Here is a 72089-nt window from a genome sequence, read left to right on the forward strand (position 1 = left end):
ATCCCACCCCCCTAACCAATCAGAAGCCGGGGACAGCACCTGTCAAAATTTGACAGATGCCCCCGCACCCCATCCAATCAGAAGTCGTTATTTTGAATTAAACCCCGCCCCCATCCCGCCCCCTAACCAATCAGAAGCCGGGGACAGCACCTGTCAAAATTTGACAGATGTCCCCAGCACCCCTCCCCTTACCCCCCTCCCCGCACCCCTAACCAATCAGAAGCCGGGGACAGCACCTGTCAAAATTTGACAGATGACCCAGCACCCCTCCCCTCACCCCCCTCCTGCACCCCAGCCCACCGCCTCCCTCCCCTTGGACATGTGTTTCCGGTAGATGTCGTGACCCCATCACCCCTCCCCTCACCCCTCTGAAGTTGTGGCTCTCAACCGAGTCGAGCAGGAAGCGCGCCCCCCCCCTTCCTGATACTTATCACTCGAGTCGTGATACAGGCCCCCCGCATCCCTCTGAAGTCGTGGTTCTCAACCGAGTCGAGCAGGAAGCGACCCCCGTCTTGCTGACACCTCTCACACGAGTCGTGTCACAGGTCCCCCCGCACCCCTCCCCATGTAAAATAGTGTGAGGCTCTCTTATTCGAGTGAAAGTGTTGTGAATAATAAAAACAAATGTAAACCATTTGCTTCATGTTTTTTAAAATAAATAAAAGAAACTTACCGGTGTTTCGGGGTGTGAAGTTGCGTAACCTTTGACGGGTTTTTCTTTTTAAAAAAAAATAAAGGACATTGTAGCGGGGTTGGTTTCTAACTGAAGGAGGTGAGGGGAATACAAACGAAAAAATAAAACGATATAGGTTCGTTATTTTTAAAAAGACAATTTCTGAACCGCCTGCACGTTCGTCGCTTGAAGACGTCTGACATTGTAAAAAAAGCTAAACGGGGGGTGGCGGAGAGGAGTGACTCCCTCTCCCATGGTGAACGGCGTCATCTTTTGGACTGACAGACGTGGAAGGTAGGTATTAGAATGTGATAAGTTTGTCTGTATTTTTAATTTTAAATAGAGTGAGGCGGGGGCGGCACGGTAGTCGAGTGGTTAGCACGTCCGCTTCCCAGTTCTGAGGTCTCCGGTTCGAGTCCAGGCTCGGACCTTCCTGGGTGGAGTTTGCATGTTCTCCCCGTGCCCGCGTGGGTCTTCTCCGGGTACTCCGGTCTCCTCCCACATTCCAAAGACATGCATGGCAGGTTAATTGGGCGCTCCGAATTGTCCCCTAGGTGTGAGTGTGCGTGTGAGTGTGGATGGTTGTTTGTCTCTGTGTGCCCTGCGATTGGTTGGCAACCAGTCCAGGGTGTCCCCCGCCTACTGCCCAGAGCCAGCTGAGATAGGCGCCAGCAGCCCCCGCGACCCTTGTGAGGAATAAGCGGTCAAGAAAATGGATGGATGGATGGATGGAATAGAGTGAGGCGTGAAATTAATCGGTTGATGTTTTGTGCGTTGTATTTGATAGCAATGCAATAAAGAAATTTTGGCAGGATGAACACAATAAAGTTAGTCTAATTTTGTCTACAAAAGTAAATTAGGGTATTAAAATGTTGATAATGATTGTAAAACCTAAAAATTTTATTCAAAGGTATTCAATTTGTAAATTATACATTTTGGATGATGGAACAATGCATGGCATTAGAGTAGCCTTTAAATATTAAGTGGGGTTAATTTTAAATTTTTGGGGACTGCAGATCGAAACTAGCATCGTACTAAATCTGCCGCGGCCATCTTTTTAATGTTACTGAACACTGTCCTTATAATAAACTAAACTCAACTCATTTACGTTTCGGTCACAAATGACACGTTTTATTTTTACATGGTATCAATTACAAGACGACGGATGCTAGAATTTGTACATTTTGTATATACGTGATGTTTACAGGTATGCTTAGACGTTGTTGAATTGAGTAGATTGAGTAGGGTCAGATGAAACGCCATATCATGTAAAATGAGATAACAAATTAATGGGCTAGACTCAATTCTTAGTTAGAGACCAATTGGTGTCTGTAGGACTGAGAATCATTCTTTGGCCTCTGGGTGCAGTTCCTCAAAGTAACCACCAGATGCCGCCAAACCTGTACAACTAAGCCACCCACTCAACAAAGACCGGACATACATTCCTTATAAGGCCATAAAGGGCCAGATACAAATTGAGTGTAAATAAATGATATCCTAAATTAAGTAATAATACACACAACACAATCTATATTCGACAATTGTTAACCTGATTTATGGAGCAATGTTTACAGCACATTGAGCCCAACTATGAAGTTTTGCTGTCTTTTCTTTTCTTTTCTTTTATTTACAATCGATACTGTCTTTTATCGCTGATAATATTGCTGTAACTGCATTGAAAAGATTACCTGTATGTATTGTTTGATTCAACAATGATATACAAGATGTGAAACAAGAACTAGAATTAACCTGTTAAGTTCCCTGAGAGAATTTGGGATCAACATGTCATGTATATACATGTTATTCATGCTTGCTTAATTAATATATCTATGATGTTATTTATTTTAACGTTTATCATTGTCGAATAGAGCCATGACCTTTGACATATTTTCATTCAACGTTGTGTGTTTATGACTCATGTGTAAAGTATGTATGACTCATATTTTCATTCAACGTTGTGTATCTATGACTCAATTGTAAAGTATTCATGACGTATCCTCATGACTCATCTGTGGAAAATTACTGAGAATGAGTCTCAACAAGTGCGCATTGATATGAGGAGATGCGGAAGGACACTTACCGGAAGAAATCAGTGATATGACCCAAGGTGATAAAAAGTTGTCACCAGCTGGGATCGACGGCCTTTTTCCCTGCGATGTGGTCTGGATGGAGTGTATTCCTGAAGATGGATTTATGGCTGTTTGGGATTAAGATTTTTTTTACGAAGGAACTTGGACTTAAAGCCGTGAATGGAATATTCTTCACTGATTGGGTAAAGTACAAAACTTTTATCAATAATGATGTATAATAGGAAGATATGAATGACTAATCGCGAGTTAGGGTGGGGGCCATTTAATACACTCTCATATCTTTAAATTATTTTTAGCCAAAAACATCTTATTGTGAATCAGGTCTTAAGCTTTTCCGAGAAATGATCAATCTTAGAAAGCTTTTGTAAAAGGTTATATTATTCTTGATCTCCTGTTTTCTATTTTATTTTATTTTTATTGATTTAAGGTTTTATCATTAAATGTGATTTTTATGATTTATATTGGTTATTTTATTATTGACAATAAAAATGTTAAAAGACAATTTTCGAGTCAATCATTTTATTGTTTTGTCAGTCTTTATTTTATTTAGTTTTGGTTTTATTCTTTTTGGACGTTTTATAAGTCCAAGGTCGTTTTATAAGACCTTATTGTTTGTCTTTGATTTTATTTGATTCCTTTTGGACATTTTATAAGTCCAAGGTCATTTTATAAGACCAAATAAAATAATTGAAAACTAATTGTGATTTAATTAGTTCATTTGTTTGTTTTAACTTTTATTTTATTTTTTTTTGGGACGTTTTATAAGTCCAAGGTCATTTTATAAGACCAAATAAAATAATTGAAAAACCAGTTGTGAATTAATTATTTTATTTGTTTCTTTTTAATTTTTATTTTATTTTTTTGTTGGACATTTTATAAGTCCAAGGTCGTTTTATAAGACCTTATTATTTGTCTTTGATTTTATTTTTATTTTTTGGACATTTTATAAGTCCAAGGTCGTTTTATAAGACCTTATTATTATTATTATGTTTTTTTTTTCCTTTTCCTTTTCTTTTTCTTTTTTTTCTTTTCCCCTTTCTTTTTTCCCTCTTCGAGGAGGACAACAGCAACGGACATTTGGAAAAAGGTAAGTGCACTCGAATAACATCTAATGAGTGTCTCCATCTGTATTAATAAAGTCAAATACTCCAGCTTGATATGTAACAAATCCGTATGATCTTAACAAGGATTATTAAATGACTAGGTCAATAACAAATGCAAACAACTTAGAAAAGTGGAGCTGCCAATTTAAGTGAGGTGTTCAGATTATCATTCCTGGGCTCTGTGTGTGTGGTTACTCACTCAGGATTGATAGGTGGATGAAAATGGATTGGCCTCATGATAAGAAGACAGTGAACAAACCTAGGTGAATCCACTTTGATATATCGGCTTATCTAATTCCCGTCTCCTCACGCTGACGCCTTAGAGCTGGTGAGGAAAAAGGGGAACTTCTAACCCTTTAATTGGAGAGTCGATCAGGACATATTTCCCGATTTAAGTCCTGCGGGTAAGCGGAAGTTGACAACGTGTATGTTTTTATTATTTTATGTTTATGATGTGTATAAGAGTACGCTGTTTGGGGAGGGACGGGAAAATTTGTTTACCTTTTTTTTGTGTTTAAAAAAGATAATAATTGTACTAGTTTAAAAAATACTGATTTCTGGAGAGATTCTGTAATCACAAACTCAGGCAGGAACTGCATGTGGACATTATTGGTCAGACGTCTGACAGCGTGTGTGTGTGTTTTGTTTTTTGTTTTTTTGTTTTTTTTGTGTTTTTTCCCCTTAGTAAAACAGACTGTTATATCTGATGCTTTAGTCTGAAGTATACTTTGTATTATCACACAAGCGATTCAATACCTTCTTTTTAAAACTAAGAGAATTTAAAGTATGAAACTTTGAGTTTCTTGATACGTTAAAAGATTTATACTCTACTTAACCATTAATCTTTAATCTTAAAGCTGTTCTTTGCAACAATTTAACCAAAGACATCTTCTTATTAGTAGATTAACACCTTAGTCTTTTACAAAGGGTATTCCTGTAAGCCCTTGGCTAATAGTTTTTTTTTAGAAAGGATCCACGGTTTGAATTTATGACGCCATCAAGGCATTATGTATATGAGGAAGGGTGTGTACAGTTTTATTTTAGGGCTGTAGCAATTCAAAATGGAATTTTCCACATTTACCAGATTTAAAGACACACTTATATGTTATCCTAAATGTTACAAGCGATTCTATGCCTTCTTTTTTAAAACTAAGAGAATTGAAAGTATGAAAGTTTGAGTTTCTTGATACGTTAAAAGATTTATACTCTACTTAACCCTTAATCTTAAAGCTGTTCTTTGCAACAATTTAACCAAAAACATCTTCTTATTAGTAGATTAACACCTTAGTCTCTTACAAAGGGTATTCCTGTAAGCCCTTGGCTAATAGTTTTTTAGAAAGGATCCACGGTTTGAATTTATGATGCCATAGATGCATTTGTACATGAAGAAGGGTGTGTACACTTTTATTTGAGGGCTGTAGCAATTCAAAATGGAATTTTCCACATTTACCAGATTTAAAGACACACTTATATGTTATCCTAAATGTGATTCACTGTGCAAAATAATAATACTAATGACACTAAATCACGAAAATACAAATAATTCTACAAAACAAAAAGGAACCTCACGGAGAGGCGTTGCTCATGTTCTAGTTGTAAACCTGCTTTGGGCATATATATTTTCTACAAATGTACCACTGAGAATATTTACGAGCTTGTAAATAAATTTTTGGAGCATTTAGCTGTGTTAAAATGCTCTTACCTCACCAAATACATGACCGAATTGGAGTTTTCCTCCATTCCCCCCTCTCTGAGAAATTCTGCTCTACAAAACACCAGCCCCACCCGACCTGAGAAAACAAGCTGTTGGCGGTCTTTGACATCATAAGGTTACCCTCTCTCACGTTTTTGTTGTACGTGTAGCTATATATTTTATGTTTTTGAGCTGTTGTATATAAGATTGCGTTGTACATAAGAATTTTACCCTCTCTTACGTTTTTGATGCGTTACAAAACTAATAAATGTACTGATTTTTTTTTAAAAAAAGGATTAGGCTTAGAGAAGGTGTTGGTGGCAGTCTCATGAACAGAGTGCGCAAGTTGTTTTAGCTCCTCTGCAGATGCGTACTTGTATAAACGGTTATTTTTCTGTTTCTAGTTTTGTTTCCGCTAGTGCTATAATTTGTGTCTATACGATTTTTATCGGATGTCTCTATGTATTTTTGTTGTTGTTTAAGTTTATGAGGTTTGTATATACGAATGCGCTGTGTGAAAATGGGTTTTACCCTTTATCGTTTTTGTAATATTTAAAAAAAAACAAATAATAAATATACTGTTTTTTTTTGTTTTTCTTAAACTGATTTATGAAAAGGACTTGTAATCGCAAACTTTTTTTTTTAAAGCAGTAACTGATTTAGGAGGAGGAGGGGCAATGTATTGTGGGGATCATACTTTTTGAAATCTTTAAGATGTTGTTTGTAAGAGTCTTCTGTCTTGATGTTAGCCTTTTTATTTGATTATGTATGAATGAAATATCTTCTAATTATTACCATGGCATCTTTCAACGGATACCCCTGTAAGGCTTAGGATAGTAGTTTTTTAGAAAGTTTTCGGGTATGAAATATGTTTTTATTAGGTTAGGGACATGGTGCGTACGTGAAGAAGGGTGATGTAGTTTTATTTTTGTTTTGTTTCCGTTTTAGTTTTTTAGGGGGATGCAGGCATCGTTTTATGGTGCCAGGTGTATTTTGTGCAAATAATATATGGATACTTACTTTTTATTTTTGGTTCTGTTTTGTTACCGATAGTGCCTTGTTTCGTGAAACCTTTATGGTTTTTTTTTTGTTTTTTGTTTTTTTGTTTTGTTTTTTTAACTTCCCCTTCGAGGACAAATAAAACGTCTTTAGACTTATCGCTAGCGAAGATGTAGCACGTTTAACACTCTAAATAGTTTTATCGCTGTACGACGTATTCGAACTAAGAGATCCCAAGTCTTTGTGAGTTTGTTTTTTTTTCTTTTAAATACTTAGTCGTCGTCGTCCGCGGAGGTCTCAAGAAAGGAAACGTTACTTTCCGTACCGTCCTCAGTCGGGCGATCGTCGGTTTGAGGAGACCCGGGCGGCGGGTTGTTCCCCTCTTCCTCAGCAATAGGGTCTAACGTCTGTAAATATAAACGTAGGTAACCTTCCTTTATTATTATTATTATTATTATTGATGTTATTAGGCTACATCGATTCGTCAAAAGTAGTTTACCGGGATGGATGCCGTAGACCCGAAGTCAGCAGACGATGTTGAGGGTAAGTTGCAAGCGGTCATGGGGCTAGAACTCCGGTAGGGTCCGTCGATAAAGGTTACGTTTGCCTCATCCTCTTCGACGTCCGAACGCTCAGGACTAGATGTTATAAGATTTGGCGGCTCGCTGAAAGTCTGCATACTTCTGGAGAGTTGTGGGGATGTCCAGAACGTTCTAACTCGATCCCCCGGATATGGTGGCACTGGTGAATCTCCTCAAAGATTATCAAACGTTCGCAATGTTAGTTTTTTTTTTTTCTCAAAGGGGGAGTGTTAGATAACGGCCGAGCGGTTAAATACTTTTATTAGCACGAGACCCCACAGGGGGCGTGGATTTTTACCAAAAAAAAAAAAAAAAAAAAGGTTGGTGGCGCTAAAACAACAGATTTTTTTTAAAATGAAGGTCAGAGAGTCTCCTTGATTCCTTCGCACATTAAAAACAATATGCGACTATTATAAAACATTTACCGTAAAATAAAACATCTTTGAATAAGTCCCCCTGTTTTAATCCGGGATAAAACATTTAACGATAATATTCGTCAGTAAAAACACAAGGGGTCTATAGTCTAAGGCTCTAAGCCGACGTTTAAAGCATGTAAAGACGTCGCTAAAGAGTAAACTCTCGGAATAACTTTACATTGTAAAACGTTAGCCTCACGAATAATTAGTCAATACAGGAATCGAGTAGGTAAATGTTGATTACAAATTTTAACGGCAGACGTACGCATTCAATAAAATTACAAGCGGGCATTTAATACTCGGCAAAGTCACGCCTAGTTTTAAAATCCGTAAAAACCATAAAAATGTGTAAACACGTTTTGTTTTGCTTTGTTTTGGAGGGACCGAGTATTTTGAAACATTTCATAGTAAACCGTAAGGAGAACTAAAAAGTTTCATAAAGGTAATAATTTGACTTTATAAAAAAAAAAAAACAGTACCTAACTAACTCAACTCGAGTTTATTTTATACAGCGCCTTCAAACAGTCTAAGCCATCGTAAACTTAATATCAAAAGTAGGTAAATATACGAATAAAAACGGATCTGAAATGAATAAGAAGTAGATGTGTAAATAAGTATCCATATATTATTAACATAAAATACATCAGACAGCTTAAAATGATACCAAGTAAACCAGATAACTTAAAAATGAATAAAATACCACAAGTAATTAAATATTCAATTCAATTCAAAAACGTTTTATTTGTCCTCGAGGGGCAAGTTAAAAAAAAAAAACATGAAACCAATGAACATTAAAAAAAAAAAAAAAAAAAAAAAAATACGAAAAATAATAAATAACAATAAAAAAACAAAAGAAAGTGCTCCGTGCTTCACACTAAAGTGCTACGTCAGTCAGTCTGTCGCAATTTGGGCCGGGAGGGGGTCACTGTTCAAGAGATTTAGTGTTCTGGGAACAAATGTAGTCCTCCTCCTCCGCCGCTATATTCGTCAGAGTGGGCGTCTCAGCCTGCTGAGATGATGGAAGCCACTCAAACATTCGATGATATTATTAACATAAAATACATCAGACAGCTTAAAATGATACCAAGTAAACCAGATAACTTAAAAATGAATAAAATACCACAAGTAATTAAATATTCAATTCAATTCAAAAACGTTTTATTTGTCCTCGAGGTGCAAGTTAAAAAAAAAAAAAAAAACATGAAACCAATGAACAAAAAAAAACAAAAAATACGAAAAATAATAAATAACAATAAAAAAAACTAGAGCTGCGAGCAGCTATAAAGGGCCCTCGCAGCCCGGGCCACGTTGGGGTCCTTGCGCGTTGGGGTACTTGCACGTTAGGGTACTGGCACGTTGGGGTACTGGCATATTGGAAGCAAAATTTCTTTGAAAATGTCACAATAAACGTTTACATGTAGAATATTTTTTTTGCCAGTGTGTGTCAAGCTCAACAGGTTTTGGTGATTGTTAAGACCTGGAAAAATCAGCGTCCTTTTTTATTTTTAGGCAATGAGTTGCCCTGATTGGTATTTTTTGTAAAAGTATATATACACATCATCGCTTGTTGTACTCATTGCACAATGTTACTTTTATTGTCCAAAGGGGCAATCAAAAATGAATAAAACAAAATGGAAACGTACATACGTTTGGATCGGTGTGAAGCCAGTGAACAATTTGAGTGGTGGAAACTAAAAGAATATTCATAAATGACTTAGTTATCACACTTAGAATGAGTTTACATTTTTTGTACAAAATACCGTATGTGTGTTTTTTTTTTATGCCTCAAGGGCTAGGTGGCGCTGTATTTATAACTGAATGTTGTCATAGAGATACCTTCAGGCCTTGATTATAAGCATACATGTCAAGTGTGGGATTTTTTTTGGAGCATGTACCGTGGAGTTATTAAGCATATCCTTCATTCACGATATTGCTTTTAATGTCCACAGAGGCTATCAAAAATAAATAAAAATATATATATGTTTGGATAAGTCTGATGCCAGTGAACATTTTGAGTGGTGGAAACTAAACAAATATTCATAAATGACTTAGTTATCACACTTAGAATGAGTTTACATTTTTTGTACAAAATACCGTATGTGGGGTATTTTTTTTTTTTATGCCTCAAGGGCTAGGTGGCGCTGCATATATAACTGAATGTTGTCATAGAGATAACTTCAGGCCTTGACGATAAACATACATGTCAAGTTTGGGATTTTTTGGAGCATGTACCGGGGAGTTATCAAGCATATCCTTTTTCATTGCGAAACACAAATTTTGATGCCCCGCCCTCATCATATAGTATTTCGAAAAGTCAAAAATTTTCCCCCTGTCGTTGGCTCAGGTCTTGACATGGTCCAGGTCAAGTCTTAACTCAGTCGGATGAAACGTGGAGAAGAAGTGGGCAAAAGTATGCCCCCTGTAAATGTGCAAAAATCATCAAAAATGGGACATTCAAAAATTCGTAGCTCACTTCCTGTTCATTTTAGCATATGGGTCCAAGAGACTTTTATGTAGGTCTTGGGCTCCCTCATACACCTAAAAATATTCGTCATTCTTGCTTAAACGTACAACCGGGGCTGCTTCGTTAAAAATTTCTAGGGGGCGCTATTGATTCTTTTTTTTAAAAATAGCACAATCAACAATAAAATATTGCTCATTGTACCAGGCCAGATGTGTGTGCCAAGTTTCATGAGTTTCTGTGCATGTTTAGACCCTCAAAACTGGCGTTGTTTTCTTGGCGAACAGCGCTTAGCCACGCCCACAGCAATTCGCGAAAACTCACAAACTTCGTGTTGTGACACCGTGAAGGCCGAAACCCTCATCTGAGAAAATATGAGGTAGGTCCAGTTAACGTGTTTGGAGAAAAACGTAGAAGAAAATTCGTAAGAAAAAAAAATGCCACTAGGTGGCGCTATCAGTAAGATGAAATATAAGTTCATAGATGTCTTTAGGGCTGGACTCTCATCAAATGTGTGAAATTTTGAGAAGATAGGATCACCTCGGTCAAGTTAATGCAGCTTTTATTGTCACGAAAAATCTTTAGAATTTGCGGCACCGTAGCGGCCACGCCCTTTGGTGAAAAGTTACAATATTCGGTGTGGGGCATGATCAACATCTTAAGGCTTTTCTGACCAATTTTCAACTGGATCCCTTCAACGAGCTCAGTGCAGTAGCTAAAAACGTAAAGTATGACATTTATTGTTACCACTAGGTGGCGCTATATGTATAACTAAATTTTATCATATAGATGTTTTCAGGCCGTGACTATTACATTGCCTGAGAAGTTTGAGATTTTTTGGAGCTTGAACATGGGAGTTATTAAGCATTTGCTCTTTCTGGACAAATGAAATTTTAAAGGCAATATTTGATGCCCCGCCCCCATCATATAGTATTTCGAAAAGGCAAGACTTTTTGCCCAGTTGTTCTCTCAGGTCTTGAGATGATAAATGCCAAGTTTGAAGTCAATTGGATGAAAAATGTTTGCAAAGGGGGAAAAATCATGACCACAGTGAATGTGCCAAAATAGGCCAAAATTGGACATAAAAAAAATTCATAGCTCATTTCCTGTACATTTTAGCTACATGGTCCCAATAGACTTTTTTGTGCGTCTCGGGGTGCTACACGTGCCTGCCAATTTTTGTTGCTCTAGCTCAAACGTGCCGGGCTTGGTTTTTATTTTTCTACGCTAGGGGGCGCTATAGAGTCGCGTTGTTATGACGACTTCATAATATAAAATTTTTCGCCGGGCCTGAGGAGTGTGCAAAGTTTGGTGAGTTTTCGTGAATGTTTAGGTACCCAAAATCGTGATCGTTTGCGGAGAATAAAGAAGAAGAAGAAGAAGAAGAAGAAGAAGAAGAAGAAGAAGAAGAAGAAGAAGAATAACTAGAGCTGCGAGCAGCTATAAAGGGCCCTCGCAGCCCGTGCCACATTGGGGTATTTGCACGTTGGGATACTTGCACGTTGGGGTACTCGCACATTGGGGTACTGGCACATTAGGAGCAAAATTTCTTTTAACATGGCATGATAAACCTTTACATGTGGATTTTTTTCCCCAGGTGTGATGTGTGTGTCAAGCTCAATGGGTTTTGGTGATTGTTAAGAGCTGCAAAAATCAGCGTCCTTTTTTATTTTTAGGGAATGAGTTGACCTGATTGGTATTTTTTGCAAAAGTATATATACCCATCATTGCTCGTACTCATTGCACGATGTTGCTTTTATTGTGAAGAGAGGCTATCAAAAATAAATAAAACAAAATAAAAAAGTACATATGTTTGGATCGGTCTGATACCAGTGAACATCTTGAGTAGTGGAAAAAGTAAAAGAATATTCATAAATGACTTAGTTATTACACTTACAATGAGTTCACAAATTTTGTACAAAATACCGTAAATGGGGTTGTTGTTTTTTTTTGGTTTTTTTTATGCCTCAAGGACTAGGTGGCGCTGTATTTATAACTGAATTTTGTCATAGAGATACCTTCACGCCTTGACTATAAATATACATGGCAAGTTTGGGATTTTTTGAAGCATGTACCGGGGAGTTATTAAGCATATCCTTCATTCACGATACTGCTTTTAACGCCCATAGAGGCTATCAAAAATAAATAAAAATAAATAAAAAATACGTATGTTTGGATAGGTCTGATGCCAGTAAACATTTTGAGTGGTGGAAAGTAAAAGAATATTCATAAATGACTTAGTTATCACAATGAGAATGAGTTTACAATTTTTGTAAAAATACCGTAAGTGGGGTATTTTTTTTTCATGCCTCAAGGGCTAGGTGGCGCTGCATATATAACTGAATGTTGTCATATAGATAGCTTCAGGCCTTGACTATAAACATACATGTCAAGTTTGTGATTTTTTGGAGCATGTCCCGGGGAGTTATTAAGCATATCCTTTTTCAGTGCGAAACACAAAATTTGATGCTCCGCCCTCATCATATAGTATTCCGAAAAGTCAAGAGTTTTCCCACTGTCGCTGGCTCAGGTCTTGACATGGCCCAGGTCAAGTCTGAAGTCAGTCGGATGAAACGTGTAGGAGAAGTGGGCAAAATTATGCCCCCTGTAAATGTGCTAAAATCGTAAAAAATGGGACATTCAAAAATTCGTAGCTCGCTTCCTGTTCATTTTAGCACATGGCTCCAAGAGACTTTTTTGTATGTCTTGGGCTCCCTCATACACCTAAAAATTTCCAAAGATCTTGCTTCAACGTACAAGCGGGGCTGCTTCGTTAAAAATTTCTAGGGGGCGCTATTGAGTCATTTTTGTAAAAATAGCACAATCCACGATAAAATATTGCTCATTTTGCCAGGCCAGATGTGTGTGCCAAGTTTCATGTGTTTCTGTGCCAGTTTAGGCTCTCAAAATTGGCGTTGTTTTCTTGGCAAACAGCGCTTAGCCACGCCCACAGCGATTCGTGAAAACTCACAAACTTTGTGTTGTGACATCATGAAGACCGAAACCCTCATCTGAGCAAATATGAGGTAGGTCCAGTTAACATGTTTGGAGAAGAACGTTGAAGAAAATTCGTAAGAAAAAAAATTGCCACTAGGTGGCACTATCAGTAAGATGAAATATAACTTCATAGATGTCTTTAGGGCTGGACTCTCATCAAATGTGTGAAATTTTGAGAAGATAGGATCATCTCGTTCAAGTTAATGCAGCTTTTATTGTCACGAAAAATCTTCAGACTTTGCGTCACCGTAGCGGCCACGCCCTTTGACGAAAAGTTACAATATTCGGTGTGGGGCATGATCAACATCTTAAGGCTTTTCTGACCAATTTTCAACTGGATCCCTTCAACGAGCTCAGCACAGTAGCTAAAAACGTAAAGTATGACATTTATTGTTACCACTAGGTGGCGCTATATGTAGAACCGAATTTTATCATATAGATGTTTTCAGGCTGTGACTATCAAGTTGTATGAGAAGTTTGAGATTTTTTGGAGCTTGAACATGGGAGTTATTAAGCATTTGCTCTTTTTGGACAAATGAAATTTTAAAGGCAATATTTGATGCCCCGCCCCCGTCATATAGTATTTCAAAAAGGCAAGACTTTTTGCCCAGTTGTTCTCTCAGGTCTTGAGATGATAAATGCCAAGTTTGAAGTCAATTGGATGAAGAATGTTTGCAAAGGGGGAAAAAGCATGACCACAGTGAATGTGCCAAAATCGGCCAAAATTGGACATAAAAAAATTCATAGCTCACTTTCTGTACATTTTAGCTACATGGTCCAAATAGACTTTTTTGTGCGTCTCGGGGTGCTTCAGGTGCCTGCCAATTTTCGTAGCTCTAGGTCAAACGTGCCAGGCTTGGTTTTTATTTTTTTACGCTAGGGGGCGCTATAGAGTCGCATAGTTATTACAACGGCAGAATATCAAATTTTTCGCCGGGCCTGAAGAGTGTGCAAAGTTTGGTGAGTTTTCGTAAATATTTAGGTCCTCAAAAATGAGATTGTTTGCGGAGAATAAAGAAGAAGAAGAAGAAGAAGAAGAAGAAGAAGAAGAAGAAGAAGAAGAAGAAGAAGAAGAATTTTTACAAAAACAATAGGGACCTCGCAGCGGTCGCTGCTCGGGCCCTAACTAGAGCTGCGAGCAGCTATAAAGGGCCCTCGCAGCCCGGGCCACATTGGGGTCCTTGCACGTTGGGGTACTTGCACGTTGGGGTACTGGCACGTTGGGGTACTGGCATATTGGAAGCAAAATTTCTTTGAAAATGGCATAATAAACGTTTACATGTAGAATATTTTTTTTGCCAGTGTGTGTGTCAAGCTCAACGGGTTTTGGTGATTGTTAAGACCTGCAAAAATCAGCGTCCTTTTTTATTTTTAGGCAATGAGTTGCCCTGATTGGTATTTTTTTGTCAAAGTGTATATACACATCATCGCTCGTTGTACTCATTGCACAATGTGACTTTTATTGTCCAAAGGGGCAATCAAAAATGAATAAAACAAAATGGAAACGTACATACGTTTGGATCGGTGTGAAGCCAGTGAACAATTTGAGTGGTGGAAACTAAAAGAATATTCATAAATGACTTAGTCATCACACTTAGAATGAGTTTACATTTTTTTGTACAAAATACCGTATGTGGGTTTTTTTTTTTATATAAGCCTCAAGGGCTAGGTGGCGCTGTATTTATAACTGAATGTTGTCATCGAGATACCTTCAGGCCTTGATTATAAGCATACATGTCAAGTGTGGGATTTTTTTTGGAGCATGTACCGTGGAGTTATTAATCATATCCTTCATTCACGATATTGCTTTTAATGTCCACAGAGGCTATCAAAAATAAATAAAAATATATATATGTTTGGATAAGTCTGATGCCAGTGAACATTTTGAGTGGTGGAAACTAAAAGAATATTCATAAATGACTTAGTTATCACACTTAGAATGAGTTTACATTTTTTGTACAAAATACCGTATGTGGGGTATTTTTTTTTTTATGCCTCAAGGGCTAGGTGGCGCTGCATATATAACTGAATGTTGTCATAGAGATAGCTTCAGGCCTTGACGATAAACATACATGTCAAGTTTGGGATTTTTTGGAGCATGTACCGGGGAGTTATTAAGCATATCCTTTTTCAGTGCGAAACACAAATTTTGATGCCCCGCCTTCAACATATAGTATTTCGAAAGGTCAAGATTTTTCCCCCTGTCGTTGGCTCAGGTCTTGACATGGTCCAGGTCAAGTCTTAACTCAGTCAGATGAAACGTGTAGGAGAAGTGGGCAAAAGTCTGCGCCCTGTGAATGTGCAAAAATTGTCAAAAATGGGACATTCAAAAATTCGTAGCTCACTTCCTGTTCATTTTAGCATATGGGTCCAAGAGACTTTTTTGTAGGTCTTGGGCTCCCTCATACACCTAAAAATATTCGTCGATCTTGCTTAAACGTACAACCGGGGCTGCTTCGTTAAAAATTTCGAGGGGGCGCTATTGAGTCATTTTTTTAAAAATAGCACAATCAACAATAAAATATTGCTCATTTTACCAGGCCAGATGTGTGTGCCAAGTTTCATGAGTTTCTGTGCATGTTTAGACCCTCAAAACTGGCGTTGTTTTCTTGGCGAACAGCGCTTAGCCACACCCACAGCAATTCGCGAAAACTCACAAACTTCGTGTTGTGACATCATGAAGGCCGAAACCCTCATCTGAGCAAATATGAGGTAGGTCCAGTTAACGTGTTTGGAGAAAAACATAGAAGAAAATTCGTAATAAAAAAAATTGCCACTAGGTGGCGCTATCAGTTAGATGAAATATAAGTCAGTAGATGTCTTTAGGGCTGGACTCTCATCAAATGTGTGAAATTTTGAGAAGATAGGATCATCTCGGTCAAGTTAATGCAGCTTTTATTTTCACGTAAAATCTTTAGATTTTGCATCACCGTAGCGGCCACGCCCTTTGGCGAAAAGTTACAATATTCGGTGTGGGGCATGATGAACATCTTAAGCCTTTTCTGACCAATTTTCAAATGGATCCCTTCAACAAGCTCAGCACAGTAGCTAAAAACGTAAAGTATGACATTTATTGTAACCACTAGGTGGCGCTATATGTATAACTGAATTTTATCATATAGATGTTTTCAGGCCGTGACTATTACGTTGCCTGAGAAGTTTGAGATTTTTTGGAGCTTGAACATGGGAGTTATTAAGCATTTGCTCTTTCTGGACAAATGAAATTTTAAAGGCAATATTTGATGCCCCGCCCCCGTCATATAGTATTTCAAAAAGGCAAGATGTTTAGCCCAGTTTTTCTCTCAGGTCTTGAGATGATAAATGCCAAGTTTGAAGTCAATTGGATGAAAAATGTTTGCAAAGGGGGAAAAAGCATGACCACAGTGAATGTGCCAAAATAGGCCAAAATTGGACATAAAAAAATTCATAGCTCATTTCCTGTACATTCTAGCTACATGGTCCCAATAGACTTTTTTGTGAGTCTCGGGGTGCTACACGTGCCTGCCAATTTTTGTTGCTCTAGCTCAAACGTGCCGGGCTTGGTTTTTATTTTTCTATGCTAGGGGGCGCTATAGAGTCGCGTTGTTATGACGACTTCATAATATCAAATTTTTCGCCGGGCCTGAGGAGTGTGCAAAGTTTGGTGAGTTTTCGTGAATGTTTAGGTACCCAAAATCGTGATCGTTTGCGGAGAATAAAGAAGAAGAAGAAGAAGAAGAAGAACTAGAGCTGCGAGCAGCTATAAAGGGCCCTCGCAGCCCGGGCCACGTTGGAGTCCTTGCACGTTGGGGTACTTGCACGTTAGGGTACTGGCACGTTGGGGTACTGGCATATTGGAAGCAAAATTTCTTTGAAAATGGCATAATAAACATTTACATGTAGAATATTTTTTTTGCCAGTGTGTGTCAAGCTCAACGGGTTTTGGTGATTGTTAAGACCTGCAAAAATCAGCGTCCTTTTTTATTTTTAGGCAATGAGTTGCCCTGATTGGTATTCTTTGTAAAAGTGTATATATACATCATCGCTCGTTGTACTCATTGCACAATGTTACTTTTATTGTCCAAAGGGGCAATCAAAAATGAATAAAACAAAATGGAAACGTACATACGTTTGGAACGGTGTGAAGCCAGTGAACAATTTGAGTGGTGGAAACTAAAAGAATATTCAGAAATGACTTAGTCATCACACTTAGAATGAGTTTACATTTTTGTGTACAAAATACCGTATGTGTTTTTTTAATTTTTATATAAGCCTCAAGGGCTAGGTGGCGCTGTATTTATAACTGAATGTTGTCATCGAGATACCTTCAGGCCTTGATTATAAGCATACATGTCAAGTGTGGGATTTTTTTTGGAGCATGTACCGTGGCGTTATTAAGCATATCCTTCATTCACGATATTGCTTTTAATGTCCACAGAGGCTATCAAAAATAAATAAAAATATATATATGTTTGGATAAGTCTGATGCCAGTGAACATTTTGAGTGGTGGAAACTAAAAGAATATTCATAAATGACTTAGTTATCATACTTAGAATGAGTTTACATTTTTTGTACAAAATACCGTATGTGGGGTATTTTTTTTTATGCCTCAAGGGCTAGGTGGCGCTGCATATATAACTGAATGTTGTCATAGAGATAGCTTCAGGCCTTGACGATAAACATACATGTCAAGTTTGGGATTTTTTGGAGCATGTACCGGGGAGTTATTAAGCATATCCTTTTTCAGTGCGAAACACAAATTTTGATGCCCCGCCTTCATCATATAGTATTTCGAAAGGTCAAGATTTTTCCCCCTGTCGTTGGCTCAGGTCTTGACATGGTCCAGGTCAAGTCTTAACTCAGTCAGATGAAACGTGTAGGAGAAGTGGGCAAAAGTCTGCGCCCTGTGAATGTGCAAAAATTGTCAAAAATGGGACATTCAAAAATTCGTAGCTCACTTCCTGTTCATTTTAGCATATGGGTCCAAGAGACTTTTTTGTAGGTCTTGGGCTCCCTCATACACCTAAAAATATTCGTCGTTCTTGCTTAAACGTACAACCGGGGCTGCTTCGTTAAAAACTTCTAGGGGGCGCTATTGAGTCATTTTTGTAAAAATAGCACAATCAACAATAAAATATTGCTAATTTTACCAGGCCAGATGTGTGTGCCAAGTTTCATGAGTTTCTGTGCATGTTTAGACCCTCAAAACTGGCGTTATTTTCTTGGCGAACAGCGCTTAGCCACACCCACAGCAATTCGCGAAAACTCACAAACTTCGTGTTGTGACATCATGAAGGCCGAAACCCTCATCTGAGCAAATATGAGGTAGGTCCAGTTAACGTGTTTGGAGAAAAACGTAGAAGAAAATTCATAAGAAAAAAAATTGCCACTAGGTGGCGCTATCAGTTAGATGAAATGTAAGTTAGTAGATGTCTTTAGAGCTGGACTCTCATCAAATGTGTGAAATTTTGAGAAGATAGGATCATCTCGGTCAAGTTAATGCAGCTTTTATTGTCACGAAAAATCTTTAGACTTTGCGGCACCGTAGCGGCCACGCCCTTTGGCGAAAAGTTACAATATTCGGTGTGGGGCATGATCAACATCTTAAGGCTTTTCTGACCAATTTTCAACTGGATCCCTTCAACGAGCTCAGCACAGTAGCTAAAAACGTAAAGTATGACATTTATTGTAACCACTAGGTGGCGCTATATGTATAACTGAATTTTGTCATATAGATGTTTTCAGGCCGTGACTATTACGTTGCCTGAGAAGTTTGAGATTTTTTGGAGCTTGTACATGGGAGTTATTCAGCATTTGCTCTTTCTGGACAAATGAAATTTTAAAGGCAATATTTGATGCCCCGCCCCCGTCATATAGTATTTCGAAAAGGCAAGACTTTTTGCCCAGCTGTTCTCTTAGGTCTTGAGATGATAAATGCCAAGTTTAAAGTCAATGGGATGAAAAATGTTTGCATAGGGGGAAAAAGCATGACCACAGTGAATGTGCCAAAATAGGCCAAAATTGGACATTAAAAAATTCATAGCTCACTTCCTGTACATTTTAGCTACATGGTCCCAATAGACTTTTTTGTGCGTCTCGGGGTGCTACACGTGCCTGCCAATTTTCGTTGATCTAGCTCAAACGTGCCAGGCTTGGTTTTTATTTTTCTATGCTAGGGGGCGCTATAGAGTCGCGTTGTTATAACGACTTCATAATATCAAATTTGTCGCCAGGCCTGAGGAGCGTGCAAAGTTCGGTGAGTTTTCGTGAATGTTTAGGTACCCAAAATCGCGATTGTTTGCGGAGATTAAAGAATAATAATAACTAGAGCTGCGAGCAGCTATAAAGGGCCCTCGCAACCCGGGCCACGTTGGGGTACTTGCACGTCGGGGTACTGGCACGTTGGGGTACTGTCAAATAGGACAAGACCATCTAAAATGTTTTTGACAAGCCTTGTGTGTGCAAAGTTTAATCAAAACGCAAAATATGGTGTGCAATTCCCAAAATAAATTCAAAATGGTGGACTTCCTTTTAGGTTTAGCATACGGCTACAGAATACCTTTTGTAGGTCTTAAGCTAATAGGTATGCCTCCCAGTTTTCATAAATCTTGGTCAAGTCATCTTTAGTTGTGTATCGCTTGAATCATACAATTGGAAATGCTCCATAAAAATGCATAGAGGGCGCTATTGAGCACAACGTTGGGTTACTTGCACGTCAGGGTACTGGCACGTTGGGGTACTGTTACATGGAACAAGGACCATTTAAAATGTTAGTTTTTTCCATGGCTTGTCTGTGCAAAGTTTAATGAGAAAGGCCAAAAATGATGTATAATTCCCAAAATAAAATCAAAATAGCGGACTTCCTCTTTGGTTTGGCAAATGGCTACATAATACTTTTTTGTAGGTCTAGCATAATCATACAATCGGAAATGCTTCATAAAAATGTCTAGAGGGCGCTATTTATTGCAAATTGCACAATAAATCTCTAAAAATTCATGTTCATGACAAGTCTGATGTGTTTGCAAAGTTTCATGAGTTTTCATGTGTATAAAAAAAAAAAAAAAGCAGCACTTGACAACTGTTACATGGAACAAGGACCATTTAAAATGTTACTTTTTTCCATGCCTTGTCTGTGCAAAGTTTAATGAAAAAGGCCAAAAATTATGTATAATTCCCAAAATAAAATCAAAATAGCGGACTTCCTCTTTGGTTTGGCAAATGGCTACATAATACTTTTTTGTAGGTCTAGCATAATCATACAATCGGAAAGGCTTCATAAAAATGTCTAGAGGGCGCTATTTATTGCAAATTGCACAATAAATCTCTGAAAATTCATGTTCATGACGAGTCTGATGTGTTTGCAAAGTTTCATGAGTTTTCATGTGTATAAAAAAAAAAAGCAGCACTTGACAAACAATGCATTGCTATGGCAACAGCGTGTTACAAAATAAAAAACTTTAGATTACTTTGCATCTTAAACATCTTAAGATGAAACACACCAAGTTTGAAGACAGTCGGATAAATTTTGTAGGAGGGGTTCGTTAAAATATGACCCCTGAAAAAGGCCACAAAAAATGGCAACAAATCCCATCATAAATCAAAATGGCAGACTTCCTGTTTGGTTTAGCACATGGTTCCAAGAGACTTTTTTGTACATCGTGGGCTCTTATGTATGCCTGCAAAAGAGGAGTTTTTTAGCTCAAAATGTGATGCCCGGCCCCTGGGGGACTTCCTGTTAGGTTAAGCACATGGCACCAAGAGACTTTTTTGTACATCCTGGACTGTTACATATGTCTACAATTTTTCGTCGCTCTAGCTGCTTCGTACAACTGGGAATGCTTCATTAATAAGATTTTTTTTCCTTTGCAAAAAGTGCATGCCACGACAACAGCGTGTGACGAAATAAAAAACTTTCAATCACTTTTCATTTTCAACATCTTAAGATGAATCACACCAAGTTTGAAGATGATCGGATAAACTCTGTAGGAGGAGTTTGTTAAAATATGACCCCTATGAAATGGCCCAAAAAAATGGCAACACATTCCAAAGTAAATCAAAATGGCGGACGTCCTGTTAGGTTTAGCATATGGTTCAAAAAGAGTTTTTTGTACCTCGAGGGCTGTTATATACCTCTACAAATTTTGGTAACTCTATGTGAAACGTACAGCCGGGTATGCTTTGTTAAAGAGGAGTTTTTTAGCTCAAAATGTGATGCCCGGCCCCTGGGGGACTTCCTGTTGGGTTTAGCACAGGGCACCAAGAGACTTTTTTGTACATCTTGGGCTGTTACATATGTCTACAAATTTTCGTAGCTCTAGCTGCTTCGTACAAATGGGAATGCTTCTTTAAGGATATTTTTTTTCCTTTAAAAACAGTGCATGCCATGACAACAGTGTGCGACGAAATACAAAGCTTTCAATAACTTTTCATCTTCAACATCTTAAGATGAATCACACCAAGTTTGAAGATGATCGGATAAACACTGTAGGAGGAGTTCGTTAAAATAAGACCCCAATGAAATGGCCAAAAAAATGGCAACACGTTCCAAAATAAATCAAAATGGTGGATTTCCTGTTAGGTTTAGCATATGGTTCAAAAAGAGTTTTTTGTAGGTCATAGCCTGTGACATATGTGTACCAATTTTCGTAGCTCTAGATTAAACGTACAACCGGCAATGCTTCGTGAAGTAAGAATTTTTAAACTCTAAATTTGATGCGCCGCCACCGTCATATAGTATATCAAAAACTTTTCATTTTTCACAATGATGTTGTCCCAGGTGTTGAGATGGTACATCCCAAGTTTGAAGTCAATCGGGTTAACCGTGTAGGAGAAGCGGGCAAAAGTATGACCCCTGTAAATGTGCAAAAATTGGCAAAAATTGGACATTTAAATACTCATACCTCACTTTCTGTCTATTTTAGGGTACACACTTCAAAGAGGTTTTTGTTCATTGGGATGTGCTACAGGTGCCACACAATTTTCATAGCCGTCGGACAATCGTAGCGGGACAGGGATCCGTTTAACCTATGTAGGGGGCGCTAAGGAGCCATTTTTCTGTTATCATGTATGGCGACTTTAAAATATCAAATTTTTCGCCAGGCCTGATGTGCGTGTAAAGTTTGGTGAGTTTTCGTTCACGTTTAGTGTCTCAAAAATGCGATTGTTTGCGGAGAAGAAAAAGAAGAATAATAAGAAGAATTCCTACAAAAACAATAGGGCCTCGCAGCGGCACCGCCGCCGCCGCTGCTCGGGCCCTAACTAGAGCTGCGAGCAGCTATAAAGGGCCCTCGCAGCCCGGGCCACGTTGGGGTACTTGCACGTTGGGGAACTTGCACATTGGGGTACTGGCACATTGGAAGCAGAATTTCTTTGAAAATGGCATGATAAACATGTGGACTTTTTTTTTTTTTTTTTGCCAGGTGTGATGAGTGTGTCAAGCTCAATGGGTTTTGGTGATTGTTAAGATCTGCAAAAATCAGCGTCTTTTTTTTATTTTTAGGCAATGAGTTGCTCTGATTGGTATTTTTCGTAAAAGTATATATACACACATCATCGCTCGTACTCATTGCACAATGTTGCTTTTATTGTCCATAGAGGCGATCAAAAAAAAAAATAAAACTAAATAAAAAATACGTATGTTTGGATCGGTCTGATACCAGTGAACATATTGAGTGGTGGAAAGTAAAAGAATATTCATAAATGACTTAGTTATCACACTTAGAATGAGTGTACATTTTTTGTACAAAATACCGTATGTGGGGTATTTTTTTTATTTTTTTTATATAAGCCTCAAGGGCTAGGTGGCGCTGTATTTATAACTGAATGTTGTCATAGAGATACCTTCAGGCCTTGATTATAAGCATACATGTCAAGTGTGGGATTTTTTTTGGAGCATGTACCGTGGAGTTATTAAGCATATCCTTCATTCACGATATTGCTTTTAATGTCCATAGAGGCTATCAAAAATAAATAAAAATATATATATGTTTGGATAAGTCTGATGCCAGTGAACATTTTGAGTGGTGGAAACTAAAATAATATTCATAAATGACTTAGTTATCACACTTAGAATGAGTTTACATTTTTTGTACAAAATACCGTAAGTGGGGTATTTTTTTTTCATGCCTCAAGGGCTAGGTGGCGCTGCATATATAACTGAATGTTGTCATAGAGATAGCTTCAGGCCTTGACGATAAACATACATGTCAAGTTTGGGATTTTTTGGAGCATGTATCGGGGAGTTATTAAGCATATCCTTTTTCAGTGCGAAACACAAATTTTGATGCCCCGCCCTCATCATATAGTATTTCCAAAAGTCAAGATTTTTCCGTCTGTTGTTGGCTCAGGTCTTGGCATGGTCCAGGTCAAGTCATAAGTCAGTCGGATAAAACGTGTAGGAGAAGTGGGCAAAAGTATGCCCTCTGAAAATGTGCAAAAATCGTAAAAAATGGGACATTCAAAAATTCGTAGCTCACTTCCTGTTCATTTTAGCATATGGGTCCAAGAGACTTTTTTGTAGGTCTTTGGCTCCCTCATACACCTAAAAATTTTCGTAGATCTTGCTTAAAGGTACAATCGGGGCTGCTTCGTTAAAAATTTCTAGGGGGCGCTATTGAGTCATTTTTGTAAAAATAGGACAATACATGATAAAATATTGCTCATTTTGCCAGGCCAGATGTGTGTGCCAAGTTTCATGAGTTTCTGCGCATGTTTAGACCATAAAAACTGGCATTGTTTTCTTGGCGAACAGTGCTTAGCCACGCCCACAGCGATTCGCGAAAACTTACAAACTTCGTGTTGTGACATCATGAAGGCCGAATCCCTCATCTGAGCAAATATGAGGTAGGTCCAGTTAACGTGTTTGGAGAAAAACGTAGAAGAAAATTCGTAAGAAAAAAAATTGCCACTAGGTGGCGCTATCAGTTAGATGAAATATAAGTCAGTAAATGTCTTTAGGGCTGGACTCTCATCAAATGTGTGAAATTTTGAGAAGATAGGATCATCTCGGTCAAGTTAATGCAGCTTTTATTTTCACGAAAAATCTTCAGACTTTGCGTCACCGTAGCGGCCACGCCCTTTGGCGAAAAGTTACAATATTCGGTGTGGGGCATGATCAACATCTTAAGGCTTTTCTGACCAATTTTCAAATGGATCCCTTCAACAAGCTCAGCACAGTAGCTAAAAACGTAAAGTATGACATTTATTGTAACCACTAGGTGGCGCTATATGTATAACTGAATTTTATCATCTAGATGTTTTCAGGCCGTGACTATTACGTTGCCTGAGAAGTTTGAGATTTTTTGGAGCTTGAACATGGGAGTTATTAAGCATTTGCTCTTTCTGGACAAATGAAATTTTAAAGGCAATATTTGATGCTCCGCCCCCGTCATATAGTATTTCGAAAAGGCAAGATGTTTTGCCCAGCTGTTCTCTCAGGTCTTGAGATGATAAATGCCAAGTTTGAAGTCAATTGGATGAAAAATGTTTGTAAAGGGGGAAAAAGCATGACCACAGTGAATGTGCCAAAATAGGCCAAAATTGGACATTAAAAAATTCATAGCTCACTTCCTGTACATTTTAGCTACATGGTCCCAATAGACTTTTTTGTGCGTCTCGGGGTGCTACACGTGCCTGCCAATATTCGTTGCTCTAGCTCAAACGTGCCGGGCTTGGTTTTTATTTTTCTACGCTAGGCGGCGCTATAGAGTCGCGTTGTTATAACGACTTCATAATAGCAAATTTTTCACCGGACCTGAGGAGTGTGCAAAGTTCGGTGAGTTTTCGTGAATATTTAGGTACCCAAAATCGCGATTGTTTGCGGAGAATAAAGAAGAAGAAGAAGAAGAAGAAGAAGAATAACTAGAGCTGCGAGCAGCTATAAAGGGCCCTCGCAGCCCGGGCCACGTTGGGGTCCTTGCACGTTGGGGTACTGGCACGTTGGGGTACTGGCATATTGGAAGCAAAATTTCTTTGAAAATGGCATAATAAACGTTTACATGTAGAATTTTTTTTTGCCAGTGTGTGTCAAGCTCAACGGGTTTTGGTGATTGTTAAGACCTGCAAAAATCAGCGTCCTTATTTATTTTTAGGCAATGAGTTGCCCTGATTGGTATTTTTTGTAAAAGTGTATATATACATCATCGCTCGTTGTACTCATTGCACAATGTTACTTTTATTGTCCAAAGGGGCAATCAAAAATGAATAAAACAAAATGGAAACGTACATACGTTTGGATCGGTGTGAAGCCAGTGAACAATTTGAGTGGTGGAAACTAAAAGAATATTCATAAATGGCTTAGTTATCACACTTAGAATGAGTTTACATTTTTTGTACAAAATACCGTATGTGTTTTTGTTTTGTTTTTATATTATGCCTCAAGGGCTATGCGGCGCTGTATTTATAACTGAATGTTGTCATAGAGATACCTTCAGGCCTTGATTATAAGCATACATGTCAAGTGTGGGATTTTTTTTGGAGCATGTACCGTGGAGTTATTATGCATATCCTTCATTCACGATATTGCTTTTAATGTCCACAGAGGCTATCAAAAATAAATAAAAATATATATATGTTTGGATAAGTCTGATGCCAGTGAACATTTTGAGTGGTGGAAACTAAAAGAATATTCATAAATGACTTAGTTATCACACTTAGAATGAGTTTACATTTTTTGTACAAAATACCGTATGTGGGGTATTTTTTTTTTATGCCTCAAGGGCTAGGTGACGCTGCATATATAACTGAATGTTGTCATAGAGATAGCTTCAGGCCTTGACGATAAACATATATGTCAAGTTTGGGATTTTTTGGAGCATGTACCGGGGAGTTATTAAGCATATCCTTTTTCAGTGCGAAACACAAATTTTGATGCCCCGCCTTCATCATATAGTATTTCGAAAAGTCAAGATTTTTCCCCCTGTCGTTGGCTCAGGTCTTGACATGGTCCAGGTCAAGTCTTAACTCAGTCAGATGAAACGTGTAGGAGAAGTGGGCAAAAGTCTGCCCCCTGTGAATGTGCAAAAATCGTCAAAAATGGGACATTCAAAAATTCGTAGCTCACTTCCTGTTCATTTTAGTATATGGGTCCAAGAGACTTTTTTGTAGGTCTTGGGCTCCCTCATACACCTAAAAATTTTCGTAGATCTTGCTTAAACGTACAACCGGGGCTGCTTCATTAAAAATTCCTAGGGGGCGCTATTGAGTCATTTTTGTAAAAATAGCACAATCAACAATAAAATATTGTTCATTTTACCAGGCCAGATGTGTGTGCCAAGTTTCATGAGTTTCTGTGCATGTTTAGACCCTCAAAACTGGCGTTGTTTTCTTGGCGAACAGTGCTTAGCCACGCCCACAGCGATTCGCGAAAACTCACAAACTTCGTGTTGTGACATCATGAAGGCCGAAACCCTCATCTGAGCAAATATGAGGTAGGTCCAGTTAACGTGTTTGGAGAAAAACGTAGAAGAAAATTCGTAAGAAAAAAAATTGCCACTAAGTGGCGCTATCAGTTAGATGAAATATAAGTCAGTAGATGTCTTTAGGGCTGGACTCTCATCAAATGTGTGAAATTTTGAGAAGATAGGATCATCTCGGTCAAGTTAATGCAGCTTTTATTTTCACGAAAAATCTTCAGACTTTGCGTCACCGTAGCGGCCACGCCCTTTGGCGAAAAGTTACAATATTCGGTGTGGGGCATGATCAACATCTTAAGGCTTTTCTGACCAATTTTCAAATGGATCCCTTCAACAAGCTCAGCACAGTAGCTAAAAACGTAAAGTATGACATTTATTGTAACCACTAGGTGGCGCTATATGTATAACTGAATTTTATCATATAGATGTTTTAAGGCCGTGACTATTACGTTGCCTGAGAAGTTTGAGATTTTTTGGAGCTTGAACATGGGAGTTATTAAGCATTTGCTCTTTCTGGACAAATGAAATTTTAAAGGCAATATTTGATGCCCCGCCCCCGTCATATAGTATTTCAAAAAGGCAAGATGTTTTGCCCAGTTGTTCTCTCAGGTCTTGAGATGATAAATGCCAAGTTTGAAGTCAATTGGATGAAAAATGTTTGCAAAGGGGGAAAAAGCATGACCACAGTGAATGTGCCAAAATCGGCCAAAATTGGACATTAAAAAATTCATAGCTCACTTCCTGTACATTTTAGCTACATGGTCCCAATAGACTTTTTTGTGCGTCTCGGGGTGCTACACGTGCCTGCCAATTTTTGTTGCTCTAGCTCAAACGCGCCGGGCTTGGTTTTTATTTTTCTACGCTAGGGGGCGCTATCGAGTCGCATTGTTATGACGACTTCATAATATCAAATTTTTCGCCGGGCCTGAGGAGTGTGCAAAGTTCGGTGAGTTTTCGTGAATGTTTAGGTACCCAAAATCGCGATCGTTTGCGGAGAATAAAGAAGAAGAAGAATAATAATAACTAGAGCTGCGAGCAGCTATAAAGGGCCCTCGCAACCCGGGCCACGTTGGGGTACTTGCACGTCGGGGTACTGGCACGTTGGGGTACTGTCAAATAGGACAAGACCATCTAAAATGTTTTTGACAAGCCTTGTGTGTGCAAAGTATAATCAAAACGCAAAATATGGTGTGCAATTCCCAAAATAAATTCAAAATGGTGGACTTCCTTTTAGGTTTAGCATACGGCTACAGAATACCTTTTGTAGGTCTTAAGCTAATAGGTATGCCTCCCAGTTTTCATAAATCTTGGTCAAGTCATCTTTAGTTGTGTATCGCTTGAATCATACAATTGGAAATGCTCCACAAAAATGCATAGAGGGCACTATTGAGCACAACGTTGGGTTACTTGCACGTCAGGGTACTGGCACGTTGGGGTACTGTTACATGGAACAAGGACCATTTAAAATGTTATTTTTTTCCATGGCTTGTCTGTGCAAAGTTTAATGAGAAAGGCCAAAAATGATGTATAATTCCCAAAATAAAATCAAAATAGCGGACTTCCTCTTTGGTTTGGCAAATGGCTACATAATACTTTTTTGTAGGTCTAGCATAATCATACAATCGGAAATGCTTCATAAAAATGTCTAGAGGGCGCTATTTATTGCAAATTGCACAATAAATCTCTAAAAATTCATGTTCATGACAAGTCTGATGTGTTTGCAAAGTTTCATGAGTTTTCATGTGTATAAAAAAAAAAAAAAAAAGCAGCACTTGACAACTGTTACATGGAACAAGGACCATTTAAAATGTTAGTTTTTTCCATGCCTTGTCTGTGCAAAGTTTAATGAAAAAGGCCAAAAATGATGTATAATTCCCAAAATAAAATCAAAATAGCGGACTTCCTCTTTGGTTTGGCAAATGGCTACATAATACTTTTTTGTAGGTCTAGCATAATCATACAATCGGAAAGGCTTCATAAAAATGTCTAGAGGGCGCTATTTATTGCAAATTGCACAATAAATCTCTGAAAATTCATGTTCATGACGAGTCTGATGTGTTTGCAAAGTTTCATGAGTTTTCATGTGTATAAAAAAAAAAAGCAGCACTTGACAAACAATGCATTGCTATGGCAACAGCGTGTTACAAAATAAAAAACTTTCGATTACTTTGCATCTTAAACATCTTAAGATGAAACACACCAAGTTTGAAGACAGTCGGATAAATTTTGTAGGAGGGGTTCGTTAAAATATGACCCCTGAAAAAGGCCACAAAAAATGGCAACAAATCCCATCATAAATCAAAATGGCAGACTTCCTGTTTGGTTTAGCACATGGTTCCAAGAGACTTCTTTGTACATCGTGGGCTCTTATGTATGCCTGCAAATTATCATAGCGCTAGGTGAAACGTACAACCGGGAATGCTTTGTTAAAGAGGATTTTTTTAGCTCAAAATGTGATGCCCGGCCCCTGGGGGACTTCCTGTTGCGTTTAGCACATGGCACCAAGAGACATTTTTGTACATCCTGGGCTGTTACATATGTCTACAATTTTTCGTCGCTCTAGCTGCTTCGTACAACTGGGAATGCTTCATTAAGAAGGATTTTTTTCCTTTGCAAAAAGTGCATGCCACGATAACAGCGTGTGACGAAATAAAAAACTTTCAATAACTTTTCATTTTCAACATCTTAAGATGAATCACACCAAGTTTGAAGATGATCGGATAAACTCTGTAGGAGCAGTTTGTTAAAATATGACTCCTATGAAATGGCCAAAAAAAAATGGCAACACATTCCAAAGTAAATCAAAATGGCGGACGTCCTGTTAGGTTTAGCATAAGGTTCAAAAAGAGTTTTTTGTACCTCGAGGGCTGTTATATACCTCTACAAATTTTGGTAACTCTAGGTGAAACGTACAGCCGGGTATGCTTTGTTAAAGAGGAGTTTTTTTTAGCTCAAAATGTGATGCCCGGCCCCTGGGGGACTTCCTGTTGGGTTTAGCACAGGGCACCAAGAGACTTTTTTGTACATCTTGGGCTGTTACATATGTCTACAAATTTTCGTAGCTCTAGCTGCTTCGTACAACTGGCAATGCTTCTTTAAGGATACTTTTTTTCCTTTGCAAACAGTGCATGCCATGACAACAGCGTGCGACGAAATACAAAGCTTTCAATAACTTTTCATCTTCAACATCTTAAGATGAATCACACCAAGTTTGAAGATGATCGGATAAACACTGTAGGAGGAGTTCGTTAAAATAAGACCCCAATGAAATGGCCAAAAAAATGGCAACACGTTCCAAAATAAATCAAAATGGTGGACTTCCTGTTAGGTTTAGCATATGGTTCAAAAAGAGTTTTTTGTAGGTCATAGTCTGTTACATATGTGTACCAATTTTCGTAGCTCTAGATTAAACGTACAACCGGCAATGCCTCGTGAAGTAAGAATTTTTAAACTCTAAATTTGATGCGCCGCCGCTGTCATATAGTATATCAAAAACTTTTCATTTTTCACAATGATGTTGTCCCAGGTGTTGAGATGGTACATCCCAAGTTTGAAGTCAATCGGGTTAACCGTGTAGGAGAAGCGGGCAAAAGTATGACCCCTGTAAATATGCAAAACTGGGCCAAAATTGGACATTTAAATACTCATACCTCACTTTCTGTCTATTTTAGGGTACACACTTCAAAGAGGTTTTTGTTCATTGGGATGTGCTACAGGTGCCACACAATTTTCATAGCCGTCGGACAATCGTAGCAGGACAGGGATCCGTTTAACCTATGTAGGGGGCGCTAAGGAGCCATTTTTCTGTTATCATGTATGGCGACTTTAAAATATCAAATTTTTCGCCAGGCCTGATGTGCGTGTAAAGTTTGGTGAGTTTTCGGTCACGTTTAGTGTCTCAAAAATGCGATTGTTTGCGGAGAAGAATAATAATAAGAATAATAATAAGAAGAATTCCTACAAAAACAATAGGGCCTCGCAGCGGCACCGCCGCCGCCGCTGCTCGGGCCCTAACTAGAGCTGCGAGCAGCTATAAAGGGCCCTCGCAGCCCGGGCCACGTTGGAGTCCTTGCACGTTGGGGTACTTGCACGTTAGGGTACTGGCACGTTGGGGTACTGGCATATTGGAAGCAAAATTTCTTTGAAAATGGCATAATAAACATTTACATGTAGAATATTTTTTTTGCCAGTGTGTGTCAAGCTCAACGGGTTTTGGTGATTGTTATGACCTGCAAAAATCAGCGTCCTTTTTTATTTTTAGGCAATGAGTTGCCCTGATTGGTATTTTTTGTAAAAGTGTATATATACATCATCGCTCGTTGTACTCATTGCACAATGTTACTTTTATTGTCCAAAGGGGCAATCAAAAATGAATAAAACAAAATGGAAACGTACATACGTTTGGATCGGTGTGAAGCCAGTGAACAATTTGAGTGGTGGAAACTAAAAGAATATTCAGAAATGACTTAGTCATCACACTTAGAATGAGTTTGCATTTTTTTGTACAAAATACCGTATGTGGTTTTTTTTTTTTATATAAGCCTCAAGGGCTAGGTGGCGCTGTATTTATAACTGAATGTTGTCATCGAGATACCTTCAGGCCTTGATTATAAGCATACATGTCAAGTGTGGGATTTTTTTGGGAGCATGTACCGTGGAGTTATTAAGCATATCCTTCATTCACGATATTGCTTTTAATGTCCACAGAGGCTATCAAAAATAAATAAAAATATATATATGTTTGGATAAGTCTGATGCCAGTGAACATTTTGAGTGGTGGAAACTAAAAGAATATTCATAAATGACTTAGTTATCACACTTAGAATGAGTTTACATTTTTTGTACAAAATACCGTATGTGGGGTATTTTTTTTTTATGCCTCAAGGGCTAGGTGGCGCTGCATATATAACTGAATGTTGTCATAGAGATAGCTTCAGGCCTTGACGATAAACATACATGTCAAGTTTGGGATTTTTTGGAGCATGTACCGGGGAGTTATTAAGCATATCCTTTTTCAGTGCGAAACACAAATTTTGATGCCCCGCCTTCATCATATAGTATTTCGAAAGGTCAAGATTTTTCCCCCTGTCGTTGGCTCAGGTCTTGACATGGTCCAGGTCAAGTCTTAACTCAGTCAGATGAAACGTGTAGGAGAAGTGGGCAAAAGTCTGCCCCCTGTGAATGTGCAAAAATTGTCAAAAATGGGACATTCAAAAATTCGTAGCTCACTTCCTGTTCATTTTAGCATATGGGTACAAGAGACTTTTTTGTAGGTCTTGGGCTCCCTCATACACCTAAAAATATTCGTCGTTCTTGCTTAAACGTACAACCGGGGCTGCTTCGTTAAAAACTTCTAGGGGGCGCTATTGAGTCATTTTTGTAAAAATAGCACAATCAACAATAAAATATTGCTCATTTTACCAGGCCAGATGTGTGTGCCAAGTTTCATGAGTTTCTGTGCATGTTTAGACCCTCAAAACTGGCGTTGTTTTCTTGGCGAACAGCGCTTAGCCACGCCCACAGCAATTCGCGAAACTCACAAACTTCGTGTTGTGACATCATGAAGGCCGAAACCCTCAACATTTGTCACACTTAGAATGAGTGTACATTTTTTGTACAAAATACCGTATGTGGGGTATTATTATTTTTTTTATATATATATATATATATGCCTCAAGGGCTAGGTGGCGCTGTATTTATAACTGAATTTTGTCATAGAGATACCTTCACGCCTTGACTATAAATATACATGTCAAGTTTGGGATTTTTTGAAGCATGCACCGGGGAGTTATTAAGCATATCCTTCATTCACGATATTGCTTTTAATGTCCACAGAGGCTATCAAAAATAAATAAAAATATATATATGTTTGGATAAGTCTGATGCCAGTGAACATTTTGAGTGGTGGAAACTAAAAGAATATTCATAAATGACTTAGTTATCACACTTAGAATGAGTTTACATTTTTTGTACAAAATACCGTATGTGGGGTATTTTTTTTTTTATGCCTCAAGGGCTAGGTGGCGCTGCATATATAACTGAATGTTGTCATAGAGATACTTTCAGGCCTTGATGATAAACATACATGTCAAGTTTGGGATTTTTTGGAGCATGTACCGGGGAATTAAGCATATCCTTTTTCAGTGCGAAACACAAATTTTGATGCCCCGCCTTCATCATATAGTATTTCGAAAAGTCAAGATTTTTCCCCCTGTCGTTGGCTCAGGTCTTGACATGGTCCAGGTCAAGTCTGAAGTCAGTCGGATGAAACGTGTAGGAGAAGTGGGCAAAAGTATGCCCCCTGTAAATGTGCAAAAATCGTCAAAAATGGGACATTCAAAAATTCGTAGCTCACTTCCTGTTCATTTTAGCATATGGGTCCAAGTGACTTTTTTGTAGGTCTTGGGCTTCCTAATACACCTAAAAAAATTTGTAGCTCTTGCTTAAACGTACAACTGGGGCTGTTTCGTTAAAGATTTCTAGGGGGCGCTATTGAGTCATTTTTGTAAAAATAGCACAATCGACGATAAAAAATTGCTCATTTTGCCAGGCCAGCTGTGTGTGCCAAGATTCGTGTGTTTCTGTGGCAGTTTAGGCCCTCAAAATTGGCGTTGTTTTCTTGGCGAACAGCGCTTAGCCACGCCCACAGCGATTCGCGAAAACTCACAAACTTCATGTTGTGACAGCATGAAGGCCGACACCCTCATCTGAGCAAATATGAGGTAGGTCCAGTTAACATGGTTGGAGAAAAACATTGAAGAAAAATCGTGAGAAAAAAAATTGCCAGTAGGTGGCGCTATCAGTAAGATGAAATATAAGTTTGTAGATGTCTTTAGGGCTGGACTCTCATCAATTGTGTAAAATTTTGAGAAGATAGCATCATCTCGGTCAAGTTAATGCAGCTTTTGTTGTCACGAGAAATCTTCAGACTTTGCGGCACCGTAGCGGCCACGCCCTTTGGCGAAAAGTTACAATATTCGGTGTGGGGCATGATCAACATCTTAAGGCTTTTCTGACCAATTTTCAACTGGATCCCTTCAACGAGCTCAGCACAGTAGCTAAAAACGTAAAGTATGACAATTATTGTTACCACTAGGTGGCGCTACATGGATAACTGAATTTTATCATATAGATGTTTTCAGGCCGTGACTATTAAGTTGCCTGATAAGTTTGAGATTTTTTGGAGCTTGAACATGGGAGTTATTAAGCATTTGCTCTTTCTGGACAAATGAAATTTTAAAGGCAATATTTGATGCCCCGCCCCCGTCATATAGTATTTCGAAAAGGCAAGATTTTTTCCCCAGTTGTTCTCTCAGGTCTTGAGATGATAAATGCCAAGTTTGAAGTCAATTGGATGAAAAATGTTTACAAAGGGGTCAAAAGCATGACCACAGTGAATGTGCCAAAATAGGCCAAAATTGGACATTAAAAAATTCATAGCTCACTTCCTGTACATTTTAGCTACATGGTCCCAATAGACTTTTTTGTGCGTCTCGGGGTGCTACACGTGCCTGCCAATTTTCGTTGCTCTAGCTCAAACATGCCGGGCTTGGTTTTTATTTTTCTATGCTAGGGGGCGCTATAGAGTCGCGTTGTTATGACGACTTCATAATATCAAATTTTTCGCCGGGCCTGAGGAGTGTGCAAAGTTTGGTGAGTTTTCGTAAATGTTTAGGTACCCAAAATCGTGATCGTTTACGGAGAAGAAGAAGAATAATAATAATAATAATAATAATAATAATAATAATAATCCGATCGAAAAACAATAGGGACCTCGCAGCGGTAGCTGCTCGGGCCCTAACTAGAGCTGCGAGCAGCTATAAAGGGCCCTCGCAGCCCGGGCCACGTTGGAGTCCTTGCACGTTGGGGTACTTGCACGTTAGGGTACTGGCACGTTGGGGTACTGGCACGTTGGGGTACTGGCATATTGGAAGCAAAATTTCTTTGAAAATGGCATAATAAACGTTTACATGTAGAATATTTTTTTTGCCAATGTGTGTCAAGCTCAACGGGTTTTGGTGATTGTTAAGACCTGCAAAAATCAGCGTCCTTTTTTATTTTTAGGCAATGAGTTGCCCTGATTGATATTTTTTGTAAAAGTGTATATATACATCATCGCTCGTTGTACTCATTGCACAATGTTACTTTTATTGTCCAAAGGGGCAATCAAAAATGAATAAAACAAAATGGAAACGTACATACGTTTGGATCGGTGTGAAGCCAGTGAACAATTTGAGTGGTGGAAACTAAAAGAATATTCAGAAATGACTTAGTCATCACACTTAGAATGAGTTTAAATTTTTTTGTACAAAATACCGTATGTGTTTTTTTTTTTTTTTATATAAGCCTCAAGGGCTAGGTGGCGCTGTATTTATAACTGAATGTTGTCATCGAGATACCTTCAGGCCTTGATTATAAGCATACATGTCAAGTGTGGGATTTTTTTTGGAGCATGTACCGTGGAGTTATTAAGCATATCCTTCATTCACGATATTGCTTTTAATGTCCACAGAGGCTATCAAAAATAAATAAAAATATATATATGTTTGGATAAGTCTGATGCCAGTGAACATTTTGAGTGGTGGAAACTAAAAGAATATTCATAAATGACTTAGTTATCACACTTAGAATGAGTTTACATTTTTTGTACAAAATACCGTATGTGGGGTATTTTTTTTTTATGCCTCAAGGGCTAGGTGGCGCTGCATATATAACTGAATGTTGTCATAGAGATAGCTTCAAGCCTTGACGATAAACATACATGTCAAGTTTGGGATTTTTTGGAGCATGTACCGGGGAGTTATTAAGCATATCCTTTTTCAGTGCGAAACACAAATTTTGATGCCCCGCCTTCATCATATAGTATTTCGAAAGGTCAAGATTTTTCCCCCTGTCGTTGGCTCAGGACTTGACATGGTCCAGGTCAAGTCTTAACTCAGTCAGATGAAACGTGTAGGAGAAGTGGGCAAAAGTCTGCCCCCTGTGAATGTGCAAAAATAGTCAAAAATGGGACATTCAAAAATTCGTAGCTCACTTCCTGTTCATTTTAGCATATGGGTCCAAGAGACTTTTTTGTAGGTCTTGGGCTCCCTCATACACCTAAAAATATTCGTCGTTCTTGCTTAAACGTACAACCGGGGCTGCTTCGTTAAAAACTTCTAGGGGGCGCTATTGAGTCATTTTTGTAAAAATAGCACAATCAACAATAAAATATTGCTCATTTTACCAGGCCAGATGTGTGTGCCAAGTTTCATGAGTTTCTGTGCATGTTTAGACCCTCAAAACTGGCGTTATTTTCTTGGCGAACAGCGCTTAGCCACACCCACAGCAATTCGCAAAAACTCACAAACTTCGTGTTGTGACATCATGAAGGCCGAAACCCTCATCTGAGCAAATATGAGGTAGGTCCAGTTAACGTGTTTGGAGAAAAACGTAGAAGAAAATTCGTAAGAAAAAAAATTGCCACTAGGTGGCGCTATCAGTTAGATGAAATATAAGTCAGTAGATGTCTTTAGGGCTGGACTCTCATCAAATGTGTGAAATTTTGAGAAGATAGGATCATCTCGGTCAAGTTAATGCAGCTTTTATTTTCACGAAAAATCTTCAGACTTTGCGTCACCGTAGCGGCCACGCCCTTTGGCGAAAAGTTACAATATTCGGTGTGGGGCATGATCAACATCTTAAGGCTTTTCTGACCAATTTTCAAATGGATCCCTTCAACAAGCTCAGCACAGTAGCTAAAAACGTAAAGTATGACATTTATTGTAACCACTAGGTGGCGCTATATGTATAACTGAATTTTATCATATAGATGTTTTCAGGCCGTGACTATTACGTTGCCTGAGAAGTTTGAGATTTTTTGGAGCTTGAACATGGGAGTTATTAAGCATTTGCTCTTTCTGGACAAATGAAATTTTAAAGGCAATATTTGATGCCCCGCCCCCGTCATATAGTATTTCAAAAAGGCAAGATGTTTTGCCCAGTTGTTCTCTCAGGTCTTGAGATGATAAATGCCAAGTTTGAAGTCAATTGGATGAAAAATGTTTGCAAAGGGGGAAAAAGCATGACCACAGTGAATGTGCCAAAATCGGCCAAAATTGGACATTAAAAAATTCATAGCTCACTTCCTGTACATTTTAGCTACATGGTCCCAATAGACTTTTTTGTGCGTCTCGGTGTGCTACACGTGCCTGCCGATTTTTGTTGCACTAGCTCAAACGTGCCGGGCTTGGTTTTTATTTTTCTACGCTAGGGGGCGCTATTGAGTCGCATTGTTATGACGACTTAATAATATCAAATTTTTCGCCGGGCCTGAGGAGTGTGCAAAGTTCGGTGAGTTTTCGTGAATGTTTAGGTACCCAAAATCGCGATTGTTTGCGGAGAATAAAGAAGAAGAAGAAGAAGAAGAAGAAGAAGAAGAAGAAGAAGAAGAAGAAGAAGAAGAAGAATTTTTACAAAAACAATAGGGACCTCGCAGCGGTCGCTGCTCGGGCCCTAATAATAATAATAATAATAATTTTTACAAAAACAATAGGGACCTCGCAGCGGTCGCTGCTCGGGCCCTAATAATAATAATAATAATAATAATAATAATAATAATAATAATAATAATAATAATAATAATAATTTTTACAAAAACAATAGGGACCTCGCAGCGGTCGCTGCTCGGGCCCTAATAATAATAATAATAATAATAATAATAATTTTTACAAAAACAATAGGGACCTCGCAGCGGTAGCTGCTCGGGCCCTAATAATAACTAGAGCTGCGAGCAGCTATAAAGGGCCCTCGCAGCCCGGGCCACGTTGGAGTCCTTGCACGTTGGGGTACTTGCACGTTAGGGTACTGGCACGTTGGGGTACTGGCACGTTGGGGTACTGGCATATTGGAAGCAAAATTTCTTTGAAAATGGCATAATAAACGTTTACATGTAGAATATTTTTTTTGCCAGTGTGTGTCAAGCTCAACGGGTTTTGGTGATTGTTAAGACCTGCAAAAATCAGCGTCCTTTTTTATTTTTAGGCAATGAGTTGCCCTGATTGATATTTTTTGTAAAAGTGTATATATACATCATCGCTCGTTGTACTCATTGCACAATGTTACTTTTATTGTCCAAAGGGGCAATCAAAAATGAATAAAACAAAATGGAAACGTACATACGTTTGGATCGGTGTGAAGCCAGTGAACAATTTGAGTGGTGGAAACTAAAAGAATATTCAGAAATGACTTAGTCATCACACTTAGAATGAGTTTACATTTTTTTGTACAAAATACCGTATGTGTTTTTTTTTTTTTTTTTATATAAGCCTCAAGGGCTAGGTGGCGCTGTATTTATAACTGAATGTTGTCATCGAGATACCTTCAGGCCTTGATTATAAGCATACATGTCAAGTGTGGGATTTTTTTGGGAGCATGTACCGTGGAGTTATTAAGCATATCCTTCATTCACGATATTGCTTTTAATGTCCACAGAGGCTATCAAAAATAAATAAAAATATATATATGTTTGGATAAGTCTGATGCCAGTGAACATTTTGAGTGGTGGAAACTAAAAGAATATTCATAAATGACTTAGTTATCACACTCAGAATGAGTTGACATTTTTTGTACAAAATACCGTATGTGGGGTATTTTTTTTTTATGCCTCAAGGGCTAGGTGGCGCTGCATATATAACTGAATGTTGTCATAGAGATAGCTTCAGGCCTTGACGATAAACATACATGTCAAGTTTGGGATTTTTTGGAGCATGTACCGGGGAGTTATTAAGCATATCCTTTTTCAGTGCGAAACACAAATTTTGATGCCCCGCCTTCATCATATAGTATTTCGAAAGGTCAAGATTTTTCCCCCTGTCGTTGGCTCAGGACTTGACATGGTCCAGGTCAAGTCTTAACTCAGTCAGATGAAACGTGTAGGAGAAGTGGGCAAAAGTCTGCCCCCTGTGAATGTGCAAAAATTGTCAAAAATGGGACATTCAAAAATTCGTAGCTCACTTCCTGTTCATTTTAGCATATGGGTCCAAGAGACTTTTTTGTAGGTCTTGGGCTCCCTCATACACCTAAAAATATTCGTCGTTCTTGCTTAAACGTACAACCGGGGCTGCTTCGTTAAAAACTTCTAGGGGGCGCTATTGAGTCATTTTTGTAAAAATAGCACAATCAACAATAAAATATTGCTAATTTTACCAGGCCAGATGTGTGTGCCAAGTTTCATGAGTTTCTGTGCATGTTTAGACCCTCAAAACTGGCGTTATTTTCTTGGCGAACAGCGCTTAGCCACACCCACAGCAATTCGCGAAAACTCACAAACTTCGTGTTGTGACATCATGAAGGCCGAAACCCTCATCTGAGCAAATATGAGGTAGGTCCAGTTAACGTGTTTGGAGAAAAACGTAGAAGAAAATTCGTAAGAAAAAAAATTGCCACTAGGTGGCGCTATCAGTTAGATGAAATATAAGTCAGTAGATGTCTTTAGGGCTGGACTCTCATCAAATGTGTGAAATTTTGAGAAGATAGGATCATCTCGGTCAAGTTAATGCAGCTTTTATTTTCACGAAAAATCTTCAGACTTTGCGTCACCGTAGCGGCCACGCCCTTTGGCGAAAAGTTACAATATTCGGTGTGGGGCATGATCAACATCTTAAGGCTTTTCTGACCAATTTTCAAATGGATCCCTTCAACAAGCTCAGCACAGTAGCTAAAAACGTAAAGTATGACATTTATTGTAACCACTAGGTGGCGCTATATGTATAACTGAATTTTATCATATAGATGTTTTCAGGCCGTGACTATTACGTTGCCTGAGAAGTTTGAGATTTTTTGGAGCTTGAACATGGGAGTTATTAAGCATTTGCTCTTTCTGGACAAATGAAATTTTAAAGGCAATATTTGATGCCCCGCCCCCGTCATATAGTATTTCAAAAAGGCAAGATGTTTTGCCCAGTTGTTCTCTCAGGTCTTGAGATGATAAATGCCAAGTTTGAAGTCAATTGGATGAAAAATGTTTGCAAAGGGGGAAAAAGCATGACCACAGTGAATGTGCCAAAATAGGCCAAAATTGGACATTAAAAAATTCATAGCTCACTTCCTGTACATTTTAGCTACATGGTCCCAATAGACCTTTTTGTGCGTCTCGGGGTGCTACACGTGCCTGCCAATTTTCGTTGCTCTAGCTCAAACGTGCCGGGCTTGGTTTTTATTTTTCTATGCTAGGGGGCGCTATAGAGTCGCGTTGTTATAACGACTTCATAATATCAAATTTTTCGCCGGACCTGAGGAGTGTGCAAAGTTCGGTGAGTTTTCGTGAATATTTAGGTACCCAAAATCGCGATCGTTTGCGGAGAATAAAGAAGAAGAAGAAGAAGAAGAAGAAGAAGAAGAAGAATTTTTACAAAAACAATAGGGACCTCGCAGCGGTCGCTGCTCGGGCCCTAATAACTAGAGCTGCGAGCAGCTATAAAGGGCCCTCGCAGCCCGGGCCACGTTGGGGTACTTGCACGTTGGGGAACTTGCACATTGGGGTACTGGCACATTGGAAGCAGAATTTCTTTGAAAATGGCATGATAAACATGTAGATTTATTTTTTTTTGCCAGGTGTGATGAGTGTGTCAAGCTCAATGGGTTTTGGTGATTGTTAAGATCTGCAAAAATCAGCGTCTTTTTTTTAATTTTTAGGCAATGAGTTGCCCTGATTGGTATTTTTCGTAAAAGTATATATACACACATCATCGCTCGTACTCATTGCACAATGTTGCTTTTATTGTCCATAGAGGCGATCAAAAAAAAAAAAAAAAAACTAAATAAAAAATATGTATGTTTGGATCGGTCTGATACCAGTGAACATATTGAGTGGTGGAAAGTAAAAGAATATTCATAAATGACTTAGTTATCACACTTACAATGAGTTTACAATTTTTGCAAAAATACCGTAAGTGAGGCATTTTTTTTTTTATGCCTCAAGGACTAGGTGGCGCTGTATTTATAACTGAATTTTGTCATAGAGATACCTTCAGGCCTCGACTATAAATATACATTTCAAGTATGGGATTTTTTGGAGCATGTACCGTGGAGTTATTAAGCATATCCTTCATTCACGATATTGCTTTTAATGTCCATAGAGGCTATCAAAAATACATAAAACTAAATAACAAAAATATGTGTGTTTGGTTAGGTCTGATGCCAGTGAATATTTTGAGTGGTGGAAAGTAAAAGAATATTCCTAAATGACTTAGTTATCACACATAGAATGAGTTTACATTTTTTGTACAAAATACCGTAAGTGGGGTATTTTTTTTTCATGCCTCAAGGGCTAGGTGGCGCTGCATATATAACTGAATGTTGTCATAGAGATACCTTCAGGCCTTGACGATAAACATACATGTCAAGTTTGGGATTTTTTGGAGCATGTATCGGGGAGTTATTAAGCATATCCTTTTTCAGTGCGAAACACAAATTTTGATGCCCCGCCCTCATCATATAGTATTTCCAAAAGTCAAGATTTTTCCGTCTGTTGTTGGCTCAGGTCTTGGCATGGTCCAGGTCAAGTCATAAGTCAGTCGGATAAAACGTGTAGGAGAAGTGGGCAAAAGTATGCCCCCTGAAAATGTGCAAAAATCGTCAAAAATGGGACATTCAAAAATTCGTAGCTCACTTCCTGTTCATTTTAGCATATGGGTCCAAGAGACTTTTTTGTAGGTCTTTGGCTCCCTCATACACCTAAAAATTTTCGTAGATCTTGCTTAAACGTACAATCGGGGCTGCTTCGTTAAAAATTTCTAGGGGGCGCTATTGAGTCATTTTTGTAAAAATAGGACAATACATGATAAAATATTGCTCATTTTGCCAGGCCAGATGTGTGTGCCAAGTTTCATGAGTTTCTGCGCATGTTTAGACCATCAAAACTGGCGTTGTTTTCTTGGCGAACAATGCTTAGCCACGCCCACAGTGATTCGCGAAAACTCACAAACTTCGTGTTGTGACATCATGAAGGCCGAAACCCTCATCTGAGCAAATATGAGGTTGGTCCAGTTAACGTGTTTGGAGAAAAATGTACAAGAAAATTCGTAAGAAAAAAAATTGCCACTAGGTGGCGCTATCAGTAAGATGAAATATAAGTACGTAGATGTCTTTAGGGCTGGACTCTCATCAAATGTGTGAAATTTTGAGAACATAGGATCATCTCGGTCAAGTTCATGCAGCTTTTATTGTCACGAAAAATCTTCAGACTTTGCGGCACCGTAGCGGCCACGCCCTTTGGCGAAAAGTTACAATATTCGGTGTGGGGCATGATCAACATCTTAAGGATTTTCTGACCAACTTTCAACTGGATCCCTTCAACGAGCTCAGCGCAGTAGCTAAAAACGTAAAGTATGACATTTATTGTTACCACTAGGTGGTGCTATATGTATAACTGAATTTTATCATATAGATGTTTTCAGGCCGTGACTATTACGTTGCCTGAGAAGTTTGAGATTTTTTGGAGCTTGAACATGGGAGTTATTAAGCATTTGCTCTTTCTGGACAAATGAAATTTTAAAGACAATATTTGATGCCCCGCCCCCATCATATAGTATTTCTAAAAGGCAAGACTTTTTGCCCAGTTGTTCTCTCAGGTCTTGAGATGATAAATGCCAAGTTTGATGTGAATTGGATGAAAAATGTTTGCAGAGGGGGAAAAAGCATGACCACAGTGAATGTGCCAAAATAGGCCAAAATTGGACATAAAAAAATTCATAGCTCATTTCCTGTACATTTTAGCTACATGGTCCCAATAGACTTTTTTGTGCGTCTCGGGGTGCTACACGTGCCTGCCAATTTTCGTTGCTCTAGCTCAAACGTGCCAGGCTTGGTTTTTATTTTTCTACGCTAGGGGGCGCTATAGAGTCGCGTTGTTATGACGACTTCATAATATAAAATTTTTCGCCGGGCCTGAGGAGTGTGCAAAGTTTGGTGAGTTTTCGTGAATGTTTAGGTCCTCAAAAATGCGATCGTTTACGGAGAAGAAGAAGAAGAAGAAGAAGAATAACTAGAGCTGCGAGCAGCTATAAAGGGCCCTCGCAGCCCGGGCCACGTTGGGGTCCTTGCACGTTGGGGTACTGGCATATTGGAAGCAAAATTTCTTTGAAAATGGCATAATAAACGTTTACATGTAGAATATTTTTTTTTGCCAGTGTGTGTCAAGCTCAACGGGTTTTGGTGGTTGTTAAGACCTGCAAAAATCAGCGTCCTTTTTTATTTTTAGGCAATGAGTTGCCCTGATTGGTATTTTTTGTAAAAGTGTATATACACATCATCGCTCGTTGTACTCATTGCACAATGTTACTTTTATTGTCCAAAGGGGCAATCAAAAATGAATAAAACAAAATGGAAACGTACATACGTTTGGATCGGTGTGAAGCCAGTGAACAATTTGAGTGGTGGAAACTAAAAGAATATTCATAAATGACTTAGTTATCACACTTAGAATGAGTGTACATTTTTTGTACAAAACACCGTATGTGGGTTTTTATATATATATATATATATATATATATATATATATATATATATATATATATATATATATATATATATATATAAATGCCTCAAGGGCTAGGTGGCGCTGTATTTATAACTGAATGTTGTCATAGAGATACCTTCAGGCCTTGATTATAAGCATACATGTCAAGTGTGGGATTTTTTTTGGAGCATGTACCGTGGAGTTATTAAGCATATCCTTCATTCACGATATTGCTTTTAATGTCCATAAAGGCTATCAAAAATAAATAAAAAAATATATATGTTTGGATAAGTCTGATGCCAGTGAACATTTTGAGTGGTGGAAACTAAAAGAATATTCATAAATGACTTAGTTATCACACTTAGAATGAGTTTACATTTTTTGTACAAAATACCGTATGTGGGGTATTTTTTTTTTATGCCTCAAGGGCTATGTGGCGCTGCATATATAACTGAATGTTGTCATAGAGATAACTTCAGGCCTTGACGATAAACATACATGTCAAGTTTGGGATTTTTTGGAGCATGTACCGGGGAGTTATCAAGCATATCCTTTTTCATTGCGAAACACAAATTTTGATGCCCCGCCCTCATCATATAGTATTTTGAAAAGTCAAAAATTTTCCCCCTGTCGTTGGCTCAGGTCTTGACACGGTCCAGGCCAAGTCTTAACTCAGTCGGATGAAACGTGTAGGAGAAGTGGGCAAAAGTCTGCCCCCTGTGAATGTGCAAAAATCGTCAAAAATTGGACATTCAAAAATTCGTAGCTCACTTCCTGTTCATTTTAGCATATGGGTACAAGAGACTTTTTTGTAGGTCTTGGGCTCCCTCATACACCTAAAAATATTCGTCGTTCTTGCTTAAACGTACAACTGGGGCTGTTTCGTTAAAGATTTCTAGGGGGCGCTATTGAGTCATTTTTGTAAAAATAGCACAATCGCCGATAAAAAATTGCTCATTTTGCCAGGCCAGCTGTGTGTGCCAAGTTTCGTGTGTTTCTGTGCCAGTTTAGGCCCTCAAAATTGGCGTTGTTCTCTTGGCGAACAGCGCTTAACCACGCCCACAGCGACTCGCGAAAACTCACAAACTTCGTGTTGTGACAGCATGAAGGCCGACACCCTCATCTGAGCAAATATGAGGTAGGTCCAGTTAACATGGTTGGAGAAAAACATTGAAGAAAAATCGTAAGAAAAAAAATTGCCAGTAGGTGGCGCTATCAGTAAGATGAAATATAAGTTTGTAGATGTCTTTAGGGCTGGACTCTCATCAATTGTGTACAATTTTGAGAAGATAGCATCATCTCGGTCAAGTTAATGCAGCTTTTGTTGTCACGAGAAATCTTCAGACTTTGCGGCACCGTAGCGGCCACGCCCTTTGGCGAAAAGTTACAATATTCGGTGTGGGGCATGATCAACATCTTAAGGCTTTTCTGACCAATTTTCAACTGGATCCCTTCAACGAGCTCAGCACAGTAGCTAAAAACGTAAAGTATGACAATTATTGTTACCACTAGGTGGCGCTACATGGATAACTGAATTTTATCATATAGATGTTTTCAGGCCGTGACTATTAAGTTACCTGATAAGTTTGAGATTTTTTGGAGCTTGAACATGGGAGTTATTAAGCATTTGCTCTTTCTGGACAAATGAAATTTTAAAGGCAATATTTGATGCCCCGCCCCCGTCATATAGTATTTCGAAAAGGCAAGATTTTTTCCCCAGTTGTTCTCTCAGGTCTTGAGATGATAAATGCCAAGTTTGAAGTCAATTGGATGAAAAATGTTTGCAAAGGGGGAAAAAGCATGACCACAGTGAATGTGCCAAAATAGGCCAAAATTGGACATAAAAAAATTCATAGCTCACTTCCTGTACATTTTAGCTACATGGTCCCAATAGACTTTTTTGTGCGTCTCGGGGTGCTACACGTGCCTGCCAATTTTTGTTGCTCTAGCTCAAACGTGCCGGGCTTGGTTTTTATTTTTCTACGCTAGGGGGCGCTATCGAGTCGCATTGTTATTACGACTTAATAATATCAAATTTTTCGCCGGGCCTGAGGAGTGTGCAAAGTTCGGTGAGTTTTCGTGAATGTTTAGGTACCCAAAATCGCGATCGTTTGCGGAGAATAAAGAAGAAGAAGAATAATAATAACTAGAGCTGCGAGCAGCTATAAAGGGCCCTCGCAGCCCGGGCCACGTTGGGGTACTTGCACATTAGGGTACTGGCACATTAGGGTACTGGCACGTTGGGGTACTGGCATATTGGAAGCAAAATTTCTTTGAAAATGGCATAATAAACGTTTACATGTAGAATATTTTATTTGCCAGTGTGTGTCAAGCTCAACGGGTTTTGGTGATTGTTAAGACCTGCAAAAATCTGCGTCCTTATTTTTAGGCAATGAGTTGCCCTGATTGGTATTTTTTGTAAAAGTGTATATATACATCATCGCTCGTTGTACTCATTGCACAATGTTACATTTATTGTCCAAAGGGGCAATCAAAAATGAATAAAACAAAATGGAAACGTACATACGTTTGGATCGGTGTGAAGCCAGTGAACAATTTGAATGGTGGAAACTAAAAGAATATTCATAAATGACTTAGTTATCACACTTAGAATGAGTTTACATTTTTTGTACAAAATACCGAATGTGTTTCTTTTTTTTTATATATATTATGCCTCAAGGGCTAGGTGGCGCTGTATTTATAACTGAATGTTGTCATAGAGATACCTTCAGGCCTTGATTATAAGCTGTTGAATTGAGTGGATTGAGTGGGTCAGATGAAACGCCATATCATGTAAAATGAGATAACAAATTAATGGACTAGACTCAATTCTTAGTTCGAGACCAATTGGTGTCTACATGAGTGAAAACCAAACCAAATGGCCTCTGTGTGTAGCTCCCTAAAGCAACCACCAGATGCCGCCAAACCGGTACAACCAAGCTGCACTCAGCACAGCTCGGGCATACCATATAAGGTAACGGAAGTGGCCAAATACAAATTAAAAGTAAATAAAAGGTATCCTGAATTAAGTAATAATACACACACACAATCTATATTCGACAATTGTTAGCCTGAATTATGGATCAATGCTTACAGCACATTGAAGCCACTATGAAGCTTTGCTGTCTTTTCTTTTAATTACAAGCGATACTGTCTTTTAATCGCTGATAAGATTGCTGTAACTGCATTGAGTGTAAAGAATACCTGTATGCAATTGTTTTCTCCCGACATTGTCATACAAGATGTGTAACATGAAATAGAATCAGCCTGTTAAGATTCCCTGAGAGAATTTGGGATTTAACATGTCATGTATATACATGTTATTCATGCTTGCTTAGTTATGTTTAGAATATTATCATACATTATGTTGATTTGATGTTTGTGACTATCAAATAAGAGCCAAGACCGTTGAATTGTAACTGAGACTTTAGCAGCACGATGAATTTCCTGTTTGAAAAACAGGAACTGGTTGCTAAGCTACGCAAGCCACAGAGCGCAACCTGGTTCAACAGTTTCCTGTGTGCGCTGATGCAAGATTGAGCTCCAATGTTGCGCGCCTGTCACTCAACTGTGTGAAACTGTGAACAAGTCCTAACTCGTCTCGGCGCATTGATATGTGAAGAGACTACAAGAGACTGGAAATCCCCCAAGACGCGCGGAAGGACACGTTCACCAAGAGGAAATCAGTGACACGCAACCAAGGTTATAAAAGATCGTCCTCTGCGAGGATCGGGGCTCTTCGACTTCTCCCTGCGATGAACCTGTATGGAGTGTGTTCCTGGAGGACTGATCAGCGGCGTGGTAGGACTTAGGTTTTTTCGAAGGACCTTTGGCTGTTAGCCGCGACCGGGACTTTTCTCCCCAAATTGGGTAAAGTACAATGCCTCTATTAAATAAGATGTTTAGTAGGAAGTTATGAACGGTTAATCGCGAGTAGGGACGGAGCCATTTAATACACTCCCATATCTTCAAATTAATTTTTAGCCAAAAAACGTCTTATTTTAAATTCAGGTCTTGAGCTCTTTTGAGAAGTGATCAATCTTAGAAGGCTCTTATCAAAGGTTTAAATATTTATGTTTGATTTCCCTTTTCCTATTTCATTCTATATTTTATTAAATTTTAATTTTTATTGTATTTGTGATTTTTGTGATTTATAATTGTGTCTCGCGTCTGGCGAGCGCTCATTAAAGGATTTGAAAACTGTTTTCTATATTCATATTATTAATTGAAATAAAATAATTGAAAGACAATTTTTGATTTAATTATTTTATTTGTTTCTTTCGGTTTTATTCTATTTCCTTTGGACCTTCTATGTGTCCGGGGTCATTTTATGAGACCTAATAAAAGGATTTAAAAACCGATTGTGAATTATTTTGTTTATTTGTTTATTTGTTTATTTCTATTTTTGTTTTATTTCTTTCGGACGTTTAACAAGTCCAGGTCGTTTTATAAGACCCTATTATTTTTCTTCGAGACGGACAGCAGCAACGGACGTCTGGAAAGAGGTAAGTGCATTCTAATAACATCTAATGAATGTCTCCATTTGTATTAATAAAGTCAAATACTCCTGCTTGATATGAAACAAGTCCGTATGATCCTAACAAGGATTATTAAATGACTAGGTCAATAACAAATGCAAACAACTAAGAGAAGTGGAGCTGCCAAGTAAGTGAGGTGTTCAGTCTATTATTCCTGGGTTCTGTGTGGTTGCTCATTCAGGATTGATAGGTGGATGAAAACGGATTGGCCTCATGATAAGAAGACAGTGAACAAACCTAGGTGAGTCCACTTTGATATATCGGCTTAACTAATTCCCGTCCCCTCACGCTGACGCCTTAGAGCCGGTGAGGGAAAAGGGGAATTACTGACCCTTTGATTGGAGAGTCGATCAGGACATATTTCCCGATTTAAGTCCTGCGGGTAAGCGGAAGTTGACATGTGGCGCCCATACGTGGGGCTCGATTGACTCATTTTTGTCAAAATCGGGGTCGATCGAAGCCCAAACAGGAACCCGAGTGAGCGCGACTTTGAGCTGGGGGCACCGTGCTTGGAGTTGACGGCGAACTCGCTGATAAATTGTCATGTCAGACGACCCTGAGCTAACACAAAATTAGTCTCTTTGATGAAAATGTTTCATGGAAAAGAACTGCTTTAATTGTGAAAATCTAGTGTGATTTTTGAATTGAAGTTGATTGTACTATTTTGTGTTAAAGGAACGGTGACTGGCCCCCCCCAGGAGACTTACACTCAAACAGAGGCTGAGTGTGAGAGAGCCATTAAAAGTGAATGAGCTTCTACAGCGACCTGCTGCTTTGGTCGGCTGTGAAGGTACTGATAGTGTACCTGGTAGAGCGCGCTGCGCCGCGCATTCCTGAGGGAGGGGCTGAGTCAAGGGGTGGTTCAAGCCCGCCCACAAAGAGGAGGAGGGCTTGAACAGTTAGAGTTAATGGTGGAGAGCTGCTCGGGGAGAAGGAGTCTCCTTTAGTAGTGTGATGATAAACTATGGTCTACGGTATTTAGGCCTTCCATATTGGGTGCGGTTGCCCATTTTATTGGTTTGTTATCTCAGGTATCCATTTGTAGCAAAACTACCATACTTTTTGCTTAGTTATTGCGGGGTGCCTGAAAATATTTATAGTCCCTTTTCTTGGATAGCGGACTCAGTGTCAGAGGCTGACGCTGCAAACCAAACCCTGATTCCCTGTCTCTTGCCTTTTCTCCTGGAGTTTTTGAAAAAAATTTAAGTTTTCGGTTCCCGACAGGAGTGTCCATTGGCACAAGAAGAAAGTCGTCGAGAACCAAGGAGAAAAGGTAGGAGTTTCCACTAGGCTAATGTTCTAGTGGAAGCAGCCTTTTTCGGTTCTGACAGGAGTGTCCATTGGCACAAGAAGAAAGTCGTCGAGAACCAAGGAGAAAGGGTAGGAGTTTCCACTAGGCTAATGTTCTAGTGGAAGCAGCCTTTTTCGGTTCTGACAGGAGTGTCCATTGGCACAAGAAGAAAGTCGTCGAGAACCAAGGAGAAAAGGTAGGAGTTTCCACTAGGCTAATGTTCTAGTGGAAGCAGCCTTTTTCGGTTCTGACAGGAGTGTCCATTGGCACAAGAAGAAAGTCGTCGAGAACCAAGGAGAAAAGGTAGGAGTTTCCACTAGGCTAATGTTCTAGTGGAAGAAGCCTTTTTCGGTTCTGACAGGAGTGTCCATTGGCACAAGAAGAAAGTTGTCGAGAACCGAGGAGAAGAGGTAGGAGTTTCCACTAGACTAATGCTCTAGTGGAAGCAGCCTTTTTCGGTTTTGACAGGAGTGTCCATTGGCACAAGAAGATAGCCAGATCCCGAAAAAGGGAAGCGGAGAGGATTACAACCGATTTGGAAGGACAGTACACCCCACCGTTTAAGAGAGGACATCCGCCTACGAGTTAAGGTAGGAAACCCGAATGCGGTAGTCCCAATAAAAGTAGAGGCAACGTACACGGGTACGGAGCTGAGTAACCAGGGGCTATAGTACGTCCCTGAAACCCAAAGCGCACGGGTAGGCTTCGGAAATAGATAGCTCCACTCCTACAATAAGAAAGCAAAGCGAGCTATAAAACACGCTAGTGAAGTAATGGAAAAATTGACGGGGAAAAATGGAGGGGAAAAGCCCCCCAGCCCTACGGAGAGGGGAGCAGGATTAAAGCCTGAATTCCGTCCTCTAAAACAAGTGGATATACCGGTAGTGGTTATGCTACTGGGTGAAGGTGTGGATCGATGGCCACCAGGAGCCAGAAGGCACCTGGAGATAAACAACCCTTCGATCCGTCCGACAGACCTCCCAGTCGAGGTGGAAAGGGCGGTGAAGGAAACGGGAATGTTCGTAAGCGAATTTCCCGAAATAATGGGCATAGCAACAGTAGTGTTAAACCACCCCCAAGAGGGATGCACCTCTGGGACGGTGGGCCTTTGGGTCCACTGGTGGTCTGTGTTGTTGGATGTGTATAATGTGATGGAAGTGGTTAGTACCGGAGTCCAGTGGGACCCGACGATAAGATCCCTTGCCGAGAAAATGCACATAAGGGTGGAATTGGCAAATCCCAAGGGGACTGAAGCTTTAAGCCTCAACCTTTGGGAACAACCGGAGTTGAAAGAGCTCCAGATGGCGAGGAAGCGGTTTGCTGAAGCCGCTAGTGAAGAGGGCTTTTATGATACGGGCTCATGTGTCCCAGTAGAGGAGGACGCAGGAGCATCGGAGAATGAAAGCTCAGGAATAACTGTAAGAATGACTCCCCTGATAAGAACGGCGCCCCTGGGGGGGCTGCCGGAGGAAACCAAAAAGGTTTCAATCGGGAATGGAGTGATATTGTGTCACTATGTGGGGAGCCCCTGGCGGATACAAGGGGATGCTATAGTGATAATTACAGATAGATCACTAAAACCACATAGTAAAGCGCTTAGGAACATTTTAAGGCAGGAAGCAGGACAAGAATATGAATCAGAGGTTAAGCAAGAATTACAGAAAAATTATCAGCGGCCAATAATAGCGGCAAAAACTAGTGGTGGGAACACTCCCTATGGCATGATAATTCACGTGCCAGGGACAGAGTGGAACCCTAAAAGCGAGCAGTCACAAGATGCGGACGAAATGGCAAAAGCATTGGAGAGAGGGGTTGACAAAGCACTAGGTGAAGGAGCGGAGAGAATAGTGATGGATGTAAATTGGATTAAAACTGGGAAAATGCAGTGGCAACAGGCTGAGTCCATAGCTGTGGCGGCCTTCACCTTAAGAGCTAAGACTCCCGTGACAACACCATCGGGAGTAGAATTTGTGGTAGCAATATCAAAAAAGCAGAGAGAGGAGCGAGTTAAATCAGTGACAGATGAAATTTTAACCCGTACTAGGCAGATGGATCGTGAACGACGCCAGCTCCAGCAATCGATAACCGGAGAACTCAGGGACTCGCCCCAGTCCCCATCCCCAGTTAAAACAACTCCCGTGCCTTCCCCGGTGAGTGGAGGGATGTCAGGAGCTGCCCGGGTGGTAGAGGATGAAGAGCGAGCGGGACCGAGCAGACAAACCCCGAAGGGGAAAAACAAAGCCCCAAGGGGAACGGTGACCTTTAGCCCCGTCACGTCTACCCCTGGAACAGCACGGGACCCCTTTCCGGGACGACCCCCCATGATACCGGTGCCCTTGCTAGAAGATGGGAGCGAAGAGGAGGACGGTGGAGAGCAAGCTCCTGTTCCGACCGCGATTGGCGCTAATCCCGCTGATGAAGATCGAGACTCAACCTCGTCAGAAGATGACCCGGCCAACCCCGGCCAGAACCCAAAAATAGTTACAAGACCAGTGAATAGAAGAAAGAAGAATCCTCAACCTACGTTTGATGTGTACCGGTCCTCAGAAAGGATAGCTAGGGATGTTAGCCTGGGATAGATCGAGACAAAGGATGGGCGAAAAGCGTACATACCCGAGGCAGGGCAAGTAAATCGCCCTTATCCACCGGCCTGGCTTAGTAAGCTAGATAGTAAAATGCCTCTAACCATGCGAATAACTTATCGCGAGGCTGTTAACATTTTACAGGCTCCGCCATATACCACATTACTTGCTCATCAAGACCTGACTAAGAATTTCAGGGATGGTTACGTGGCGGTGGCACATGATTTTATGTTAAGAAGGCTCAAGAAAGCAATAAATGATAAAGCAAAATGCGAGCTGAGAGCCGACGATGACCTGAATTCAGATTCGGATAATGATGGAGCAGCGGTTACTTTAACAGTACCAGCTGCCCCGAGAACCCCCTTGAACCAACAGACCCAATATATGACACAGTTGGGATCAACTACAATAGTACCGAATTTAATAAATCAGCCACACGACATAGAGGGTGATGTGCAGCAGTTTAAGACCTTAAAAGAGTTGGTTCGCCAAAAAGGTAGGCTAGAATCAGCTAAAGAGTATTTAGTTGAGACATGGCCCATGATTAGGGACGCGCCAGGAGGAGATGGCGCGAAGAAGCTATGGCTTCAGTACATCATCGCTAGCCCCGTCGGACCAAACGAAACACCACAACAGGTCTATGAAAGATGGGTGGATGGCGAAGATGAAGATGAAGATGCCCATATTAACAGAGCTAGGGAGCAACTCAAAAGGGACGTTTCACTGCTAAACGTGTGGCACAAAATTAAAGAAGTTATATCGCCAAATAGGTATATCAAAGTGCTGCGGATGATTGTTAAGGACAAAGGGAACGAAGCTGTCTTTGTGAAAATGGCTCCAAATAGCACGACGCTGAAAATTGAAGCCTCCGTTAAGAAGTGGGATCGCCTGAATAAGCATAACGCTGAGAAGAGGAGAACCGGACCAATCGCTAGTCGCACCCGAGGGAACGAACAGCAAGTCCAGCAGGGAGCTCAGCGACCAGTTCAGACTGTCCCCTATGTGAGACCTCAGCAACAGAGAATGAGTGGAAATCAGAGACCGGCCACCCAGCCAGGACAGCAGACGAGGCCCCAACCAAGACAACAGCCAGCAGCGCGAAGACCAGGTCCAGCATATATGCCCAAAGAAGAATTCGACAAACTAAACCCAGAAGAAAGGAAGGCCTTCCTCGAGGCGCGCAAGGCTGCAGCCTCCGGGGGGCCTGGAAAGTAATGGAGACAGAGGCACGGGTCACCCTAGAAGGAGTCTACAGAGTAGGGAATAACCTTTATGCTAAGGTGGAGGGAGTACCCTATTTAGTAGACACAGGGGCTGAGGTGTCCATGACCCGTAGAGCCTTAAAACAAATCGGACACCTACAAGTAATGGTAGCTGATGGCTCGATTGCCAAAATGCCGGTAGGAATTTGGAAGGGAATTGTGTGGGTAGTAGGACCTCACAATTTGTTGACATTAAAAGATGCAGAAGAAATGAAAAAGCCCAAAAATCAAAAGCAAGTTGCAAAAAAGAGATGGGAAAAACTAAAACCGAAATTAGTGAGAGTAGGCCCTACAAAAATAATACCTGATCAAGAATGGTATAAGTCAGTAGATGTACCAGCCGTAAAAGCCCAACAAATCCAAGACAGTGTGTTAACACTGGAAGGGAAAAAGAGATTAGGTGAAATCCTAGATAAGGCCGCAGTCGCACATTTTAAAAATGATTGCGGTGATTTAGGAGCAAAATACATGCATACTATAAGTGGGGGAGTACATCCGCCCGTAAGGCAATATCCCCTCAACCCCGGAGCAGTTGCCGAAATGGGGGTAATTGTAAAAGAATTATTAGCACTTGGTATTATTCGTGAAGAGCTAAACCCGATTACCAATAGCCCAATTCAAGCCGTTAAAAAACCTGAAGCGGTAGGAGGGGGTTGGAGGCCAGTCATTAACTTCAAAGCTCTGAACCGCCGTACGGTGGCTAACCGAGCGAGCCTCATAAACCCCCAGGCGTCTTTAAAAACATTAAGAGTAAAACAGTATAAATCATGTATTGACCTTGCAAATGGATTCTTTTCCCTGAGAATTGCCAAAGCATCGCAAGGGAAAACAGCGTTTACGCATAAAGGAAAAGCATACGTTTGGCAGCGCTTGCCGCAAGGATATAAAAATTCCCCGAACGTATTTCAATCAGCTGTCTTGCATGTTTTGGAAGGTCTCCCAGTCACAGTATACATTGATGATGTGTTCATTGCTAGTGACACGGAGGAGGAACATTTGGAAACTTTGCAGGCCGTAATCGAGCGAGTGACGGCGGCAGGATTGAAGCTAAATCTTAAGAAGTGTCAGCTTGCCAGATTTCAGGTAGATTACTTGGGATTCCAAGTGTCTGAAGACTTGGGGCTGTCGCAAGCGTATCGAGGAAAAATAGAACAAATTTTGCCGCCAACGTCTGAGAACGAACTACAGAAAATATTAGGATTGTGTAATTATGTTCGAGATCATGTTCCGTTTTATCAGAAATTTGCGAGACCCCTTTATGCCCGATTGCGTAAAAATCCTAACGAAAAGAAAACAAAAGATTGGCCGTGGTCGGCTAAAGACCAAGAAAATTTAGAAGGGCTCAAAAACGCAGTAAAAAATGCTATACGCCTCGAACCGAGAAGCTTGGAAGTTAGGCTAGTTGCTGAGATTCAATGTGATGAAGATAATGCAATGGTAAGTGTTAGTAATGAAGGTGCCGGCTTAGTGACACTGTGGACTTATACTATAAATAATGTTGAGAAAAAGTTTCCCCAGGAGGAGAGAGAATTAGCGGTTCTTGCTAAATATTGGGGAACATTAAAAGACAGCCCAGGGACAAGGCATAAAAGTTGTTACGCAGAGTCAAGTACATCGCTACCTGCGTAAAGACACACTAGAAAGTACTAAAGCAACTAATGTGAGATGGGGAAGGTGGGAAGATATCCTGCTGGACCCTGATTTAGAGATAGGACCAGCAAAATCCATATCTAAAAAAAACAGGCGAAAACTGTAAATAGTGAGGAGAAGCCATATGAATGGGTTCTATACACAGATGGATCCAAAAAGGGTGAAGACCAGTATGCCCACTGGGGCTTCATCCTGAAACACAATGGTAAAGAGATATGCCGCCGAAAAGGTCAGACTCCTGGTAGTGCCCAAGCAGGAGAGGCTACAGCGGTGTTAGAAGGATTGTTAGAGGCCATAAGATTACACGTGAGTCGAGTAAGACTTATAACCGATAGTCACTATTGTGCTCAGGCGCTCAAAGAGGACTTATCCATTTGGGAGGAAAATGGGTTTGAAGGAGCGAGGAGTAAAGAAATTGCTCATGCTGAGTTGTGGAAGAAAATAGCTGAGTTAAGGTTGAATATGACTATCGATGTTGTTCACCAGAAAGCCCACGTCAAGGAGGGGGCTCACTGGAGAGGAAATGATGAAATAGATAAATACGTCCAAGAGAGAAGATTGGTAATTGTAGGAGCAGAAAAATGGGACAATACTCCCAAAGGAGGAAAAGTGGTCCCAAATGAGTTTGTGTGTGAGGTGACTAAGGCCGTACATGAAGCGCTAGGCCATGGAGGTGCCTTGCCCACAAAAAGGGAGCTGGAAAAACTGGAACTTTGGATCCCAGAAAAGAAAATCCGTTCAGTTATACGAAATTGCGAGTTGTGTAATAAGTATAATGCAGGACGCCGAGGACAGCGAGTGGACGGATTGACGATTAAAAGCACTGTTCCATGGGCATCAGTTTGCATGGACGTAGCAGGCCCCATGGGAGTAAGCGGCACTAAAGGTGAGAAATATCTTGTTGTGCTTGTTGATTCGATGTCAGGACATTTTGGTTTAAAAGCTGTACGTAATGCGAATGCTAATAGCGTGCTGAAAACACTAGAAGAGGGTTGTATGTGGTTAGGCATACCGAGAGAGTTAAGGACTGACAATGGAACTCATTTCAAAAACGCTACAATAGACAGGTGGTGTCAAAGGTGGGGAATAATAAAGACTTATTCGCCGCCTTATACCCCTCAAGCTAATGGCGTGGCTGAAAGGACCATTGGTCTAGTTAAAAGTTGGCTTGGGAAAAATGCTAATGGAAAAGAATGGAGTGAGAAACTGGTGGAGTTGGTCAAGGATTTGAATGGGAGGAGCAGAGCAGATAGACCTTCCCCTTCAGAGGAATTGAACCAGCGCCCCTTTGTCGCTCCTGAGGTAGGACGGATGCAAAGCACACAACCCCCTCAAAAGGGAAAGTGTCCATTTCAGGTAGGACAGAGAGTGTGGATAAAATCTCATGGTCCTTCTGATAGTCAGGCAGTGAAAGCGAAATATGACCAATTTGACATCGTTGAAGAAATTTTAGACAGAAATACAGTGCGATTGAAAAAGAAGGGACTCCAAGGGGTAGAGCAGCTAAAACCGATACCAGTTAATTCAGCCTGAAGCTAAGGAGGAAGACAAATAATTAAAAGATGGAACAAGCCCCTCCGCCCTTTGTCAAGCTCGTCATGGTGAAGGGAGCTGTCATCGTGCGGAGGACGGAGAAAGTGGTAATGGTCGGTAGGGCATTTAATCTTTGGATAAATGCAGTGAGAGGATATATTAGTAATAGAGTGGAAGATTTTAGTTGGCAACCGGCTGTCTCGACCTGTGCAATTTGCAGTGGAAACGAGGGGTCGAAGGAACAGTGGAGCGTAGCAGACAAGGACTGGCTAGATGGCCTTAAGCCGGACTTGAGTGAGGCAGGCACGGCTAAGGTGCTTGAAATACAGGTGTGTGGATACTGTAGAATAAAAAGCCTACCTAGAATAAAAGCATATGCTCAGTGGGATTTAGCCCCGCAAGAGAATACAGAGGCACAACATTGTGAATGTTTGTGGGACGGAGAGAGCATACAGTATTGCCTACATTGTAGGATGAGAATGGGAAAAGGTTCACTAGTGAGAGCAGGGGAGGCCGAAGGGTGGCAGTTAACTGGAGCAGAAACCCCGATAATGTCGCTAAGTTCCGATTTGCTGACCTATTGGCCGATGGAAATAAACGAAAGGACGAGCGACCCGAGGTTCCAGGCATTGCTCTACAATAACTGGCCGCCGAAGGGAGGTAAGTATGGTTCGGCTCCGCTGATTGTTGGTTCGGAAGCGATGCCAACTTTGATTCACATTGAGCCTATGTTTACGTGGGAGTCAAGGACACCCTGGGCCACACTAATCGATGTTGCATTGGCCCGAGGGGACATTCCGATGGAGACGTTGCCTGATGTCCCGCAGGAAAGAGCAGTGAATATTATCGCTTTGTGTGGCAGTCATATAGTAAAGGAGACTACATTGAACAGAATGGAGTATAAAGCTAAAACAGTAGTAGTAAAAATGAGTCCAGCGATGCCGCAGCGATGGGTTCCGGGGGACCCGATATACTGGATGAAAGTAAAAGTGATGATGGCCATGAAACCCTATGAGGGAATATACTCTTTGGGGATGGCAGTATCGATGAGTACAGAGGAGGAAGCCAAACGGTTACACCCCAACTGTACTTTTTATGGGGATTATATTGGTGTTAGGCCGACAAGAAGGTGTAGTAGTGAGAGTGGAGATGAAGAAGTAAAGCCTAGAGGTAATGAGAAGTTGATGGCATTAGCTCAGGTGGCCACAGGAGAGCTAGAGAAATTTAATGTGAGTTCATTAGGAGAGGATGAATACAAGGCACCCAGGTCGGAAGAAAAGTTTGACCTCAGGGGTCGCCCGAAGAAGAGATGGGGGCTTGGATGTCCCTATCCGGGTTGTGACGGTGATGGAAACTTGTCAGGCTACCGCAAAAGACATTGGTCTTTGCGTGGGTGCCCAAAATTTTATGAGGCAAACCCATGGCAGTATAGCGATAAGCCTAAGTGGAAAAAATTGGCAGAAATGTGTAGAAAAGCCCCCCATTCCGTTCTTCCTCAACAGGAGCAACCGGAAAAGGGAGTTGTACCGGAAACTCCAGCCGCAGGGTCGAAGGCGGAGTGGAGGGAAAAGCCAGAGATGGGTGAGAGCCCCTCCTCTAATGAGGAGGAGCCAGAAGGTAAAGGGTACGAAGGCGAGGCGAGCGAAGATAGCGAGGCTGATGTGGTAAGAGAACACAAGGTCCTTAAGGTAGTCCTGTCACGCTTTTGGAACAGGCACCAGGACCCACAGCCCTCTACATCCGCTGAAAAGTAGCAACAAGAAGGAGATGGAGGACGAGATTGCTGAGCTGAAGACTCGAGTAACCAGGTTAGAAACAAGTAGAGAATTATCAGATAATTTCCTAAGAGCATTAATACCGCCCCTACACAATCTTTTTATAGATCTTGGGCAATTTAGACCATATTGGTTGTCTTTAATTGAGCATTTTCAGAAAAGTACCGCTGAGCATAAAGAAATGAGGGAAATAATTAGGAAATTGGAAAAAAGAATCGAGGAAGCTGAGGCCAAAATACAGAGGTCCAACCAGACCCCTGTGAATCTCGTACAACAGGAGTTACCAGGACCCTCAACGGCCCTGTTGTTTGACTACCAAGAATTTCGACGGAATCAAATGCAAGAAAGATTGGCTGAACTGAGGGCCAAACGTGATGAAGATAAGTAGTCAAAATGACTAAAAAGGGTGGGGGTAATTAAGTATTAATAGAATTAAAACCCCCCTTGTTTAAAATTAAATGAATTTGGCTCAGTGGAGTGTAGAAACAATTTAAATAAAAATAAGATAACTGTGTAATGAAGGCCAACCCCCAAGGAAAAGAGGGAGGAGCCAATGAGATTTCAAAACTTAGTAGTCCACAAAAGACAAGACCAACAGAAGGAAGCATGAAACGAAGCTACGAAGACGCGATGGAAGAAGAGAAAGATTTTAGTGGCAGCGGGGGCAAGTTAGTAATACCTGGGAAACTTTGTTCAGCCGAGGCAAGAGAACGATTCGAGCGCCGAGGTTGGAGTCCTCCTGGGTACGAAACCCCGATTTATGACATACCCCGACCTGCGACTCTAAACTTGCCTCACCCCCTGACTTTAGAGGTAGGTGAAGGACCGCACGTCTATTTCAATGAAGGAACAATTAAACGCCAGCCAAAGCCCCCGAGGTCAGAGAACCACTATGAGACTCCAGTAAATGAAGACCCACAGGACACAGTTCATGAACAACCTGAAGCTGAAAGAATTTACATGAACGTTCGTGTCAACCGTCGAAGACAACGCTGGGGGTATGGAAGGATTTGGCTGACTACCATACTTTGCTTAGTAGTAATATCCTTGATATATTGTTTGTTGGGGTTGCGAGCGTGGAGAAGACGACGGTTCAGCTTCGATAGCATGGCCCCAACTAATCCCATCGACCTGGTAGAGATACGGCATGGCACCACTAAAATAACCAACCAAACATGCTGGAAGGTGGAGGTGATGCATGTCTATGAAGAATGGAAGAGGAGGAAGGGACCGAATAGGGAAGCCTGCGGTGCCGGAACGGAAAAACCCTGTGAGATGGGATGGAGAAGGGAAAAGATCGCAATATTAAATTCCTATCTCGGGACCTTCAACAAAACAAATTATAATGAATCTCTAAAAATTTTGAAAAGAAGTACAACATACCCTGCAAAATCAAAAACCGAGTGTAGAGTCCGAGTTATTCGACGGATTGATAACACAGCGAACGACTCTATAGTCAATATTACCCTGTTATGCTTGAAGAAGCTAGAGCAAAGAATTGTCAGAAATATTTGGATCCAGATTGGAGAGGGAGATCCTGCTTGGTTCTTCAACGAATACTGTGCAGGATTGCCAGATGCAACAGGAGGATACTGGGTGAAGACTGACCCTGATGCCCCTGATTTCACGTACCCGGCGGTCCCACGAAATGACACTTGTACCGAACTTCGGCCGGCATGGGAACCATGTTGGAGCTGTTTAACCTTGCGGTGCAAGGGACCAGGGACCAACGGGACCACCGCTTACCTGCCAGGTACTCCTACTCCATCATCGGGTAAGTTATCTAAAGCTTTTAGACTACGTGGGTTTGGAAAATTTAGAAAGCCGAGGGCGATTAAAGTTATTAAACGAGCAATAACTTATCAATTGGGTGCTCCTACTCTGCCATCAGAGGAGCCACCCTCACCACTCCACCACGCCAATAGAATACGCCGGACGATTTATGCCTCACCTAAATTTCTTGGGATGCAAGAGTTTGAGAGGCCCCCACCAATAAAAGAAGTAAAGAAACGGCCAGGATGTAGGGTTAGGTTAAGAAAGGCCCAGTCGTATAATAATAGCCATTGTGATTGGAATATGATGAAGTTTTGTCCCGAGCCCTACCACATGTTTTGCTATGCGGATGGGGGTGGTAGATTTACCCTCCCTAATGGAGGGCTTATGGGTGACGCAAGTAACCTCCTAGCTCCCCTTCTTGGGATAAGGATTAGAAAGGTATTGTGTGAAATGAAGATAGAAGTAAAACACGAAGAGTGGTTAAATAGCTCCTTTCCATGGGTATGGAAAAGGGGTACGTATGTGTTGGAATCAACCTTTAACAAGACCGTGAAAATAACTGTATTGAATATAAGGCGGGTACAAATGTGGGCTCAACGCATTCCTACGCCGGATGATTTACATAATGTTCCGAAGGGTGATTTTGATAAAATTGATCAATGTGTAGCACTAAGAATGTTTGACAGATTGGATAGGAAGGAATGGGTAAGCGGTATTTCACCGCGATGCCCCTTGGTGGAAATGGGAACGCCACCTTTTACTCGTTGGATTTATAACTGTACAGGGTTAAAAACAAACTTAACGATTAAAGGGGTGCTGCAAGCTTGGAAAGAAAAACATACGAGAGATGAGAGTAAGACGTGGTGGGGACTCAATAAAGATGAAATGGTTAAGGATGTAATACCATGCTTAGGAAAGTCGGACAATTATTGGGTTAAATACCAATATATTGCGACAGTATACTCTAAAGAAAACGATATTTGGCCTGACGTTGAGAGACCAGCCTTATACGCTAACCCAAGACCATGGGAGATGGTGTGTGAAGGAGGTAATGCCGTGGAAAATTTTAAAAACTGTACAATTGTATTAGCACGTGTACCCTGTCACAAAGTTCAGTCCCGGTTTAAGAATTTTTGTACTCCACGCTACCGCGATGCGGAATATGCCAATGTTGAGGGAGCGGTATGGATTAAAGATAATAGTAATAGATGGATTCGGAGCCAGGCGGCAGGGAGAGATTACTGCGCGCGATGGGACAATGATAATGACTTGTCTAAAATGGTAGGACTTAAAATTATCCCCAAGCCTCCTGACTCTATTATGCAAATTTTAGAAGGTCACGCATTTAGGAAGACCCTTTGTAAAGGAAACATAGTTACAGGATTTGATTGGTTGGGATTTAATAAGATTTATGGCCCGGGCACATGCCACGAACCTGCTGAAAGATGGCTGCATTGTGGACACAGTGACGAATATAATTATAAAGGGGAACATGTATGTACATGGTATGAGAGAATGGGATTGGCAATAAGAGGTGTAGTAAAAACTGTGGCCACAACAGCCGTTGAAGTTGTAGAAGATGTGGCGGAGACGGCGTTTACTGGGGTGCGAACCGGGCTATATAATTTAGTACAAGAAGTGGGACTTTGGTTCCTGCTAGGTTTAGGGATTGTTCTATCAGCGGTGATAGCTTTTGTAATTGTCAAAAGAGGAACTTTGTCGTTATTTCCTCACCGAAATCGCAAAGAGAAAACCATACCAAATAAGGTAAAAGCTCAGCTATTGGCCAAAGAGCTGCAGGCAAATTGGGGAGGGACGACAAAAAGGAAGTTACTGAGCATTGGGGAAGGGCTACGGAAAGGGGCGGGATCGACCCAACTTTAAATGCAACGCCCCAGCCCCGACTTCCTCACTTCTCACTGAAATCTTTTGGCGGAACAGTAAAACTACAATTGACCATGGCATGCAGTTCGGTTAATGGTACTATAGGGAGACCAGGCGCCCTTCAAAATGTAAGTAATGAAGCTGAGTATTGGATAATTTTCATAATATGGCTTCTTTATTGTTGTACTGGACAATGGGACATTTGGCAGCTAACTCGACCCATTATTTTGATAATAGCTGTTGTCAAGGTATTGGTGTTGCGCTTTGTGTTTTGTACATACACACTGGGACTGGGATGCTTCATTGTGTATATGCATGGCCGAATTAGAATAGATTATAAAACTCCAAGAGGGGTAGCTGAAACTTTCCTCTTGGTTTGTTGGATTTGTTTGGATATAACCTCTATCAAGATTTTTGAGGTTTTATATGGAGCAGTTGTATTAGAAGGTGTATTGGCCATTGCAATGGCTCTCTACATCATGAATATGGTGGTTCGCCTTCAAAAGAACCCTGTGGCTACGGGCAGCGGGGTCTGGGTGTGGCGAACAGCTAAACTAATATTATGGGGAATGGTTTGGGGAATAATTTCAATTCTCCTTTGGTTGCGCCTGGTCGACCAATTGGTTTTAGTGATTTGGTTTTTTACCTATGCAGCTATCTTTACTCTCCCGCCAAAAGGTTCCGCTACTCGGAGAGCGACCACATCCTCGCTCTACCGTAGTAGAGGTGTCCCGCATTCGCTCGATGGAGCAGGTGCGGATGTCGACTTAGATCGAGATCAAAATGTGTATACGGGGAGCCGCGATGTTTTAGGCTCCCCTCAGGTCTAAGAAGATTGTATATACCAAGGGCCGCGATATTTTAGGCTCCTCTCAGTTTTAAGAATTGCCGAATTGTGTTTGTGTGTTTGACAGGATAACCAGGATGAGCCGCGGTGTGTCTTCTGTGGAAGCGATCTCCTCACGTCCGCATGGGTGGTGGGGGACGCTTACTACGGGCACTGCTGCTATCCTTTGCCCGCGGAGGATGAGAGTAGAGAAATGTGGCTCATCCCTGACGGGCTTTTTCTAAATTTCGTTTTTGATCTCTTCACTGATATCCACTGCGGTTCCTGGGTGTGGCCTGGCTTTGCTGACCTCGCGAGCTCAAGTAAGTTGGAAGGTTTGGTTCAAAGTAACATGAAGAAAATACGTTATTTCGTTAACAATGGGGGTGAACTCATCGGGAGAACTTTCCCTTTGATGCGTATGATATGGCGCCTGCCTGACGGTACTCAACGCCTAACTTTCAACACGCCGGCTGGCTTCTGTGTAGCCGCCACTCCTTTGAGACAGGTCAAACCTAATCGGGACGAGGGGCCCTACGCGCCTGTAACGCCCTCCTCGCCCGTCCTGGACCGGGTAGACGAGCCTGGGGAACCCAGTGCCGCCCGTCAGGACGTCCCAGTCGGTAAGGTTATGCCACTGGTGAAGCTTGTGACTACCTCTCCGAAGGTTACATCATCTGGTGATGACCCGGAGGGTGTGCCAGGCGAGGATGGGGGTGGAACGGGGTCGTCTCCTTCCCTGATTGTAGGTGAGATGGGCCTGTGGTCTCCTCTTGCTGATCCTCCGTCGGACTCCTTGCCTTCTGAATCCCCGGTGTCTCCGTTTCCGGATGACATAGGGGGGTTGGATGAAGTCGATTGGTTGGAGCTGAATGACGGGCTTGTGCGGTTGATCAGTATGGACACCATTGATCTCTAGGAGGGGGTGTTGAATTGAGTGGATTGAGTGGGTCAGATGAAACGCCATATCATGTAAAATGAGATAACAAATTAATGGACTAGACTCAATTCTTAGTTCGAGACCAATTGGTGTCTACATGAGTGAAAACCAAACCAAATGGCCTCTGTGTGTAGCTCCCTAAAGCAACCACCAGATGCCGCCAAACCGGTACAACCAAGCTGCACTCAGCACAGCTCGGGCATACCATATAAGGTAACGGAAGTGGCCAAATACAAATTAAAAGTAAATAAAAGGTATCCTGAATTAAGTAATAATACACACACACAATCTATATTCGACAATTGTTAGCCTGAATTATGGATCAATGCTTACAGCACATTGAAGCCACTATGAAGCTTTGCTGTCTTTTCTTTTAATTACAAGCGATACTGTCTTTTAATCGCTGATAAGATTGCTGTAACTGCATTGAGTGTAAAGAATACCTGTATGCAATTGTTTTCTCCCGACATTGTCATACAAGATGTGTAACATGAAATAGAATCAGCCTGTTAAGATTCCCTGAGAGAATTTGGGATTTAACATGTCATGTATATATACATGTTATTCATGCTTGCTTAGTTATGTTTAGAATATTATCATACATTATGTTGATTTGATGTTTGTGACTATCAAATAAGAGCCAAGACCGTTGAATTGTAACTGAGACTTTAGCAGCACGATGAATTTCCTGTTTGAAAAACAGGAACTGGTTGCTAAGCTACGCAAGCCACAGAGCGCAACCTGGTTCAACAGTTTCCTGTGTGCGCTGATGCAAGATTGAGCTCCAATGTTGCGCGCCTGTCACTCAACTGTGTGAAACTGTGAACAAGTCCTAACTCGTCTCGGCGCATTGATATGTGAAGAGACTACAAGAGACTGGAAATCCCCCAAGACGCGCGGAAGGACACGTTCACCAAGAGGAAATCAGTGACACGCAACCAAGGTTATAAAAGATCGTCCTCTGCGAGGATCGGGGCTCTTCGACTTCTCCCTGCGATGAACCTGTATGGAGTGTGTTCCTGGAGGACTGATCAGCGGCGTGGTAGGACTTAGGTTTTTTCGAAGGACCTTTGGCTGTTAGCCGCGACCGGGACTTTTCTCCCCAAATTGGGTAAAGTACAATGCCTCTATTAAATAAGATGTTTAGTAGGAAGTTATGAACGGTTAATCGCGAGTAGGGACGGAGCCATTTAATACACTCCCATATCTTCAAATTAATTTTTAGCCAAAAAACGTCTTATTTTAAATTCAGGTCTTGAGCTCTTTTGAGAAGTGATCAATCTTAGAAGGCTCTTATCAAAGGTTTAAATATTTATGTTTGATTTCCCTTTTCCTATTTCATTCTATATTTTATTAAATTTTAATTTTTATTGTATTTGTGATTTTTGTGATTTATAATTGTGTCTCGCGTCTGGCGAGCGCTCATTAAAGGATTTGAAAACTGTTTTCTATATTCATATTATTAATTGAAATAAAATAATTGAAAGACAATTTTTGATTTAATTATTTTATTTGTTTCTTTCGGTTTTATTCTATTTCCTTTGGACCTTCTATGTGTCCGGGGTCATTTTATGAGACCTAATAAAAGGATTTAAAAACCGATTGTGAATTATTTTGTTTATTTGTTTATTTCTATTTTTGTTTTATTTCTTTCGGACGTTTAACAAGTCCAGGTCGTTTTATAAGACCCTATTATTTTTCTTCGAGACGGACAGCAGCAACGGACGTCTGGAAAGAGGTAAGTGCATTCTAATAACATCTAATGAATGTCTCCATTTGTATTAATAAAGTCAAATACTCCTGCTTGATATGAAACAAGTCCGTATGATCCTAACAAGGATTATTAAATGACTAGGTCAATAACAAATGCAAACAACTAAGAGAAGTGGAGCTGCCAAGTAAGTGAGGTGTTCAGTCTATTATTCCTGGGTTCTGTGTGGTTGCTCATTCAGGATTGATAGGTGGATGAAAACGGATTGGCCTCATGATAAGAAGACAGTGAACAAACCTAGGTGAGTCCACTTTGATATATCGGCTTAACTAATTCCCGTCCCCTCACGCTGACGCCTTAGAGCCGGTGAGGGAAAAGGGGAATTACTGACCCTTTGATTGGAGAGTCGATCAGGACATATTTCCCGATTTAAGTCCTGCGGGTAAGCGGAAGTTGACAAAGCATACATGTCAAGTGTGGGATTTTTTTTGGAGCATGTACCGTGGAGTTATTATGCATATCCTTCATTCACGATATTGCTTTTAATGTCCACAGAGGCTATCAAAAATAAATAAAAATATATATATGTTTGGATAAGTCTGATGCCAGTGAACATTTTGAGTGGTGGAAACTAAAAGAATATTCATAAATGACTTAGTTATCACACTTAGAATGAGTTTACATTTTTTGTACAAAATACCGTATGTGGGGTATTTTTTTTTTATGCCTCAAGGGCGAGGTGACGCTGCATATATAACTGAATGTTGTCATAGAGATAGCTTCAGGCCTTGACGATAAACATACATGTCAAGTTTGGGATTTTTTGGAGCATGTACCGGGGAGTTATTAAGCATATCCTTTTTCAGTGCGAAACACAAATTTTGATGCCCCGCCTTCATCATATAGTATTTCGAAAAGTCAAAATTTTTCCCCCTGTCGTTGGCTCAGGTCTTGACATGGTCCAGGTCAAGTCTTAACTCAGTCAGATGAAACGTGTAGGAGAAGTGGGCAAAAGTCTGCGCCCTGTGAATGTGCAAAAATCGTAAAAAATGGGACATTCAAAAATTCGTAGCTCACTTCCTGTTCATTTTAGCATATGGGTCCAAGAGACTTTTTTGTAGGTCTTGGGCTCCCTCATACACCTAAAAATATTCGTAGATCTTGCTTGAACGTACAACCGGGGCTGCTTCATTAAAAATTCCTAGGGGGCGCTATTGAGTCATTTTTGTAAAAATAGCACAATCAACAATAAAATATTGTTCATTTTACCAGGCCAGATGTGTGTGCCAAGTTTCATGAGTTTCTGCGCATGTTTAGACCCTCAAAACTGGCGTTGTTTTCTTGGCGAACAGTGCTTAGCCACGCCCACAGCGATTCGCAAAAACTCACAAACTTCGTGTTGTGACATCATGAAGGCCGAATCCCTCATCTGAGCAAATATGAGGTAGGTCCAGTTAACGTGTTTGGAGAAAAACGTAGAAGAAAATTCGTAAGAAAAAAAATTGCCACTAGGTGGCGCTATCAGTAGGATGAAATATAACTTCATAGATGTCTTTAGGGCTGGACTCTCATCAAATGTGTGAAATTTTGAGAAGATCTGAACTGAATTTTATCATATAGATGTTTTCAGGCCGTGACTATTACATTGCCTGAGAAGTTTGAGATTTTTTGGAGCTTGAACATGGGAGTTATTAACCATTTGCTCTTTCTGGACAAATGAAATTTTAAAGGCAATATTTGATGCCCCGCCCCCATCATATAGTATTTCGAAAAGGCAAGACTTTTTGCCCAGTTGTTCTCTCACGTCTTGAGATGATAAATGCCAAGTTTGAAGTTAATTGGATGAAAAATGTTTGCAGAGGGGGAAAAAGCATGACCACAGTGAATGTGCCAAAATAGGCCAAAATTGGACATTAAAAAATTCATAGCTCATTTCCTGTACATTTTAGCTACATGGTCCCAATAGACTTTTTTGTGCAGCTCGGGGTGCTACACGTGCCTGCCAATTTTCGTTGCTCTAGCTCAAACGTGCCGGGCTTGGTTTTTATTTTTCTACGCTAGGGGGCGCTATAGAGTCGCGTTGTTATGACAACTTCATAATATCAAATTTTTCGCCGGGCCTGAGGAGTGCAAAGTTCGGTGAGTTTTCGTGAATGTTTACGTACCCAAAATCGGGATCGTTTGCGGAGAATAAAGAAGAAGAAGAAGAATAATAATAATAATAATAATAATAATAATAATAATAATAATAATAGGGCGGCACGGTAGTCGAGTGGTTAGCACGTCTGCTTCCCAGTTCTGAGGTCTTCGGTTCGAGTCCAGGCTCAGACCTTCCTGGGTGGAGTTTGCATGTTCTCCCCGTGCCTGCGTGGGTCTTCTCCGGGTACTCCGGTCTCCTCCCACATTCCAAAGACATGCATGGCAGGTTAATTGGGCGCTCCGAATTGTCCCTAGGTGTGCTTGTGAGTGTGGATGGTTGTTTGTCTCTGTGTGCCCTGCGATTGGTTGGCAACCAGTCCAGGGTGTCCCCCGCCTACTGCCCAGAGCCAGCTGAGATAGGCGCCAGCAGCCCCCGCGACCCTTGTGAGGAATAAGCGGTCAAGAAAATGGATGGATGGATAATAATAATAATAATTTTTACAAAAACAATAGGGACCTCGCAGCGGTCGCTGCTCGGGCCCTAACTAGAGCTGCCAGCAGCTATAAAGGGCCCTCGCAGCCCGGGCCACGTTGGAGTCCTTGCACGTTGGGGTACTTGCACGTTAGGGTACTGGCACGTTGGGGTACTGGCATATTGGAAGCAAAATTTCTTTGAAAATGGCATAATAAACGTTTACATGTAGAATATTTTTTTTGCCAGTGTGTATCAAGCTCAACGGGTTTTGGGGATTGTTAAGACCTGCAAAAATCTGCGTCCTTTTTTATTTTTAGGCAATGAGTTGCCCTGATTGGTATTTTTTGTAAAAGTGTATATATACATCATCGCTCGTTGTACTCATTGCACAATGTTACTTTTATTGTCCAAAGGGGCAATCAAAAATGAATAAAACAAAATGGAAACGTACATACGTTTGGATCGGTGTGAAGCCAGTGAACAATTTGAGTGGTGGAAACTAAAAGAATATTCATAAATGACTTCGTCATCACACTTAGAATGAGTTTACATTTTTTGTACAAAATACCGTATGTGTTTTTTTTTTTTTTTTTAATATAAGCCTCAAGGGCTAGGTGGCGCTGTATTTATAACTGAATGTTGTCATCGAGATACCTTCAGGCCTTGATTATAAGCATACATGTCAAGTGTGGGATTTTTTTTGGAGCATGTACCGTGGAGTTATTAAGCATATCCTTCATTCACGATATTGCTTTTAATGTCCACAGAGGCTATCAAAAATAAATAAAAATATATATATGTTTGGATAAGTCTGATGCCAGTGAACATTTTGAGTGGTGGAAACTAAAAGAATATTCATAAATGACTTATTTATCACACTTAGAATGAGTTTACATTTTTTGTACAAAATACCGTATGTGGGGTATTTTTTTTTTATGCCTCAAGGGCGAGGTGGCGCTGCATATATAACTGAATGTTGTCATAGAGATAGCTTCAGGCCTTGACGATAAACATACATGTCAAGTTTGGGATTTTTTGGAGCCTGTACCGGGGAGTTATTAAGCCTATCCTTTTTCAGTGCGAACCACAAATTTTGATGCCCCGCCTTCATCATATAGTATTTCGAAAGGTCAAGATTTTTCCCCCAGTCGTTGGCTCAGGTCTTGACATGGTCCAGGTCAAGTCTTAACTCAGTCAGATGAAACGTGTAGGAGAAGTGGGCAAAAGTCTGCCCCCTGTGAATGTGCAAAAATAGTCAAAAATGGGACATTCAAAAATTCGTAGCTAACTTCCTGTTCATTTTAGCATATGGGTCCAAGAGACTTTTTTGTAGGTCTTGGGCTCCCTCATATACCTAAAAATATTCGTCGTTCTTGCTTAAACGTACAACCGGGGCTGCTTCGTTAAAAACTTCTCGGGGGCGCTATTGAGTCATTTTTGTAAAAATAGCACAATCAACAATAAAATATTGCTCATTTTACCAGGCCAGATGTGTGTGCCAAGTTTCATGAGTTTCTGTGCATGTTTAGACCCTCAAAACTGGCGTTGTTTTCTTGGCGAACATCGCTTAGCCACACCCACAGCAATTCGCGAAAACTCACAAACTTCGTGTTGTGACATCATGAAGGCCGAAACCCTCATCTGAGCTAATATGAGGTAGGTCCAGTTAACGTGTTTGGAGAAAAACGTAGAAGAAAATTCGTAAGAAAAAAAATTGCCACTAGGTGGCGCTATCAGTTAGATGAAATATAAGTCAGTAGATGTCTTTAGGGCTGGACTCTCATCAAATGTGTGAAATTTTGAGAAGATAGGATCATCTCGGTCAAGTTAATGCAGCTTTTATTTTCACGAAAAATCTTCAGACTTTGCGTCACCGTAGCGGCCACGCCCTTTGGCGAAAAGTTACAATATTCGGTGTGGGGCATGATCAACATCTTAAGGCTTTTCTGACCAATTTTCAAATGGATCCCTTCAACAAGCTCAGCGCAGTAGCTAAAAACGTAAAGTATGGCATTTATTGTAACCACTAGGTGGCGCTATATGTATAACTGAATTTTATCATACAGATGTTTTCAGGCCGTGACTATTACGTTGCCTGAGAAGTTTGAGATTTTTTGGAGCTTGAACATGGGAGTTATTAAGCATTTGCTCTTTCTGGACAAATGAAATTTTAAAGGCAATATTTGATGCCCCGCCCCCGTCATATAGTATTTCAAAAAGGCAAGATGTTTTGCCCAGTTTTTCTCTCCCGTCTTGAGATGATAAATGCCAAGTTTGAAGTCAATTGGATGAAAAATGTTTGCAAAGGGGGAAAAAGCATGACCACAGTGAATGTGCCAAAATAGGCCAAAATTGGACATAAAAAAATTCATAGCTCACTTCCTGTACATTTTAGCTACATGGTCCCAATAGACTTTTTTTGTGCGTCTCGGGGTGCTACACATGCCTGCCAATTTTTGTTGCTCTAGCTCAAACGTGCCGGGCTTGGTTTTTATTTTTCTACGCTAGGGGGCGCTATCGAGTCGCATTGTTATGACGACTTAATAATATCAAATTTTTCGCCGGGCCTGAGGAGTGTGCAAAGTTCGGTGAGTTTTCGTGAATGTTTAGGTACCCAAAATCGCGATTGTTTGCGGAGAATAAAGAAGAAGAAGAAGAAGAAGAAGAAGAAGAATAACTAGAGCTGCGAGCAGCTATAAAGGGCCCTCGCAGCCCGGGCCACGTTGGGGTCCTTGCACGTTGTGGTACTTGCATGTTGGGGTACTGGCACATTGGGGTACTGGCATATTGGAAGCAAAATTTCTTTGAAAATGGCATAATAAACGTTTACATGTAGAATATTTTTTTGCCAGTGTGTGTGTCAAGCTCAACGGGTTTTGGTGATTGTTAAGACCTGCAAAAATCAGCGTCCTTTTTTATTTTTAGGCAATGAGTTGCCCTGATTGGTATTTTTTTGTAAAAGTGTATATACACATCTTCGCTCGTTGTACTCATTGCACAATGTTACTTTTATTGTCCAAAGGGGCAATCAAAAATGAATAAAACAAAATGGAAACGTACATACGTTTGGATCGGTGTGAAGCCAGTGAACAATTTGAGTGGTGGAAACTAAAAGAATATTCATAAATGACTTCGTCATCACACTTAGAATGAGTTTACATTTTTTGTACAAAATACCGTATGTGTTTTTTTTTTTTTTTTTAATATAAGCCTCAAGGGCTAGGTGGCGCTGTATTTATAACTGAATGTTGTCATCGAGATACCTTCAGGCCTTGATTATAAGCATACATGTCAAGTGTGGGATTTTTTTTGGAGCATGTACCGTGGAGTTATTAAGCATATCCTTCATTCACGATATTGCTTTTAATGTCCACAGAGGCTATCAAAAATAAATAAAAATATATATATGTTTGGATAAGTCTGATGCCAGTGAACATTTTGAGTGGTGGAAACTAAAAGAATATTCATAAATGACTTATTTATCACACTTAGAATGAGTTTACATTTTTTGTACAAAATACCGTATGTGGGGTATTTTTTTTTTATGCCTCAAGGGCGAGGTGGCGCTGCATATATAACTGAATGTTGTCATAGAGATAGCTTCAGGCCTTGACGATAAACATACATGTCAAGTTTGGGATTTTTTGGAGCCTGTACCGGGGAGTTATTAAGCCTATCCTTTTTCAGTGCGAACCACAAATTTTGATGCCCCGCCTTCATCATATAGTATTTCGAAAGGTCAAGATTTTTCCCCCAGTCGTTGGCTCAGGTCTTGACATGGTCCAGGTCAAGTCTTAACTCAGTCAGATGAAACGTGTAGGAGAAGTGGGCAAAAGTCTGCCCCCTGTGAATGTGCAAAAATAGTCAAAAATGGGACATTCAAAAATTCGTAGCTAACTTCCTGTTCATTTTAGCATATGGGTCCAAGAGACTTTTTTGTAGGTCTTGGGCTCCCTCATATACCTAAAAATATTCGTCGTTCTTGCTTAAACGTACAACCGGGGCTGCTTCGTTAAAAACTTCTCGGGGGCGCTATTGAGTCATTTTTGTAAAAATAGCACAATCAACAATAAAATATTGCTCATTTTACCAGGCCAGATGTGTGTGCCAAGTTTCATGAGTTTCTGTGCATGTTTAGACCCTCAAAACTGGCGTTGTTTTCTTGGCGAACATCGCTTAGCCACACCCACAGCAATTCGCGAAAACTCACAAACTTCGTGTTGTGACATCATGAAGGCCGAAACCCTCATCTGAGCTAATATGAGGTAGGTCCAGTTAACGTGTTTGGAGAAAAACGTAGAAGAAAATTCGTAAGAAAAAAAATTGCCACTAGGTGGCGCTATCAGTTAGATGAAATATAAGTCAGTAGATGTCTTTAGGGCTGGACTCTCATCAAATGTGTGAAATTTTGAGAAGATAGGATCATCTCGGTCAAGTTAATGCAGCTTTTATTTTCACGAAAAATCTTCAGACTTTGCGTCACCGTAGCGGCCACGCCCTTTGGCGAAAAGTTACAATATTCGGTGTGGGGCATGATCAACATCTTAAGGCTTTTCTGACCAATTTTCAAATGGATCCCTTCAACAAGCTCAGCGCAGTAGCTAAAAACGTAAAGTATGGCATTTATTGTAACCACTAGGTGGCGCTATATGTATAACTGAATTTTATCATACAGATGTTTTCAGGCCGTGACTATTACGTTGCCTGAGAAGTTTGAGATTTTTTGGAGCTTGAACATGGGAGTTATTAAGCATTTGCTCTTTCTGGACAAATGAAATTTTAAAGGCAATATTTGATGCCCCGC

This window comes from Festucalex cinctus, chromosome 18 (genome assembly GCF_051991245.1).
Source record: "Festucalex cinctus isolate MCC-2025b chromosome 18, RoL_Fcin_1.0, whole genome shotgun sequence".
In the NCBI taxonomy this organism is placed as follows: domain Eukaryota; kingdom Metazoa; phylum Chordata; class Actinopteri; order Syngnathiformes; family Syngnathidae; genus Festucalex; species Festucalex cinctus.